This window comes from Coenobita brevimanus, chromosome 71 (assembly GCF_032717465.1).
Source record: "Coenobita brevimanus isolate Jiangsu-jjx chromosome 71, ASM3271746v2, whole genome shotgun sequence".
Classification (NCBI taxonomy): Eukaryota; Metazoa; Arthropoda; class Malacostraca; order Decapoda; family Coenobitidae; genus Coenobita; species Coenobita brevimanus.
Genome location: NC_137024.1, coordinates 51,885,969 through 51,958,057, shown reverse-complemented (window position 1 = coordinate 51,958,057; position 72,089 = coordinate 51,885,969). Strand labels below are relative to the sequence as shown.

The window sequence follows — 72,089 nt, the reverse complement described above, 5'->3', positions numbered from 1 at the left end:
AGGGGGGGAGGGGGGACCTACTTGTCAAGTGTTTGGAGATGAGATACATAAGAGAAAAACAATATGAAATATACTAAGGAGGGGAGATATACAGTGACCCCCTAAGTTTCGCATCCAATTGGTACCATGAGGTTGGCACAAAACCTTAATTTTGCAAACCGAAAAGTATTAATTCAATGGTAAAAAATCAAACTGGTTCTACAGTCTCTCCCAAAGTCATTCTTTTTCTCGCTCTGGAGATATAATTCTCATAAAATTGGATACCACAATAACTGACAACCAGATGAATATGATAAAAATATTATGAAACATTAAATAAATGGATCACCAGCCTGAAAAATCTTCGTCTCATCCTCTACCAAATATTTGTTCTTTTTCACACCGACTTAATACTTATGACGTTCTTTTTTCTTCTTGCCTCCATTCTTTGAACTTTCCGGTATTTTCCCATCACCGCTATTACCTGGTCCTCCAATGAATGAAGAGGAACCCATAATACAGTACAGGTAAACCACACGAGAACAATAGCTGGAAGAAGGGAAAGGCAAAAAAAAGTGACTGCGGCTGCAATCAATACCAGAGCACTACACACGCATTCTGACAGCTGGCGGGAACTGTGAAAACAACATGGCGGACAACAGCTGATGATCACGTTGCACACCAGTGCCCCATATACTGACGTGAAAACTGAATTCTTGATTGTGAGATATAAGTTCTTGGAAGTTTTGGGCTTTTCTGCCAAACTTAAATTGGCAAACCCAAATCACACAAAACATATGGGCTCACTGTACATATTTAACACTGAACACGAGAAGAAAACAAAAGATAGGGACATACAGGTAACAAATTAGAAAGAAATACAGTAAAGCCTTCCACAGTAAGATAAAGTCCAGGATGAGAGACTGCCAAATTTGGCAACATCAAAAGCAATGTTTTGGTGGCATGACTGACTACTGAATTTGATCCTCCAGCTTCCAGTACTGTACTGTTCACTGAAAACTGAACATGATGTGATAACAAAAAAAATGGGCCATAAAGGCATGAAATCAGAATAACATGAAGCTATCTGCTGAGAGCCAGAATTCCAAGTTATGCGTAAAACTGCCTGGAAATTATGTTTGGGTGAGAAGAGGAACTGCAAGGATTTTGATTTTAGAGCTTCCCTGAGAATTTTATGAAGTTCAGCCATGTGTTGCAATGGATAATATATGCTGGATGATGTACCGATGGCTAATTGTCCGTTCACTGTAATGTACTTTGCATGTAATCCTAGTAACATCTGCAGATATACAGTAGCTAAAGTATAAGTTGTACCAAGTTAATTGAGCTTGCCATGCATCACAGTCAGATGCCCTATTATTTACATACACGTATACAGTAAACTCTCACTTACATGGCGTAAGTCAGCCAAGCCCTACACCGCATAACGTGAAAAGCCGGATATTGCATAGTACCCCCCATCAGCTCAATACTCAGCGTCGAGCCGGATACTGCGTTACTATCCATCTTGACCCTCTATCCCAAAAACTTTCCCATGAGTAAAAGACGAAAATTAAGCATAAAATACAATAAAGAAATACAGAACCGATTGGCTACTGTTTTTGAGCTGGTTGATATACCTCAGCACCAGATATTGCATAGAACCACCCGATTCAGCACCGGATATTGCATTATTTTACAAAATTCTGCTTTAATAGCGCTAAGCTAGAAGCGCCGGACATTGCATTGGCCCAGACATTGCGACAATGGATAACTGAGAGTTTACTGTATATACTATATACTGTAAACAAAAAAGTTTTCAGTATGCTTCAGTTTTGAAATGCATGATTATTGTACAGTTTTACTGGGAAGCATTAACACTGCATATGGGATAACCAGTACTCACACCTCCAGGCACTAACAGTTACCATATGCTATAGTATATTCTGTTGCAGTTGAGGTATACCGTAGTACCAAAAAGGAACTCATCTTTCCTGTAATGTACTGAATCAAAGCAAAAAATTTTTGTGTAAAGAATCATAATTACAGTAAAGTATTAAAAGTACAGCATACAGGTATATCCAGGTTTAAAAATGCAATTGGTTAATTAAAAACTCATCGCTAGGTGAGGTATATCGGGGTAGATTTAACATGTAAAGTATAAGGATCAGTTTTTAAGCCTTGGGTTTCCCCCCCAACCAAGTTCTAAACCCACCCAAATGAGTCCAAAAACAAGTTTCTAGCTAACCTAAACCACCAAATTGTTTTAAAACAAGCTAAACTAAGACTAAAAGCAGTTTATAACTCACCTAAACGCAAAAATAAAATCTGAAAATCATCAAATATGTCTGGAAAAAAGTCAAACTTACTAAACTGTACCTCAAAATGACAATGTTCACTCCACCTATAACTAAAACACATTAATAGAAGCCTAAAAAGTTTATAAATCAACCTAAAAACAAAATTTAAGTCTAAAATATTAGAATCGGTAAAAAAAAAAAAATCTAAACCAAACGTTAAACTGGGGTTTCGCCATCGTAAGGTGGGGTAGGGTGGTATTACTACCCCTATCACTAAGCCGGATATCGTATCTAGGGGTACTGTATATCTGGGTATTCCTGTACAGTACTGTACTAGTCAGGGTATAAAATAAGGAAAAAATATCATTGAACGGGTATAAATAAGGAAAAAATATCATTGAACATATAAGGCAAAGTTTCGTGATATATGTATATAGGTATATACATATATATATATATATATATATATATATACATTCAATCCTCATACATTGCGGCAATAGGGTCTGGACCACTGCCGTGATTTACGAATTCCATGATTTACGTATAATAACTCTTATGTGAAAAATTAATTTGGGTCTGGACTTTGGCCAACCTGCCCCCACAGCTCCCTACCTACACCTATCTTGGCACCATCAAACACAAACATACAAATTTAGGAATATTCAGTGCATGTATTAAATAGAAATAAGCCATGTTAAGGGATCCCACCTTAATCCTATGATGAAATTGCTTAAGTAAATAAAGTGGGGTGGTGTTGGGAAGAACTTAGAACCTCTCAGTACTTGTTCTTGCCAAACTCTTAAGCCAGCTTTGAAAACTTCTCTCCCTTCTCAGCACGACGAATGAGCTCCAAACGCTGACTGTACAACAACTGCGGCAGCTTCTTGACGCCATACTGCTTAGAGAACTTCATTGGGGGGTCAGGAGGGGGCATGGCAGGTAGGAGGCAGAGGGAAGTTGCACAAAAAAGGCAGGTAACTCTCGTACTCCACGGCGACGGACTGTTGTGTGCGGACTGGCGGGACAAGAACAACAACAACATGGGGGCATTAGTATGCACATATGCCACCAGGGACGGGCATTGATTGCACTTTTAGACAATATTTAACTTGTTTCTACCTTGCTGTAGTTGACTTTGAATTATGTTCTAGCATCACCCACAGCTGTTTTCATTAATTTCCATTGGTACTACAACATCCTGGGAATATTTTAAAATGACTTTGAAGAGGTACAAGTACAGTACTAAAAAGCTAGTGTACTTCCTAAATAAACTGATATGAAAATAAACGATGGGGAATCATCCTGACGACGAAAAGTCCCAATGGCGAATTGTCTTGTTATTGTTGTGATGGCGAATTGACTTTATGGCGAAATATCCCGAAACATTTATATAGACATAACATGAAGATTATTTGTATAATTCCAAAGTATGTCGATCGTTCACTTAAGGTAATTAGGCATTTATATAAATGCCAATGTCTCGTATGTAGCCTTATGCTAAGATGAAGGATCGATCATAAATCAGCTGATTCACATTTCAATATACAGTATTATTATTTTTCATTTAAAGCCCATGATTTGATGCCATATTTTACATTTACTATATAAACAATAAACCACCATCACTTTTATAACTTACATAATTAAAAAACTAGTGTACTTGCTAAATAAACTGATACGTAAATAAATGATGGGGAATCATCCTGACAGCGAATTGTCCCGACTCGGCCTCACAGTCACAGGGACTCATAGCCCTCACTCATCAATGTCAGAACTGCCTGGCTGGGCAGGGCTAGCTAATGAGGCTGGACCGGTGGACAAGTGTGTGTGGTCTAATGCTGACAGTGTGAGGACGTTTTTGTTGCGTTTGCACATTCGCTGTTCACTGAGACGCGGATGATCCATCGTTGTTGCAAATCGTTCCCATTGTATAGTGGGCATAGGGTACTAAAATTTTGACATTGTATAAGCGAAATATCGTACAAAGAGGCATCGTATAATGAGGGTTTACTGTATATATAATATACAGTATATATATCTCATCTCATCAGCTGTTTGAATGTCCACTGCAGGACCGGTCAATCCCTAGCGAAGTGGGGACGATACAGCCAATGTATCTCTACCAAGTGGCTTAGGCTGTCTGATAGAGATTGTATGTAGGGTAAGAAGTGCTTGTAAGTGTAATTGTAGTGTTGTTGTGGCTTTGGATGTGTGTGTAGTCTGTGAACCAAGTGTAATCGGCCTGTGCAAGCCGACTGGGTGCAAGCATACTTTACGGTATGTGACAATGGTTCAACCATAGCACCCCTGATGTACACCAAGCAGCACGTGGCCAGCAGAGCTCCCAAAGTTTATTACCCTGGCGGGGCGTGAACCCTCGTTCTTCAGCGTACAAAAATGCACAATTTACCACTGTACCACAGAGGCTCCATATATATATATATATATATATATATATACACACAGAGATAGCCCGATTATCCGGGCTATATGGTGTTAAGGGGAGCCCGATTGGTCCGAAAGCACGATTAATCCGGCGGAAACACAAGTACTGTACTGTTAGACTGATTTATTTACCGGTAAATGTACACTTTAAGTACCAGAAAGACCTTTCCAGTTCAATGTATATTCCTCCAGCTTGTTTCAGTATTTTGCAGACTATATTCAGTTCGGTAAATCACGTTTTCTTACTGAAAGATTTCCTCCCTGTTAGTATCGTCTCGTTCTAAAACTGTACCTACGATTGTTTCCAGCACAATGGACGAAACTCATCGTACTCAAATGTGGACTTCGTTTCCCAACTTCCCAACTGAAGATTAGGTTAGGTTACATTATTAGGTGCAGTTAAGCTAGGTTAGGCCAGGTTTAAACACTTATATTAGAATAGTGTCTTCTGCCATTGCGTTAACGAATCAAAGAGTCGTCACACCAGAACAGCTAAAAACAGCGGGGAAAGATTTAACAAGAAATGTTTATTTACCAACCCAGAAATAATCAGAAAAATATAACAAACTATCAGGATGAACTGATTTGGTAAGGTGCTTTTACTGCTTACAGCAAAGCCTATGTTTACCCCCCTCAAATCCTCAATGTTCGTGAGTTCAGAAATTTGTGTGCTCCTGTGGCAGACCTTGACACCATTTTTTCAAAGTTATAAAGTCAGTTTCTTTTTCTTATAGATTTGAAAAGACTCATCTGGTACACCTGGCTTTTTCCCCTCCTCCCTAAACCCATCTTGTGATTTGCTATGATTCGTGAAAGAAAATTAGGGGGCATGTTACATTAGAATTTAAACATAAAGTTAGGGTGCATGTTACTTTAGCATTTAAACATATCGGTGAAAACATCTGGGATGAAAGGACCGCCGAGTTGTTTGGGATGGTAGAGTAGGGTCGTGTAAACATACCAGTGACCGTTCCCTTCCCATAATTGTTCACAGTTTTTATGGCTCTCTCTAACTTAACGTTACTGACACCGGTACAGTAAAGCATTGTTCAAGGCTAGCAGCCATAAGGGGTTAATGGAATACATTATTGTTTGTATCAATACTCTCTCTTTCACACATACACGAACAAACAAAAGAATGTGCAATAAATGTACACTTAACTGTAAGGAGCAGAAATAACTGTATGCTCTGTTGGTCTGAAATGTGTTGGGAAGCGACATTGAACAAAGAATGTGGAACTGAATGCCACCTTACGAGAACACTTGAGATGAAAGTATTTTTTTTTATTAGTAAACATAATTGTTCCATTTCGTCCCCTATAATTGTGAAACTCGTAAATTTTCGTCCAAGCATACACCATAATAACCTTACCAATTCAATTCATATTCTCTAGTTTGTTTTCTGTATTTTTCTAGTTTGTTTTCTTATTATCATAATGTTCCTTAAGCCTTACCTACGATTGTTTCCGGCATAACGGAAGAAACTTACTCATAATTAGGGTGTATGTTACATTAGCATTTAAACATATCGGCGAAAACATCTGAGATGAAGTGGCAGGCCACCTGACTGTTTGAGATGGTAGAGGAGGGTCGTGAAAACATACCAGTGACCTTCGTTCCCTTCCCATAATTCTTCGCAGTTTTGTATAGCTCTCCCTAACCCAACATCCCTGACACCAGTACGGTAAACCATTGTTCGAGGCTGACAGCTATGATGGGGTTAATGGAGTGCATTATTGTTTGTATTAATACTCTCTTTCATACATACAGTACACTTAAGAACGAACAAAAGAGTGAACAGTAAATGTAAGAGGAAGAAATAACAATGCTCTGTCGGTCCGAAATGTGTTGGGAGGCGCGATACCTAACGAAGAATGCAGAACTGAATGCTAACTTACAAGAACACATGAGATGAGTAATTTTTTTTTTTTTTTCTGATTAGCAGACATTCTTGTTTCATTTCGTTCCCTAAAACTAGGAAACCCATTACTTTTCGCCTAAGCATACAGCCTAAAGACTTCACCAATTCACTTCATATTCCTGCAGTTTGTTTTCTGTGTTTTTCTATTTTAAGGATAGTAAATTACCTTCTCTTGCCGAAAGATTTATCTCTTTTATCACGTTCTTTAAGTCACACCTATGATTGCTTCGGGCATAATGGATGAAACTCATCGTACACAAAAGTGGATTTAGTTTCCCAATTTCCCAACTGGAGCCCAGGTTAGGTCAGGTTAGGTTAAATTATTAAGTAGTTAAGCAAGGTTAGGCTACGTCATGAGTATCAGTTGCCTCACCAAACTCCACCAACCACCCTTGTGATTGAGTTGTGAGCAGGAGGTGTGGGTGGGGGCAGGGTGAGCAAGACCCTCTCTGGTTTATCCATGCCTCCCTAGCAACTGGATGCTTCCTGTTTAAACCGGAGCATTCGTACGGATAATTCTATGAATTACTGTACCACTGAACCATTGGGTCACGGCCCGGATATACCGAAAGCTGGATAATCCGAGCCTGGATAATCGAGCTTCCACTGTATGTATGTATATATATATATATATATATATATATATATATATATATATATATATATATATATATATATATATATATATATATATATATATATATATATATATATATATATATATATATATATATATATATATATATATATATATATATATATATATACACACATATACATTAATACCTCAATATACGATACCCCAAGATGCGATACCCCGGCTTAATGATGGGGGTAGAAATTGCACCATACCCCATCTAATGATGGCCAAACCCCAGTTAACAATGAGTTTTGATTTTTCTTACCGATTTTGATGATATTTTAGACTAAAATTGTGTGTTTAGGTTGATTTACAAACTGTTTTAAGACTTTGATTAATGTGTTTTAGCCATAGGTGGGGTGAACATTGTCATTTTGAGGTACAGTTTAAAAAGCTTGATTTTTTCCAGACTTATATATAATGATATTCAGATTTGATTTCTTGGTTTTAGTGAGTTATTTACAGGTTTTAGGCTTAGGTTAGCTTCCTTGACAGCTGTTAGGCCATTTAGATTCTCTTTTAAACCTGTTTTTGAGCTCATCTGGGTCGGTTTTGTGCTTGGTTTTTGGGGAAACCCAAGGCTGGTAAACGGTCCGCCTAACGATGGGGTTTTACCTAACCAATTACATCGTTAAACCAGGGTATGCCTGTATATATATATATATATATATATATATATAGTATACATATTTATATACAGTCAACCCTTGGCTATCACGAGTAACTGGTACCCTAGGCGACCCGCCATAGCCAAAATCGCGATAGCCATACTTAAGAACTAATGGGAAAAATTCTAATTGGTTCCCCGACCTCCAACTTTACCCCAACCTTACCCTATTTTCACATCTCCTTCACTAAAATACCTGGGATTACAAACCAATGCTGCAAATTAACAACAGTACAGTACATAAAGGTTATAAATAAAACAGAATTAACTGTAATATGCCATTTTACTTAACATTTTTGGAGAGGATGAGGGGCTTGGGTGGGTTGAAGGGGTTCCGAGGCTGGGGTGGAGTATTACTGGCCACCCCTCTGACGTTCTATCTCGTCTAGGAATTGATCAGCTTCATCAGGAGTCTGGAAGGGACCCTGAGCATAAGGCAGGTTCTTCCTCTTCCTCACTTGCCGTCCTGGGTTAGCCGCGTTACGTGCACCAATGGTAGGAGGGTTGGATGGGGTATTGGTGACCATTGTGGATGAACAATAGGTCTTCACGGCTATAGCTGCTGTCGATTGGTAACGCTGACTCTCTCTGAACCTTGGCGGGAAGGATGGGTAGCTGTAACCATGTCTTGGGCCAATCAGCGCTCGGGTAGCCTGTGATGTCGCGCCAATCACGGCGCGAGTATACGCATGGGCGGAGCCCGCGCGATTTGAATGTTTCTGGCCGACCATCGTCCGCGATAGCAGTATTTGAGGTCGTGATAAAGGTAATCGTGTTGCATTTCACTTGTCCATGATAGCCATGAAACGCGATAGCAAAACCCGTGATAGCCAAGGGTTGACTGTATTCAATATATATTGACAGACGCCTTAATCCCGTATGGGGTGGCCACAAACAAATCGCCTCCATGTTGCCCTGTCCCCCGCCATTTCACTGTCTTGCTCCCAACTCACATCCCCCTCTCTCATATACCTCTCCACTCCTTCCCTCCATCTCATCCTCGGCCTTCCCCTCCCCCTCCCCCCCTCCACCTCACTCACATACACTCTCTTCATCTATGTGTCACCCTCCATCCTCTCCACATGGCCAAACCACCTCAGTGTGTTCCTCCTAATGCTTCCTATCACATCCACACACACACACACACACATATATATATATATATATATATATATATATATATATATATATATATATATATATATATATACAGTAAGACCTCACTATAACAGACTAATTAAAGGCTTCACCAAACCCTGTTTCAGAGGTCTGCCACCAGGTGGTCTAGCGTCACCCAGCCTCGATTAAATATTTTTGCGGGGTTTTAAAGACCTGTGAAATTATACCTAATACTGAGTTTATAATAATACTGCTATTTATATGAATATTTTTTCCTAATGAATCAAGTGCATATATATATATATATATATATATATATATATATATATATATATACCTGTAAAGAAAGAATAACCAGGCTTTCAGAGAATCTTAGCGCAGGGACTAAAATAGTGTGCTGTCTGTTTACATATATTTGAATAAATTGTGTGCAGTTAGTAAAAGGAGATTACCTTCAGGACTTCTGATGTGTGTGTTTTAGCATGCTTTAAAAAAGTAAGCAGTTCCACTGAAAATAATGTACTGAACGATTGCTTAGCTGGTGAATCAGCCACATTAATCCAAACAAACGACAGTGCGGTAAGACACTATAACCATAACAGAGTACGAGGAGTTGAAGTGTAAACTTACTAAACTGTGCAGTGGAACCAGGGAAACATTTAAAAGAATTATTTGTGTTAGACTTTGGTTACTAAGATGACCAAGACATCCAACAGGTCCGTATCGTTAAGAAAAGTCATACTTCAGGAAGGGAAGCATATCGAAAGGTGCTGCTAAATATGCAGCTACACATCTATTTTCTTTTGTGGATACTAACGAATGACAAATATTTTAATCACTGTATCTTGCTTTACGGTTGGTTCTAGTAAAATTGCCTAGGTTTTGTCTCTATGTTATGCTTACAGAGAATAGTAATCTGACGAAAGCTGAGTTTACAAAATGATACTTATAATACATTATATATAATCAAAGGGCTCCCACATGGTACTGTAATTTCTTAGTAGCATATCATGCCATCTGGGTAATTAAATGGGTAAAATATGTTTTGAGGTGTTTTACTATGTGTCAAAATTAAAAAGAAGTTAAGCACTGGCTTCTTTTTCATTGCCTACCCAGCATCAGAGCTGGGCGACAGAAGTGAACCTAGTGGCAGATTTCTGAAACAGATCTGGTGAAGTCTCTAACTGGGGTCCAAACCATTCCGACAAATACAAAACTCTGATAAAAGTGACTGCCGGACTTCCCCCTGCTAACCTGGACTTTTTCCAACATATCAGACATTAGCCCGGATCACATGAACGGTTTTTAAACTATTTTGATTACCATTGCGGTACTGTACTGTGTTATAACTTCACTGTATTTATCAAATGGTATAATATTTATAATAATACTGTACTCTACACTGATAATCATGTCTTTTATTTACCTTATTGTGGTGAACATATCTGAAGTGGTCAGAGTCCATAATGCTTCTGGCTTTATCGGACTTTTTCCAATACACAGGAATTTAGTCCGGTAGCTCTTCGAGTCAGATAAAAGCAAATTACGGACTACTGAAGTACGTTATATCGAGGTTTTACTGTATATATTATATAAATACATATACAGAGTACTGTATATATATATATATATATATATATATATATTGCAGTACTTTACAACCATGAGTCCAGCATTCAGGTGTAATGTTCTATTAAGTACAGTACTGTACTGCTTTTTTATTCAGTCCCAGCACTATGATGGCAAACTGTACTGTCTAGTTTATTCTTGTTACTGCCTTACAATTTTAATCAGCAGCGTGAAACTCTAATGGTTATGGAGTCAGAGGCTGTTAATAACCGTTTCATCATGACAGGCCACCCTTAAACTGAATAAAACTGTCTGACACCAGGGATTAAAAAAAAAAAAAAAAAAAAAAAAAAAAAAAAGTTTCACAGTTTCTATGGGAAAAGTAAAAAACTTATCTGAGGAACATGCAGTAGTGGATGACAGGTTGTACTGCTTCAAATACAGTAAATAAGATATGACAGGCAATTCGGTTAGAGGTAAACTAATAAGTGTGAAAAGATTAGACAATGAGCAACAGTAAATTTTCCTACAACTGCTCACTAAAATGATGGTTCAGTTTTGTTATACAATATATGCACTGTACAAATCCCCATTCTGATATGTAGTGAAGAAATATAACTACCAACAATGATAATCCAGGATACAAAGTCTTTCAAAAAGTTTTCCTGCTCTAAACACCACTAAAGCTTCATTCTAGGTATAACCATAACAAGTGGATCTGGCAACTATCTGCATATCCCTGTCTAACTACATTTGATAAACAACAATGTCATCCTTGCTGACACACAAGGATCCAAGGCACTAAACAAGGTTGTGGATGGACATGGTCTCATACGGATTCTTGATGAGGTGAGCAAGACGTTCTCTCTGTAGCCAAATGTATGAGGATAAGGAGTCTTGGCTAGGGAGCATTGCAACACCAATCTTCTCAAGATTCTCATCTTGGCCAAATTTGACAAGTCTCTGGATAAAAGGCAACATACTGGAAGGGGACTCTGAGAACCACTTTGGACGCAGGGCCATGGGGATGTTTTGAAATTTGCGGAAAATATTCTGAACAGACAGGCATAGGTGGCATCTCCAGCCAGCCTCACTGATAGTCCAATCTAAGTATGGCTCCTCAGCAGTGCTAAGAAATGAAAGGCTGTCTTCGGATATTCTTCCTTCACGTAACTGTGAAACCTTATAGTCAAAGGCATTGGCAAAGAAATGAATGGATACAGCACAAATTTCAGGAAGGGCAGAACTCTGATTGTGGATGCTATCTGTAGGCAGTAATGTCTCACTTTTATAACTCTTCTGAGCCTCTTTGCTGTTTCCTCTCTCCTTTGCTACCTGCCAGTAAAATCCGTAGAGGTGCTCTTTATAGTGGCATCGAATAGGCATGGGGTAGCCATGAAAGAGCTTGAGAAAGACAGTTATATCACGCCTCAGGATCTCTTCCCCTGTGGTTAGGAGGAGGAGGTCATCTGGACGGAGATCGCTCACCAGGCGGAGGCCAAAGTAGACTAGGGTTTCGAGAAATGAGCCCCCATCCTTGAGGTCCTGATGTACCACAGGAACATATATTATCTTTTGCTGATACTCCTTCAGCCATCCACTCTTTAGCCGGCTCAAGAGAGGAGGAGTGCCTCTTGTTTGGTTATGGAAACTAAGTCTTGGGGAGCCAAAGGATTCAATCTGATTAGAAAGTGCATCAGCCACAGAACTATTAAAAGTACTGGTATGATTAATCTCTCCAACCACAAAAACATCCACTAATTCACCGAGACCAATAACATTTGCTTCGAAAATGTCAAATTCAAACATAAACGGTGCAACAAGTATGATACGCTTGGCCCTTTTCCGCAGCTGCAAGTTCTTAGTCAGGTCAGGTTTATTCATCCATTTCAACTGCTGCAGCACTGCTGGAACTCCACACCTTTTTCCCTTCCACCCAGGAAGACATTTGCACTTACCACCAGGTATGGCATCTGCATCAGTTCCCTCTCGTACACACAGCTCTCCTTCAGACATGGAAAAATACTCAGAGGTTGGCTGGTCTCGAAGGTGGAGAATGTTTTGCCCAGTCCTACCATCTTCCCCACGTCTTAGTATGTACTGGCGGGGTGAATCCAGTGGCTGGGAGAAAAACCAGATCCCCATGATTATCTGAAATAATGGACATTGTACAATTATACAACAGAAATATGAATTACAGTAATAGTAATATCTGAGATGGAATGTTTTTGTTGCTGTGGCACAAATTAACAGTACAGCTGTGGAATGAGGCACTCATACTTTTGCTGAATTCTGTAATTTTGAAACATGACAAAATATTATACATGCTCTGAATTTCACATGGTCATTTCTAACATGGAGTGGCATGACTTACTAAAAATTTCTCCACTATAATTGATAATAAACTTATGCAAGGAAAGCTAATGGAATTCTCAAACAACAATTTAAAAACTTTATTAATGAAAATGACCCCTTTACAACTAGTTACTAACCTGTACAGTGTAATAATCAAGAAGCTTCTCCGAGATTGAACACTGGATCGAACAGCAGGATATTATACAACTGCTATGGTACCTAAAGTGAACCAGAAGGATCAAGTCAAGTGCTATAGCACACAGATATATTTTCACAGTACAGTAGAGTTCAGCAGTGTCTGTACAGTAAAGTACTGTACTTGTATTACTGTAATTCACGAGAATACAAAAGATTCTCATGGCTGATTCAGAAATCTGCTCCCATATTATTAAAAATCTAAATACAGTACAATCCCAGTTAACCAGGAAGCTTGGGGAATTTACCTTCTTGGTTACCAATTTTTCCCAGGTATCTGATGTATACTCTTATACATAGACTATACCACTGCAGTACAGCAATCCATCCAAGAACTGATGTAATAGAGCCAAAGCACTGTCCGGGACTTGGTTTCGTCCAGGACTTGGGAAAATGCCCCTGGACAAGTACAGTCCCCCCAAAAAATATCAAGACCCCAGGATCCAACTAGAGTGGAAATGAGCGAATAACCTAGACAAAGATAGAACTCTAGGGTGTTGGTAGCACTGAGTACAGGCACGCCCACTGTGTTAAAAGGTTGATTAGTATCGATCTTCGAAAGCAGCTAGGGATGAAGAACCTAAACCAGCACTTGTACTAATGCAACAGTGATGTGTAAGGTGCGTGATTGTGTAATTAGTGAAAGCTGGGAAAAGTATTATACTCGTGCCATTCTAGGTAACATGATAGGTGCATACCTGAAGCATGATTAAACGCTTAACCCAAGAGGTAGGTGGTTTCAAATATGACTGATTAGAAACAGAAGCAGATGTTATGTGGCAAACTAATGCTACACTGATGTTAATCTGCTGCAAACACCCAGCAGCGATGGAAGGACGAAACACGCAGGAAACATCGAAGGAAAGAGAGGTGCCATCATAGCACTGCACAACAACAGCCTCAGCAATGGAGAAGTAGCAAGGCGGACCGGCGTGCATAAGTCTATGGTGCCATAATAGAGTCATCATTACGAAGCAACTGGCAGCACCCTAAATCTCCCATGGACAGGTCGCCCACGGTGCACGACATCACAGCAGGATGCTGCCATTGTAGCCACGGTGGAAGCAAATCCATTTACCACTTCAACCAGCATGCGACATCAGCTCCGTTTATCATGCACATCGCAGACCATCAGAAACCGTTACCATTCTAGCCATCTACACAGCCGCAAAACTGCAAAGAAGCCTGAGTTAACTGAAGAAAATATGGAGGAAAATGGAATATGCACAAGAGTATTCCAGTAAACAACCCAGTTTCTGGGAATCTGTCGTCTTCTGTGATGAGAAGAGTTTCTGTACTAGCGACCAGATGACAAAAAGAGTGTGGCACAGGGACAGCACCAAGTAGTCCCCCGCTCCCCACCACCCGCTCTCTCTTTCTCTCTCTCTCTTACATACAGTGTTAACTTCAGATATAGCAGACTAACCCCTCGTCACACTGTCCTAACATGGATATAAATTCCCAGCCATTTATACTGATGTGGCTGATCTCTCCCAACCTTTGAGGGTTTAATACAGCACCAAATAATTATATTTCAGATACGAACACCAACATGTTGTGGGGACCCAAAGGAGTGGGAGGGTATCAGCTGGAATGATCGGTTGGATACATGCTGGAGCGGTTGGAGAGCTTGTGGACATTGGACCAAGAAGACTTACTAGTGAAAAATACGTGGAAATATTAGCCGATGTTATGCTGGAGTCTGTGAGGAGGTTACTGTATCCTGAGCAAGAGCAGACTCCATTCTACTTAGTGCACAACGACAGTCCAGTGCATACTTTGCGCGTGGTGAGAAGCTGGTTTGATGATCACCCGGACATCACAGTGATACCTCATCCACCCAGGTCACCTGATCAAAACCCAATAGAAAATATATGTGGTTTGATGACACAGCAACTTGATGACGATAACCCCATACCTCGCACCCGCAATGCACTGGTGGAGAGAGCTCACCATGCCTGGGAGCAGATACAGAAGCTGGGTGTGAAATAACATGGGCAACTGTCATGTCAATGCCAGAGAGACTCAGTAATGTAATTGGTGCCAGAGGTTCTTACACTAAATATTGATGATACAGTACTTAAAGATCCTATGCCATACAGTTTCTTTGACCCTATGCACTTCCTTCAATGATTAAGTATGAAAATCCTGTCAACATATTATACAACCCATGATCATTAGCACATATCTATATAACACACTAGTGATGAAACTGACAGGGATTTGATGGTTAAGTCTATATTAAAGTAGCGAATTACTGTTGCAAAGTTTTATTATTGTCACTGATGAAACTGCTACATTTTCTTTGGTGTTCATGACTTTGATGAATACCTCTAACACTGGAGTGCAGGGTTTACCTGATATTTGTGCACCTTTCCCTATCATAGTTTATCATAGGAATATTGTGAATAGTCTCTTTTACCATGTGAGTAAATTCAATAAGTGGGTGGTTGAACGGTTCTAGTAAACAATCATAGGTATGTAGGTTTCAAACACTGAGGCAGTATTACCAACATAATGGTATGGACGTGTCAGATACTTCGTCCAATGTTCCAAAGAGTATCGTGTTAGAAAGGTCTTGATACTTTTGGGGGGGAGTGTACTTACAGACCCCAACCGAACCTAACTTTGAAAGCCACCTAAATAACTCCCTACTGGACATGAACAGGACCTATTTAAGACCCTAGTCATACAAATATGGGACAGAAATCATGAAATAAATGAAACTGAACCACAGAAAGAGAAATCAGAAGTAAGGAAAATATTTAGCAGTGCACAGGGTACTTATGACACGTCCATGGCCGTCACGAAGATTAACCTGCCTCCTCTATGGCTCTGACAGTGGTGAAGGTGAACTTGAAGCACGTACAGTAATCCAGTGTTGCGCTACACTTAATCCTTTGCACTGTGAATTATACTTGTTTAACACTGCACATTCTGTTCTTAATTGTGCCACACCAGTTGCAACATGCCAGTGTTTCACTCTGCACTTAATCCTTTGCACTCTGAATTCTAATTTCTTAACACTGCACATTCTTTTCTTACTTGTGCCAAGCCGGTTGCAACATGCCAGTGTTTCACTCTGCAGTTAATCCTTTGCACTCTAAATTCTAATTTCTTTACACCGCACATTCTTTTCTTACTTGCACCACGCCAGTTTCAACACGCCAGTGTTTCGCTCTGCACTTAATCTTTTGCACTCTGAATTCTAATTTCTCAACACTGCACATTCCATTGTTAACAATGCACAACACTATAAATTCCCATGTGGTCTAGTGGCGAGTTATTGCTGTTTATTCACTGCCAGAGCCAGAGAGTAGGTGTTGCAGGTGACCCAGGGGCACATCACTGGGACGTGGTGATGGGTTACCCACTGCAGACGACTCTGAAGATAGCCGAAAACTCACGTCCAGTGGAGACTCCACTGTGGCCAATGTGCTGAGCTATGGCTCGGAAGTGGAAGGTATGTCTTGGTGAGGCACTGGTGGGGATGGGAGGGGTCATGGGCCTGAAAAGGGAGTCAATGGCTGATTGACATAAGGAACGGTGATTCTGGTGATTGATGACACGCTGCCTAAAAGCGCGCACTTCCTCCTCAAGTCCCAGGGGCTCCATCTCCCTGTTGCAGTCCGGATGTTCCAGGTAATCAAGAACAAACTCGACGTGTTCCCTGAGTGCACTCAGCTTGGGGATGGCTGGAGTAGTGGCGCACTGAGAGAAGTCCGCATCATCGTCGCTTTCCTCATTGGAATCTTTCAGCTGAGTACTTGTACCTGCAACAGAAGATGTGATCTCGATATCAGACATGATCTGATACCCAGGATTGCCCTCATCGTCATCCAACCATTCACACACTTCATCCACATCCACCTCATTGCCAGCTGCACGAAGTCACGCATGGAAGTTATCCATGCCCAAACCTAGAAAGTTGTGCACCACATCGGCTCCAAGAAGCAGGAGACCAACCACTTTCCAGAGTCTTGACAGAGACTTCCTTCCATGCACTGGCCCAGTTGTAGATGGCTGACTTGAAGTTGCAGCAACGAAGGTTTTCCAAAGTCCGCTGGCCTTGCATGTCTCGTGCCTCCCTGCGCTCGTCCTCGTCCTCGAGAACAACCATCACCTAGTGTAGGAACTTCCAACGGTACAATGTCTTTGTTGCCATGATCGCTCCTTAGTCCATTGGCTGGATGAGAACAGTTGAATCAGGTGGCAAGAACAAGCACCTAATGCGGCCATTCTCATGCACCAACTCCTTGTTGGACGGATAAACAAGTGCACTGTCCAGAAGAAAAAGACCCTTTACCTGGCTGTGTGGGATTCCCAGTGTGTTCATCTGATAATGGATGACCTCCTTGATGAAGTGCTGGTAAAACCAGTCTTTGAAGATCTTGGCTGTGAACCAAGCCTTCACAGAATGGTACCAAAAGACAGGAAGGACATCCATCAACCTATGAAGGCACCGAGACTGCTTTGCATGACCAACAATAATGGGCTTAAGCCGGTGCATGCCGTTAGCACTGGCACAACATAAAGCAGATATCCGCTACTTGGACAGCTTTAGTCCGTGTACACACTTCTCTGTCCCCTCTGCTGGGGTGTTCATGGGCAGCAGACTAGTTTCTTCAGCGCTGCAGACTTGACTGAAAGCGAGGTCCATCATCGCTGGCATCCAAAGCTTCGCCATGGGCCTTAAGGTTAATAAGGCAATGCCATAGTTTGAAGGCGAAGAGACACCCTTCGGATTCCTTGAAGTCTGGGGAGTCGTGTAACCTTATGAACTTCTCTGCTGCAGCCATCAGCTCCATGCCACGTGCCAGCACACCAGCAGCACGTTGTTAACGATACTAAATCAGTGTGGAGTGATCGACTTCTGTAACCTTGGGAGGGTACATAATCTTCCTCTGCACGTTGTGTCTGGTCTTCGATACGAAGTCTGCCATGTACTGGGTGAGTTTGTCCCATGATTTCTTGATATCGAACAAGGTAAAGCTGGCCAGGTTGAATTCACAGAGGATGCAGGAGGTCGACCAACCTGCGTCCACCTTCTCCAATATCTCCCTCTTGTTCTCCAGAGTCAGAACCATTCGTTTCCTCTTCTCAGGTGGTGGAATCATCGTCACACACATAACTAAGAGGCAGCAGAGGAATAGCTGGGCCAGCAGCAGGTAGGGCACCACCACAAAAGCAAGCACGTGGGCAGCCATAGCAATGAGCGTTCAGTCACAATGGTAGGTAAGTGGGAAATGGGGAGGATGCAGGGACACTCTAGTATACATCGGAGGAACTACGTGCCAAAACACAGCTGTTCGTCACCAAGCGGCAAATTTAAAGTAGGGATGAACATGTTGCCTTTTTTTTTTTTTTTGTCTGAGGACCCGAGCCCAAAATGTCCGGGACTTGGGGTGTCCGGGACTTAGGCATCCGGGTGTTAAAGGGATTACTGTATATACAATACCACTCATATCCATGGCCACAAAAACAAATCCATTTGAAATCTAACCCCCTCTAAAACACACTCCATAGACATAACACACGTGATTGCACTGTCTTACTTACAAAACATGGAAAAGTAAAATAAATAAATAAATCTTGGGCATTTATTGGTGAACTGATTTTGGAAAGAAATGTTGTACAGTAGAATTATCATGACTCCCATACTCACACTTGTGTATATGGCCACAGCCCACAAGTTTATTCCTCACCTGACTGCTGTCATTTCACCTCTCGTTTGTCACAGTTGTTTTCCAGATGATGCAATAAATATGTACTAATTGCAGGCACAGCAGTTTTACCCAACAAAACGACTAACTAAATATATGAACAAGAAGTCTCGGACCAGGACTGACCAAAAGGTGACAACTAAGGACCGAACAAAGGACATGGTATGGATAGCTACATGGAATGTAAGGGGTGCAAATGTTGAGGTTAAAGAGAGAGAGATTATCCAGGTGCTTGAGGGTGAGAGAGTGGATGTATGTGGATTAACTGAAACTAAATGAGGGAGGTGAGAGTGTGAGAGAATGATAGTATGGATGGGGTATATGCATGGGACTAGGTAAGAATAAGAGGGCAAAAGAAGAAGTGTATATTGTCGTGGGTAACAGATGGAAGGAAAATATAAGAGAGCATGGATCAGTCTGTTGGCTCAAGGATTGTGTGGGTATGACTGAAAGTTGGACTACAAATGTGGGTGACTGTATGCGTGTATGCGTCAATGCAAGATTGTGCAAGCAGAGTGAGAGAAGAGTTCTGGACAAATGTGGAAGTATGCATGGAAAAGGTTGAAAAGAATAAGACAGTGATATGATTGGAGATATGAATGGAAAAGTAGGGAATATGAAGGTGGATGGAGTAGTTGGTAAGGAGTGTGCCTGCAGAGATGGGTATGAATGGCAGTACTTTAGTGGACATTTGTGCCGGGAGGGGGTCGGTGATAGCTAATACCCTCTTCAGGCACAAAATGATCCACAGGTATATGTGGCGAGTGATGAGAAGGGTGGATGGTGAATTGAATAAACAGAAGGCAATGACTGATTATGTGTGTGTGGATGAAAGGATGAGAAGGTGTGTAATGGATGCAAGAGTATATAGAGGTTGGGGGAGTGGACTTTCATCAAAGTCCACATGAAGTGGAGAAAGAGAAGAAATGAAGGACAGGAGGAAGTAGTTCATACAAGGAGGGTGGAAAAGTTACAAGAGGATGGAAAAAAGGCAGAATATAAGAGGGAAGTGGAGGGGTGACTGGGTAAATTCGGATTGGAGCAGATGGGGGACGTGGAAGATATGTGCAAGATATTCACAGGAGGAATCTGTGCAGAATGTAAGGTGGTGTGTGGGGTGAAGAGAAGACGAAAAGGGGTGCAGGGAACAGCATGGTGGAATGAAGAGGTGAGAGAGGCTGTGGCACAAAAGAAGAAAGCACATAGTGAGTGGATGAGAAACAGGGGCGTGGAAGTAGTTGACAGACGGAAGAGAGAGTTATATGTAGAGAGGAAGAGAGAGGTGAAAATTTTAGTAACAGACAGTAAGAAGAGAGTGGATGAGGAATTTGGAAGGAACTTGAGTGTAAAGTGGAGGGAATGTAAGAAAATGTTTTGGAAAGGGGTAAAGAGAGTTAGACAGGGTTCCAAAGAAGTTAGTTGGGGAGTGAAAGATAAAAATGGTTGATTACTAGTCGAGAAGGGAGAAAAAGTGAGCAGATGGAGAGAACACTTAGGGAATTGCTGAACATAGAGAATGAAAGTAATGCAAGTATAAGTGGCTGGGGAATGGCTGGGAGAGGGTGGGATGTGAGAAGAGAGGAAGAAAAGTTGTGAAAGCAAAGAAGAAAGTTAAAATGGGGAAAACCTCAGAAACTGACGGAGTGTGTGGTGAATTGCCGAAGCATGGGGAGAGGTAGTAGTAGAATGGATATGGATGATGTACAGATTGGCCTGGGAGGAAGGTAAGTCCCGGAGGATAGGAAGTCAGATATAATTATTCCCCTGTACAACGGAAAAGGGGAAAAAGTTATCATACAGGCATCTGTCTTCTTAGTGTAATAGGAAAAGTATATGGTAGGATACTGACTGACAGACTTAGCGAAATAACAGAGGAATTAGTTGGAGAAGAACAGGAGGCTTTAGAAGGGAAGAGGTTGTGTAGATCAGATATTCATTCTCAAATCATTAGTGGAAAAGTTTCTAGAAAACGGAAAGAAGTGGTATGTGCCCTTCGTGGATTTGGAGAATGCATATGAAAGGGTGGATAGACAAAGATTGTGGAAAGTATTAAGAATATATGGAGTAGATGAGAAGTTGCTGAAGGCCGTGAAGAGTATGTATGAGGGTGCTAAGGCTGCAGTGCGTGTGGATAGTGAACTAAGTGAATTTTTCTATTTGAAGGTTGGATTGAATCAAAGATGTGTCATGTCTCCAAGGTTGTTCAATCTGTGTATGGATGGGGTTATAAGAGAGATACAAGGTAGGGCAGTGGATGCTGGAGCGGCCCTAGTGAGAGAGGACAGTATTTGGAAACTCTCTGTACTGTTGTTTGCAGATGATATTGTGTTGCTAGGTGAAGATGAATGGAAGCTGCAAGGCTTGGTGAATGAGTCTGGGTGAGTGTGTAAGAAACGGAATCTAAAGGTGAATATAAGGAAGAGTAAAATTATGGTCTTCGAAAGAAGTGAAGTGAATGTACAGTGAGGTTGGATGAGGAGGAAATGGAAAATGTGAGTGCATTTAAGTACTTGGGTAGTGTGATGAGTAATGGTGGATGTCTAGAGGGTGAAGTGCTTGAAAGGGTGCAACAGGAAAGAAAGGTTACTGGTTCCTTGAAAGCAGTGATAAGAAACAGGGAAGTGAGCATGGAAGTGAAAAAGCTAGTACATGAGAGTCTTGTGCTTCCAACTCTAACATATAGAAGTGAAGCTTGGACCTTGTTGGATGGACACAAGTCAAGAGTGAGAGCAGTGGAAATGAGTTATCTGACAGGAACATGTGGAGTCACATGGACAGAGAGACTGACAAATGAGGAAGTGAAGGAGAGTTGTGATGTGGATGTGATAGGAAGTGTTAGGAGAAACATACTGAGGTGGTTTGGCCATGTGGAGAGGATGGAGTGTGAGAGAAAATGTGGAGAGTGTGAGTGAGGTGAAGGGCGAGACAGGGAGGTGGGGGCCAAGGATGAGACAGAGGGGTGGAGTGGAGAGGTATATGAGAGAGGGTGGGTGTGAGCTGAGACCAAGGCAATGAAATGGTGGGGAACTGAGCGACATGGATGTGATTTGTCTGTAGCCATCTCTTATGGGATTAAGGCATCTGGCAATAGATAGATAAATAGAAAACAGACCTCCATTTTTATCAGCTTAGATTCTATCCTCTCTGCCGAAGCAAATGTGTTCTAAGATGATGTATAAAATAATCTTAGAATGCATTTGCTTTGGCAGAGAATACAAAATCTTGCTGATAGAAATGAAGGTTTGTTTTGTTGGATAAAATTACTGTGCTTGCAATTTGTACGTATTTATTGGATCCTCTGCAAAACAGCTGTAGCGAGTGAGGGGTGAAGTGACAGTGGACAAGTGAAGAACAAACTGGCTGGTCGTGGCCATATACACAAGTGTGCATATGGAAGTCATGATAATTCTACTGTATGACACTTCTTTCCTAAATCAGTTCACCAATAAATGCTCAAGATTTATTTCTTTAGCTTATTTTCCCATGTTTTTATGATGAAAATAATGAATAATATTTAACAGAAAGGACTTGCCAAGATAATACAAGATAGTGCAAGCTCATTGGTAGTGTTGGTTTGTTAGGTAAAAAACCGTAGCGGTACCACACATTTTCGGCTGATGAAGAGTATGCCTTTCTTCAAAGGATTGATTCACCTTGCTTTTCACGAAAAATTCCTTGAGCTTGGGTCCCTGAGAAGTGATATCATAAATCATGGAAACTGTTACCAGTGCTTGTAATGTTCATCTATTTCAAGTCTATTGCATATGTCCAGCTTCCGTTTCAAGGTGAGCACAATGCACTTACGATTAGTTTGCAATTTAGGAATCACGGAGTATAGAAATCGCTATCATGACACGACAACACAATGGACTGGTTGACAGTTGATTTTTTTTTAATAAGCAATTTATTTGGGTGATAAATGTGCTGAATTATCCTATGATATAGTTAATTTGATAAACCAAGGTAAAAATTTGGAGATATAAGCCTTCAAAATTGCACAAAATGAGGATGATGGCAGCGTGAGTCTTGAGTGGCCCTGACATCATCAACCTGCCAAGCCCGGAGACAAAACAAGACAGTGATCCCCTGCTAAGTTGTGTGATTGTGGTTTTGGTGATTAGCCAACCTTTACTTCTTCATGGCCAAGTCAGCAAATAACCACCATTGGTGCTTTGTTCCACTGTGCAAGAACACAAGTAGAATCACACCAGAAAAAAGATTCCTCTCTATTCCAAGAGACATGAAAACCAGGGAGCTGTGGTAGCAAGCAGTGCCTCAGGAGTACCCCATCATAAAGGGCAACTCCTAGTGTTGTGAAGTTGTGGGGGGAAATACTGAACTGGTGGTCATTTTACCGAACTGGCACTTTAAATGGAAAATATTTTAATCTTTATCACGATGTAGGTTCATGCACACTGAAATCCAGTCAAAAATTTGTGCCTGATGTGACTATTAATTAAAAATCAGGTTTCAGAGCTAAAAAGTGCAGTTAGCAGATATTTACCTTTCAGATCGTCAACATGCATTGACAGACTTCCATTTTGCATAAATAATAATTTTAAGCACAAATAAATGTATTTCCATTGTAAATCAATATTTACACAAAACAGAAGTTTCTCAAGGCGAGTTGTCAAGCTAGAGGTGAAACACTTTTGCTAAGTTCAGCAAATTTTTGCTCTGAATCCTGAGTTTTTACTGAGTCAAATTAAACACATATTTTTTAACTGGATTTCAGATAATTAGGTGCGTATGAACCTATGTGGTGATAAAAATTATAACAGACTAACATATACAGCTTAACCTGACCTAACAGTCACCTGTCAAGCAAAACCAACCCTAACTTTGGCTTAAGCCATTGGTAGGGATGTGATTATCTTATTCTCCAGATCAAACTGGCTGTTACTAAAAAGATGTTCAAACATAACCAGAAAATAAGACCAAGAAATCAGATAATCAAATACTCCACAGAGGTATAGCAGTCCATGGTCAGGCCTACCTAGGAGGAAAAAAAAAAAAAAAAAAATCTGTCTTTGTGACATCGTCCCTATGTATTACTGCCCAATTTCAGGGGTGTGTCCCTGGAATCAGGACCTAACAATACTTATACTGATTCAGTTCATAAACCACTTTATTACAACGACTTTTATCGTATCTAATCTTTGTGCTACTGAGCTCTCCTACAGGTATGGTACCTGTTGTCACAAGGCTCGCCGTCATTTAAGTTCTCTCTAAAACCAACAAAACTCTTCGCTAAAGCAAAAATATAGCATACTTCATCTTTAATCCCTAACCACCAGCTGACGTGTACAGGTGTCACAATTCAGGGCACAGAGCGCCGCCGGCTGACGTGATATATAATACTCACCTTCCTGCCACCCTTTGAACTTAAAACCATTTTCTATGATACCCACCGGGTACGTAGGACCCCCAGGTACCCCGCAGTTGCAAGGTTCAGTCTATACACAGCAGTGGTTGGGTGAGGAGCCATGCCTTCTTCCTCATCATCGTCCCATTCCCTCGCACCACGTGAAGGGCTGATCGTCTCATCAACCACCGCAGAAGTTCTGCCCTTAATGCCGGGGAAAGGGCTAAGTGATACTGCTATTGGACGAGCCTTGGACGACACCGTGTCATCTCGGACACTCAGCGAGAGCATGTCCTCGGAGGAGAGGAAGAGCTACCACATGGAGAGCAAGCTCTCTTGTCCTCCGACCCCTACCTGCTCTCCGACACAAGAGAAGGCTCTGAGATTTCTTCAGGAAGAGGGAAGAGCCTATGAGAGCAATGAATTCAGCAAGGAAGAGGCAATTGATGACCTAGAACATCAGGAATGTGACCGTGGACCTGGCAGTCACCTGCAGAAACAAGCCAAAGAGCCATTTCTCCAACACCCTCACCACCTGCTCGCCAACGTCTCGTCTTTCAACGATCCCTAACACCTAAGACTAGCATCTCAAAGGCTGATTCTCCACGACCAGGCCCTTCAGGAGTGGTATTTCCCAAATGGGCCCCACATGGAGATACGCAGCACAGAACGTCTCCCCAGGCAAGTTCTGCATCAGGTGAGTCATCAGCTGCATACTCCCCCACCTCCCACACCTCTTCCTCTCCTTCCCCCCCCACCCCCCTGCCCGTTAGCATGCACAAGTGACAAAGAAACGTCCAGGAACTGCCAGACGGCCAGCTCTACCACATGCGGGTAGAGTCGATACATTTGTATGGAAGGATGGTGCCAGCTTTTAGCTGCCTGTGCCAGCATTTGATGAAGAGGGTGCAGGTGTGCAGGAAGATGAGCTTCACCCCAGGGCCTGGACTATTAGTAGTTTGTTCAGGGTCATTTTCACAAATGCAATAATGCAGTATCTGGTGGAGGAGATCAATTTCCACCAGGACATGTGTGTGCGTTGGCTGGACGTGGCTGCCAGCGAGAGCACCCACATGCATGACTGGATGCCTGTGGAGGTGGGGAAGATGTTTGTGTGGCTCGCCCTTACCATGTTGATGGCGCATGTAAGAAAACATGTGCTTCATGACTACTGGTCGGTTGATGAACTCTTGGGCACACCTGTCTCTGGAAAGTATATGGCCCGTGATTGGTACCTGGCCATCCTAAGGTTCCTTCACTTCAACAGAAATTATGGGCCTGCACCGGATGACAGGTTATGGAAAATGACTATCTATCTATCTATCAATTGCCTGATGCCATAATCCTATAAGGGGTGGCCAAAAATAAATTGCCTCCATATCGCCCTGTCCCCCACCATTTCACTCCCCTGCTCCCAGCTCATGGTCTCCTCTCTCATATACCTCTCCACCCCATCCCACCATCTCATCCTCAGCCTCCCCCTCCCTCTCTCCCTCTCCACCTCACTCACATACACTCTCCTCCTGTCTCACTCTCCATCCTCTCCACATGGCCAAACCACCCCAATGTGTTTCTCATAATGCTTCGTAACACATCCACATCCACATCACAACTCTCCTTCACTTCCTCATTGGTCAGTCTGTCTCTCCATGTGACTCCACATGCTACTATCAAATAACTCATTTCTACTGCTCTCACTCTTGACTTGTGTCACTCCAACAAGGTCCAAGCTTCACTTCCATACATCAGTGTTGGTATCACAATACTGTCATGTAGTAACTTTTTCACTTCCATGCTCACTTCCCTGTTTCTTATCACTGCTTTCAAGGAACCAGCAAACTTTTTTCCTTGATGTATCCTATCAAGCACTTCACCCTCTAAACTTCATCCTTGTCCATCACACTACCCAAGTACTTAAACACACTCACGTTTTCCATTTCCTCATCCAACCTCACTGTACATTCACTGACTTCACTTCTCTCAGAGACCATAACTTTTCTCTTCCCTACATTCGCCTTTAGATTCCGTTTCTTATACACTCTCCCAAACTCATCCACCAAGCCTTGCAGCTCCCCTTCGTCTTCATGTAACAACACAGTATCATCTGTAAACAACAGCACAGGGAGTTTCCAAACATTGCCCTCTCTCACTAGGGCCACTCCAACATCCACTGCCCTACCTTGTAGCTCTTTTATAACCCCATCCATATACAGATTGAACAACCATGGAGATAACACATCCCTGTTTCAATCCAAAGTTCAAATAGAAAAATTAACTCAGGTCACCATCCACATGAACTGCAGCCTTAGCACCATCATACATACTCTTCAGGGGCTTCAACATCCTCCCATCTACTCCATACACTCTTAATACTTTCCACAATCCTTGTCTATCCACCCTGTCATATGCTTTCTCCCAATCCATGAAGGCCGCATACAACTTCTTTCCTTTCTCTAGAAACTTTTCCACTAAGAATCTAGGAACACATATCTGATCTACACAACCTCTTCTCTTCCTAAAATCTCCCTGTTCTTCTCCAACTAATTCGTCTGTTATTTCCCTAAGTCTGTCAATCAGTATCCTACCATATACACTTTTCCTATTACACTAAGAAGACAAATGACCCTATGATTACCACATACTTCTTTTTCCCCTTTTCCTTTGTACAGGGGAATAATTATACCTGACTTTGAATCCTCTGGGACTCCTCCCAGGCCAATCTACACATTTTCCACATCCATTCTACTACTATCTCTAACCCACACTTCAGCATTTCACCACACATTCCATCCATTCCTGGGACTTTCCCCATTTAACTTTCTTCATTGCTTCCATAACTTCCATCTTACTGATTTCTTCCTCTCTTCTCACATTCCTCCATCTTGCAGCCATTCCCCAGCCACTTAAACTTGCATTATTTCATTCTCTATGTTCAACAGTTCCTTAACCCCTTAACCGCGGGGCATCACTTTGGTGACGCTTGGGAGCAAGGGATCATACCGCGGGGCGTCACTTTTGCGATTCTGTGTTATTTTGAATTCCCCCGGACTTTCAAGTGGTAGCTTGTATCATCTATCAGTACTGCCAATGTCCAACACTAGTCAGCACTCCTAATCTCATCTGTACTTCCATCCATTGTTGACAATTTAGCCATTTCTCCCCGTTCTTGACTCCCCTCCCTACCTTCCCTCCATTACCCTCTCCTCTCGCCTGCCCAGCCGTGCTACGCTAAGTAAATCTTCCCTGGAATTTTCCACTGATTTCATCCATTGAAATAAGCTCTATGCCCTATTCTTATACCAAATAATATACACTTAAAAGAAATAAGGTAAGTGAGAGTGCCATACACCTGGAATTGGCTAATTATCACCTGACAACACCTCACGTGCACTTGTTCGCTAATTTTCGCTGTTTATTTCCCCTTGAAATATGCCGTATAATCTATTCTCGTACTAAAAATATATATAAGGAGGGAAAGGAGAAGCCTAAGTGATATTTACATTCACCTGGAACTACCTAATTTATAATGTATTGTCTAGATTTCCTGCCAATCATCTCATTGCTATATATTAGCAGCTGTCAAGAGGCTGACACTGGCAGTAATGCATTTCCCAGGGTAGGCCACCCCAGCCCACCCCTATCAGTTCACTGTCATCTTCCAAGGTGAAGGTACGTCTGTTTGCTCCTGATAACTTCAGCCACTTTTTTAGCCCCATGCAAAGGGCCCTGTGACCTTTACCCCCTACTAAACCTCGTGTGGAAAGAGGTAAAGGGCTGACAATTGAAAGAGAGTGACTACAATCTTTCTCTTGAGTAAAACAGTGCAAGTGGCATTGTAAATAATGTGTAAATAATGTGTAATCAGCAAGTAAAGCAATGAATGTAAATATAAGTGAACAGTGGAAAATAGTTTTATAAGTTACTTCAAGTGACAGTGCATAACACAGTGTAATTAAATAGAAATATAAATAATGTAAATAAAATAGAGAATGTAAATAGAAATGTAAATGAGTAGTATTATAAGAATATGAGTATATATACTAGGAGTAATGAAAGTGAAAGTTTCACTCTAGCATGTATGAATACTATGAGTTATGAGAGTGAAGGTGAAAGTGATATTCACTCTCAATGCCAGTGTACAGGACAAGAAAGTGAATGCTACGTATTTTACTGAAAGAAATTGAATGATTACATTGACAATAAACTACTATTACTGAAGGAAACTTATGGATAAAGACTGTAGATATATATAAGTGTTATATAGTAATAGAAATATAAACTGTGAGTGTTTTTATGAATAATAAATGACAACACCAGCGGCGAACGATCGCAAGTGGGAAGGTCATACGCCCTCGTAATTTTCATTGCTTTCATATTTTTTTTTTTTTTTTGGAATATGGATTCCAAACCATTTGAGAATCATAGAATAGTGTTTCTAGTGATAATATCAGGCTGTGGTAATCATATTACGGGTTGTCGGGAAGTGTAAAGTGGAGACTTCGTTACCCAACTTCAGAGGTCTCCACAAGTCGTACGGTACTCGACGAAGGCTCAACAAACACCCCAGGAGAAAGCTGAAGGTATGTGTCATAATCATATGTGATTTTAATATTCTAGGACTAATAACTGATTTTTGGCAAATACTTTTAGAGAGTCTGTCGGAGTGTGAATATGCCCGCAGGTGCCGCAAGAAAAAGCAAATCAAGCCCGCGGTTAAAGGGTTAAAGTGTTCTCTCCATCTGCCCACTTTTTCTCCTTTTCGACTTGTAATCAACCATTTTTATCTTTCACTCCCCAACTAACTTCTTTGGCACCCTGTCTAACTACCTTTACCTCTTGCCAGAACATTTTCTTACATTCCCTCCACTTTACACTCAAATTCCTTCCAAATTCCTCATCCACTCTCTTCTTTCTCTTACCAATCTTTTCACCTCTCTCTTCCACTCTACATAAGACCAGTCCTTACAATGCCCAAGGAGTCATTTTCCAGGGATTTTTCGTCCGTTCCAGAAGTGGTTATTGACGAGTCGCTGGTGTTATTCAGGGGCAGGCTGGCATTTATTCAGCACAGTCACTACTCGTTATACGTTGATTCGGTATACGATAATTCGCTACAACAATAACATAAAAGTTCCACCTCAAAATCCGATTTGCGATGAGTTTCCCACTTTAACGATACTGCCATCTGAAAATTTTGTACAAAGCGCCATGCACACGCAAGGCGACTGTCGCTTGTCTCAGGCAAGATGGCGGCCCCAGCATGCAGAGCATTGTCTTGGTTCAGTTGCGGTCCCACCACCCCTTCAAAGCCCTGTCTTTTCCACTCATTCATGTGTCCTCCCCAGCTAACGTCACTTCTCAACCAAGCATTGTGCTGCAGTAGGCCTATACATCGTGTAGCACCAGGCCAACATTACACAAGTGTGACTGTTGTGTTGTTGCAACGATTTACTGTACTGTACATGAGTAACGCTGCCTGTATTGGTGTGACAGTGTTTGTTTTGGTCTTGGACGACTAGGACTGACATAGGAAGCAATTAAGGTGGGTTGTCATTTTTGTTTCAGTCTTGGGTAGGTGACTTTTGGGAAGCTGAACTGACGTAACCCCCCTTTTATAATGTATTTCAATCTCCCGATTAACGATAAACTCGTTACCTGATGTAACCCCATCGTATAACGAGTAGCGACAATATGTGCTGTCAAAGTGTCACCGATTTGGCCTCAAATTCTTTGTCCTTTGTGACTGCAAAATTGGATATATGCTTGATGTGAAAGTTTACTCAACATCTGATGTTGATATACCTAGTGACAATCCTCATGGGTTCTCTGCATCGGTGGTGAAAGTGCTCATGGAAAGGTATTTCAACAGGCACACATTCTGTATATCAATAATTATTACACTGCCCCGGCATTGACCAAGTATTTGCTTGACCATGGTACTGGACTCTGTGGAACTGTTAGGGCCAACAGAAAGAATTTCCCAGCATTTACAGCAAATACTGAGAAAGGAGCCCTTCTGACCAAGAAATGTGGCAACTTGTTAGCCCTTCTCTGGCATGACAAGAGACGGGTTGACATGTTGTCTACAGTACATAAGGGTGTGTTGGAGGAAACTGGAAAAACAGACTACAGGACCAGGGAACTTGTGACAAAGCCAGATGCTGTCAACGATTATAATATCAACATGCAACTGGCTGATTAAGCGGACATGCACACTGGTGAGGTCGATTACCTATGTATGTCCTGCAACTGGTACATGAAGGCCTTATTACACCTTCTTGATATCGCCATGCTGAACAGTTACATGCTGTTCAAGGAGCTCGTCAGAAAACCTCTCTCTCTACGAGAGTTTGAGAGGGCTGGCATCCAAACTCCTTGAGGAATATTCAACTGCTCAGGTGACAGGCGCTAGGTGGGGCACAGCAGCTACAGCAGACAGGCTCAGCTGTGCTGAGTATTTCAGGCGGCACAAGCTGATGGAGACTGGCCATACCACAGCAGGTCATCTGGCCTACAGGCGGTACCACGTCTGTCACACGACCAAACGCTGTCCCCCAGCACAAAAAGAGACCTCATGCCAATGTGCAGAGTGCAAGGTCCCACATGCCCTAAATGTTTCTCAGAGTATCACTCCGAGCATGAATACTGAGCAGGTGTGTGGGAAAGTGTAAATAGTGTACAGGAAAGCACAAGTTTGTGCATTTTTATAAATGAGTGATATGATCAATATTATATGTGTTTTATAGTAAGTGCTATGATATAAGTGTTTTAAAATAAGTTCTAGAAGTGCAGTGCAAAAAGTGTTACTGTTTATCGGATATTGGTGAAAAATCATTGAAAATACCTTGAGTTAGTCTACCTGAAAGAAAATCACTTGTGAGCAGGCCAGAAAGAAAGTTACCTGGTTAGCTGTAACAATTATTTCACTCAATACTCAGGGAAATTGTGCTGAATAGAAGCATCAGTGTATCATACCTGTTACCTGAAAAAAAAAACCACTTGTGAACGGGCCAGAAAAAACAAAAAGGTTGCCTAAAAGAAAATTATTTCACTCGATACTCAGGAAAATTGTGCTGAATATGAGCATCAGTGTATCCTACCTGTTACCTGAAAGAAAACCACTTGTGAGTGGGCCAGAACGAAAATTACCTGGTTGGCTATAACTAGATTATTTCACTCAGTACTCAAGGGGACTGTGCCGGATAAAGAATCAGTGTATTTGTGATGTATTTGTGATGTAAAGTTATGGTGTTTGAGAGGAATGAAGTCACAGAGTGTGCAGTGAGGTTGGATGATGAGGATATGGAGAATGTGAGTGCATTCAAGTACTTGGGTAGTGTGATGAGTAAGGATGGAACTTTGGGGGATGAAATACGTGAAAGGGTACAGCAGGGAAGAAAGGTTGTTGGTACACTGAAAGCAGTGATGAGAAATAGGGAGGTGAGTATGGAAGTTAAGAAGTCACTGCATGATGGTATTGTGATCCCTACCCTGACATATGGAAGCGAGGCGTGGACCTTGCAAGAGGGGAACAAGTCAAGAGTGAGAGCAGTGGAAATGAGTTACTTGAGAGGAGCATGTGGAGTGACGTGGAGGGACAGGTTGACAAATGAAGAAGTGAAGGAACGTTGTGGGGTAGATGTGGATGTGGTTGAAAAGATTAGGAGAAATACACTGAGGTGGTTTGGACATGTGGAGAGAATGGAGAATGAAAGACTGACTAAGAGGGTGTATGTAGGTGAGGTGGAGGGAGGGAGAGGGAGGGGTAGACCGAGGATGAGGTGGAGGGATGGAGTTGAGAGGTATATGAGGGAGAGGGGGGTGAGTTGGGGGGAGGGGAGTCAAATGGTGGGTGACAGAGTGACTTGGAGGCGTTTTGTCTGCAGCCACCCTTTGCGGGATTAGGGCGTCGGGATATAGATAGATAGATAGATAGATAGTACAGTATTTGTGATGTGAAGTACAAATAGTGTAAGTTGTGTATAATATAAGATTTTCATGATAACCCTGATTAGTACAAATCAGTCTGAATTACAGTACAAATAATTACCTCATACTCAACGATAATGTGAGAAACAGCCATAGCATTTACTTGTCAAAGTGCAATTACCCGTAACTGTGATGTCAAGTGCAATTCTAAGTGTCGTAGTAAAGGGAAAATATTTTAACTGACGGAAAAAGTTAGTACAGAAAAAAGAAGACATATTTCCTTTCCCACACACCTACGGGGCAGAATGGCACTATGAAACGGGCAGTAAACCTTTTGGGGAGCCATATGGGCAGGGTGATGACTCATCCTTATGACAGTGGGTAAGATGAGTCTGGAAACGAGTGTAAAATTCCACATTCCTTCCAAGGCCACATGGGCAATGTTACAATCACCATTCTGGTCAGTGCTGCCAACACTAGCCACCGTGGCCAGGGCCACGGCTAGTGGTGCGCGGTTGGATCTGCCCCACCAAACGTGAAAAATCACTCATCTTCAACTCATCCTTACTCATCGACGGGACCATCTAGAGTCCTCAGGATACCTTCACTGGAAAGAGAAGTTGGTGAGTCTTATGAGCTCTAATTTGCTTCTCTAGCTATTACAATTTGGCAGATATTAGGGTTTGATGTAAGGGCATTTTTCCCAAAATCTCGGAAATCCCCCGTAGGGAGGAGTGAGCGATGGCCAGAAACCCCCGGTGGATGAGGGCTAAGAGAGCTATTGCACTAAGTCTTACATACCTATCATGAAAATAACTGCTGAATAACAATGAAATCTTATCTGTACCAGAGTATAACTCCCAGACATTGTTATGAGTGGCGGTCAGCTGTGGCGTTGGTATGGTTTGTGATGTCACATTAAGGGTGCATGTTTTGCGCGAGGTACGATAATCTCCAACTTTGATTGGCTGTTTTTTTTATGAATATTAAATTGGAGAAAAAACAATGATATTCCGATGATTACTAGTGACAACTTTACAGTAAGCCCAAGTTTAGCAACAACTTTGTTCGCGGTGGCCTGCAAATATTCCCAACTTCTGGGTTTAGCGTGAAAATCCCTCCGTTTGTAGTGAAAACACATAAACAAACTGTGAGCACAAAAAGTGACTGTCATTTGTCCGCCGCCACTGCTGCAGAAGATATGCAGCACAGGATGGAAGCGTTGCCTGGAGAGGTGTAGGCAGCAAAGGCAGAGGAAGGCGGAGGTCCCAGAGGTGGTGGGGCGCAGTAGCTTCACCACCTGCCTTGGAAATTACATCACCATCCCTTCAATTAACCCTTTCACTTTGGGTGTATTTTTTTGGCTGGATGCCCCCCACACAGAGGTTTTGAGATATATAAAGATAATTGTTTTGATAAAATTCCACATATAATTTCCTGAGTAAAATGATGTCTAACTTTATGTAGATAAAATAATAATTACCTGTGTAGTGAGCTGTCAAATCCTGTGGTGCTGGAGCTCCTCCACTGCCACACGTATGCCATTCAGCATAATTTTAACTCAAAATTGTTTTTTTTTTTCTCTCTTTTATAGCAGCACTTTCATTTTCACTCTCACTTTCATCTGACAACATAATCTGAGTCATCAAACACTGCTTCCATTATGTAAAGGAAAGAAAAGCATGGGAAAAACAGGAAGAGAGGAGGGCAGGTACAGAAAAAGAATGATAAAGGCTAAGGAAGAAGTAGGAAGCACTACAGCAAGTGAGTGGATGATGGTCACCACCACCTACCACTAATACTAGACAATAAAATAGCCTTTGTTCAACCTGTATATGGATGGGGTAATAAAAGAGGTACAAGGTAGGGCAGTGGATGTTGGAGTGGCCCTAGTGAGAGAGGGTAGTGTTTGGAAGCTCCCTGTACTGTTGTTTGCAGATGATGCTGTGTTGTTAAGTGAAGACGAAGGGGAGCTGAAAGGCATGGTGGATGAGTTTAGGAAAGTGTGTAAGAAACGGAATCTAAAGATGAATGTATGGAAGAGTAAAATAATGGTCTTTGAGAGAGGTGAAGTCAGTGAATGTACAGTGAGGTTGGATGGTGAGGAAATGGAAAATGTGAGTACGTTTAAGTACTTAGGGAGTGCGATGAGTAAGGATGGATGCTTGGAGGGTGAAGTGCTTGAAAGGGTACAACAAGGAAGAAAGATTGCTGGTTCCTTGAAAGCAGTGATAAGAAACAGGTAAGTGAGCATGGAAGTGAAAAGTTACTACATGACAGTATTGTGATACCAACTCTAACGTATGGATGTGAAGCTTGGACGTTGTTGGAAGGACACAAGTCAAGAGTGAGAGCAGTGGAAATGAGTTATTTGAGAGGAGCCTGTGGAGTCGCATGGAGAGACAGGCTGATAAATGAGGATATAAAGGAGCATTGTGGTGTGGATGTGGATGTGATAGGAAGCGTTATGAGGAACACACTGAGGTGGTTTGGCCATGTGGAGAGGGTGGAGGGCGGGAGACTGGCGAGGAGGGTGTGTGTGAGTGAAGTGGAGGGGGGGAGAGGGAGGGGGAGGCAGAGGATGAGATAGAGGGATGGAGTGAAGAGGTGTATGAGAGAGGGGGGGGTGAGTTGGGAGCAGGGCAGTGAAATGGGAGGGGACAGGGCAATGTGGAGGTGATTTGTTTGTGGCCATCCCGTACGGGATTAAGGCGTCTGGCAATAGATAGATAAATAGATAGAAAATAGCCCTCCTGTGATGGCAACTCTTTAGTCTTGCCACCTCTGATACAGAATCACTATTGGGACCCCAGTACTGGCGCGCAAATATGAGAAGTCCAGAAAACGTAAATGTGCCACCCGATAGCTACAGACATTTCCTTGGTGGCACATTCATGTGCCACTCGATGCGAAAGGGTAATGCATCTCATTCCAGCCTTCTAAGTGAGTTTCCTTGCCTATTATGTACAGTACTTTGTATTAATACTAGTTTCTTTTCAGGTGTGACCAATAAATTTTACATTGCATAAATGGGTTTCAAGGGGGAACTGGCATGGGACCGAGAACCAATTAGCCTATTTCCCATAAGATCAATGCCCCAACTTTAGCGGTTTCATGATTCGCAGTACTTTTCACAGAACCAATCAGCACAAAACCTGGGGCTTTATTACTTTATGTAACTTATACATGACCGTTAACCAGTCCATTGTGAGAGTGCTTGTTTACTGACTAGTGACAGCAAGCAGAGCAGTGATTTGTGAAGATATAGAGAATGATTGAATTAGAGGAAAGGAAAGAGGGAGGAGGAGGGCTGGGAAGGGGATTAACTAGGAAATGACCAGAAATAACTACAGTAAAATCTCAAATTTGGACAGTTTAGAATTCGATGAATCAAATTTCAATACATTTTGGAGAGGTCTGCCTACCTTAATTTTCTATGCAAATTTCGATGCTCTCAGGGCCAGACTCCAACCAAAACAAGCAAAGATAATATTTTTGATCCGAACCAAAATGCTAGAAGTGAAGGAAAATTATAAGAAAAAGTATGATCCTAACCATATGTGGACATGCATTTCACTGCAATTTAGTTGTATGTATTTTCTTTGTATTTTCGTCGCAACTTACCTGTTTCAAAACGGCAAGCAAGAGTGGTTCTTTGGGTAGCAGTGGTAATGTACGAGAGCAGCCTGGCACCTCTAAATCTTCGCAGCCAAAGGAGAAATGGCAATACAGGAAAGGGCAGAAATACACCAAGTATACAGTTGCTGACAGTATGGCAATACAATGCAGAACTACAGTTACTTAACCATAATTATAGTTCATAAAGTTTACATGGGGTGTGGGCAAAAAATCATGATTTTAGGTAGTTAGGTTTGGAGGCCCCAGACCCAAACTGATTTTTCCCATAAGAAGTTCAGTTTAAATTTCAATTATTTGAATTTCGCGGTGATTTTTAGGTACATATGTCCATCAAAATTTGAAATTTCACTATACACTTCACACTGCCCAACTATACCCAGTCTAATGTGACATGACTATCCCGTGCAGGGGCGGATATTATGTGGCACACACAACATATTTGCCAGTTCGTGACTTTTCCTGGTTGTCTGATAATCCCGGTTAACTGGATACTGGATATCTGGGATTGTACTGTAGTTAAAGAACCTGTAGATTATATGATAAAAACAATGTTGCACAATGTCCAATATATTATGTAAGATGGGGCTATTGACTCACTTTTGTCTATTTTTTGTTGTGGAGTAAAAGTCATCTGATACGGCCAAATATAATAAGAAAATCCCAATATTCCGATTTTTTTTTGGCGAAAATTTTATATTTTTCTGGTCGTTTTATGAATTTTTCTCGCCTTTATCTAAGGATTTATCTCACTTAACTTGCTCTTGGACTTGAATGCACCTGCCTGCAACTATTCATTTATACTACTATGGATTACCAGTGAGTAAAACAATAACCCATATAATTTTAAGTGTTTAATTAATGATCATGTACACTCACAATCACTAACTTCTGCTCAGGGATGTCCCCTTTGCACCTCTATTTTCCCAGGGAAGAGGGGAAGGGGAGATGAAACGAACTCCACCTGCTTCTACCCCAGCCCCCAACCCTCCCCTATATCCCTACCCAACCCAACCCCCTGGGGGTAGGGGGGGTTTTCAAGAATACTCCCCCAGTATCCCTGCTTGTCGTAAAAGGCGACTAATAGGGTTGGCAGAGGGTTAGTGCCCCCTCCCCCCCAGGAAAACAACTAACTAAAAAGACAAACAATAAGCCTCGGACAAGGACTGACCAAAAGATGACACCCAAGGACCGGACAAAGGACACGGTAATTGGAACATGGAATGTAAGGGGAGCGGATGATGAGGTGAAAGAGAGAGAGATTGTCCAGGTGCTTGAGGGCGTGAAAGTTGATGTATGCGGAATAACTGAAACTAAATGGAGAGGTGAGAGTGTGAGATGGACTATAGATGGGGAATATGTGCAGGAGTAGGTGAGAATGAGAGGACAAAAAAAGAAGTATGTATAGGTGTGAGTAAAAGATGGAAGAAGAGCATAAGAGAGTATGGATCAGTTGGGTCATGGATTGTGTGGGTAAGATTGAAAGTCGGAATACAAATGTGGGCGATTGTATAGGTGTATGAGCCAACGCAAGATCGTGCAAGCAGAGTGAGAGAAGAGTTCTGGACACATGTGGAAGTGTGCATGGAAAAGTTTGGAAGGAATGACAGAGTGTTTTTGATCGATGATATGAATGGTAAAGTAGGGAATGTGAAGATGGATGGAACAGTTGGTGAGTGGGGTGTGCCTGCTGAGATAGATAAGAATGGCAGTGCATTAGTGGACATTTGTGCTGGGAGGGGTTGGTGATAGCCAATACCCTCTTCAGGCACAAAATGATCCACAGGTATACATGGCGAGTGATGAGAAGGGTGGGTGGTGAACTGAATGAAAGGAAGGCAATGATTGATTATGTGTGTGTGGATGAAAGGATGCAAAAATGTGTAATGGATGCAGGAGCTTATAGAGGTTGGAGGAGTGGACTTTCTGACCACTACTTGGTGGTCGCCAAAATCAAGATCCAATTAAGATGGAGAAATAGAAGAGGGGAAGGACGGGAAGAAGGAGTATTTGTAAGGAGAGTGGAAAGGTTACAAGAGGATGAGCAAAAGCCAGAGTATAAGAGAGAAGTGGAGGAACGATTGGGCAAATATGAATTGGAGCAGATGGGGGACGTGGAAGGTGTGTGCAGGATATTCATTCATTCATTGCCAGACGCCATGTATCCCAAACGGGGTGGCCAAGGGCTTGAGTTAATTGTTTTACAGGGAGGGACACTAATCCTCCACCAAGCCCACTTGACACGTAGGGAGAACGTTATGCCAACAGCATCTGGTGTTCCCAGGTGATCACCCATCCAAGTACTAACCAGACCCAACGTTGCTTAACTTCGCTGATCGGACGGGAAGCGGTGTACTCAAAGTGGTATGGCCGTTTCACAGAAGAAATATGTGCAACATGTGATGTGGTGTGTGGGATGAAGTGAAGACGGAGGGGTGTGCAAGGAACAGCGTGGTGGAATGAAGAGGTGAGACAGGCTGTGGCAAAAAAGAAGAAAGCATAGTGAATGGGAATAGGTGCGTGAAAGAAGTTGAGAGGCGGAAGAGAGAGTCATATGTAGAAAGAGTGAGGTGAAAAGATTAGTAAGAGAGAGTAAGAAGAGAGCAGATGAGGAATTTGGAAGGAACTTGAGTGTAAAGTGGAGGGACTGTAAGAAAATGTTCTGGAAAGAGGTGAAAAGAGTAAGACAGGGTGGAAGTGAAGTTAGCAGGGGAGTGAAAGATAAAAATGGTAGATTACTAGTGGAGAAGGGAGAAAAAGTGAGCAGATGTAGAGAACACTTTAAGGAATTGCTGAACATAGACGATGGAAGTAATGCGAGTATAAGTGGCTGGGGAATGGCTGGGAGAAGGAGGGAGGTGAGAAGACAGGAAGAAATCAGTAGGATAGAAGTTGTGGAAGCAATGAAGAAAGTTAAATTGGGGAAAGGCCCAGGAATTGATGGAGTGTGTGGTGAAATGCTGAAGCATGGGGGAGAGATAGTAGTAGAATGGATGTGAAAAATGTGCAGATTGGCCAGGGAGGAAGGTAGAGTCCCAGAGGATTGGATGTCAGGTATAATTATTCCCTTGTACAAAGGAAAAGGGGAAAAAGAAGTGTGTGGTAATCATAGGGGAATTTGTCTTCTTAATATAACAGGAAAAATGTATGGTAGGATACTTATTGACAGACTTAGAGAAAGAACAAAGGAATTAATTGGAGAAGAACAGGGAGGCTTTAGGAAGGGAAGAGGTTGTGTAGATCAGATATTCATTATTAGATCTTTAGTGGAAAAGTTTCTAGAGAAGGGAAAGAAGTTGTATGAAGCTTTCATGGATTCGGAGAAAGCATATGACAGCGTGGACAGACAAGGATTGTGGAAAGTATTAAGAATTATTGGAGTAGATGGGAAGTTGTTGAATGCTGTGAAGAGTATGTATGATGGTGATAAGGCTGCAGGGCGTGTGGATGGTGAACTGAGTGAATTTTTCTTTTTGAAGGTTGGGTTGAAACAGGGATGTGTCATGTCTCTATGGTTGTTCAATCTGTACATGGATGGGGTAATAAAAGAGGTACAAGGTAGGGTAGTGGATGTTGGAGTGGCCCTGGTGAGAGAGGGTAGTGTTTGGAAACTCCCTGTACTGTTGTTTGCAGATGATACTGTGTTGTTGAATGAAGACGAAGGAGAGCTGCAAGGCTTGGTGGATGAGTTTGGGAGAGTGTGTAAGAAACGGAATCTACAGGTGAATGTAGGGAAGAGTAACGTGATGATCTTTGAGAGAGGTGAAGTCAGTGAATGTAGAGCGAGGTTGGATGGTGAGGAATTGGAAAATGTGAGTACGTTTAAGTACTTGGGTAGTGTGATGAGTAAGGATGGAGGTTCGGAGGGTGAAGTGCTTGAAAGGGTACAGCAGGGAAGAAAGGTTGCTGGTTTCTTGAAAGCAGTGATAAGAAACAGGGAAGTGAGCATGGAAGTGAAAATGTTACTACATGACAGTATTGTGATACCAACTCTAACATATGGAACTGAAGCTTGGACGTTGCTGGAAGGACACAAGTCAAGGGTGAGAGCAATGGAAATGAGTTATTTAAGAGGAGCCTGTGGAGTCACATGGAGAGACATGCTGACAAATGAGGATATAAAGGAGTGTTGTGGTGTGGATGTGGATGTGATAGGAAGCGTTAGGAGGAATACACTGAGGTGGTTTGGCCATGTGGAGAGGATGGAGGGTGAAAGACTGGCGAAGAGAGTGTATGTGAGTGAGGTGGAGGGGGGAAGAGGGAGGGGGAGGCCGAGGATGAGATGGAGGGATGGGGTGGAGAGGTATATGAGAGATGGGGTGTGAGTTGGGAGCGGGGCAGTGAAATGGCGGGGGACAGGGCGACGTGGAGGCGAATTGTTTGTGGCCACCCCGAACGGGATTGAGGCGTCTGGCAATATATAGATAGATAGATACATCTGAAGCTAACCTCATACTTTACACTCATAGTCACATTACTAATTCACAAACATAAAACACTAGGATATGTAAAAAGTATATACAGTAATATAACTATGAACATGCTACAGCAAGAAATTAGTGCATTATAACGTTGACAGTAAAACAAAAACGTTGACAATGGCCAATCTAGGCCTCATGCATTGGGTATGTGTGTGTGTGTGTGTGTGTGTGTGTGTGTGTGTGTGTGTGTGTGTGTGTGTGTGTGTGTGTGTGTGTGTGTGTGTGTTTCTACCTAATTGTTCTTACCTAATTGTATCTTTACAGGAATGAGTCAAGCTCGTACTGTCCCGTGTCTTAAACCATATTTATCGTACGTATCCTTAAATTTGTGAATTGTTTTGGCACACACTATTTCATTCGGTAGTGCATTCCACTGATCAATTGCTCTATTTGGGAAACTAAATTTCCTTACGTCTTTATCACCTCTCTTTTTATGCAGTTTCTTGCAGCGTCCTCTTGCTGATGCTTCCCCATACGTTAAGTAATCATTTATGTCTATTTTCTCCTTCCCTGATATGCATTTATATAGCATAATCATATCACCTCTTTTCCTTCTCTCCTGTAGTGTTGGTAGATTCAGTTTATTTAGTCTTTCTTCGTAACTTAGATACCTTAAGCTTGGTACCCATCTTGTAGCGGCCCTTTGAACTTTTTCAATCTTGCCTATGTGTTTTTTGAGATGAGGACTCCAGACTATTGATGCATACTCCAGGGTTGGTCTGATGAATGATGTTATTACCTTTCTTAGCATGTCTTCATTTATGTATGTAAATGCTAATCTCATATTGGCAAGCAGTGTATATGTGTTCCTCACCTCACTGATGTGGTCAGCCGGAGCTAGTCTGTTATTGACAATCACACCTAGGTTCTTCTCTCTTTCTGATGTGTGTAGGGTTTTAATTCCTAAAGTATAATCCCAATCAGGTCTTTTTCCACTTTTACCAAACTTGATTCTATGACACTTGTCCACATTGAATTCCATTTGCCATGTATTACTCCATTCATAAAGTTTATTTAATTCTTCTTGTAGCTCATTACAAGAGTCTGTGTTAGTAATTCTCCTTTGTATTTTTGCATCATCTGCAAACATATTTAGATAGCTTTCATTTCCAGTGTTAGTCTATATCATTTATAGACACTAAAAACATGATTGGTGCCAGCACTGAGCCCTGTGGTACTCCACTAGTCACTTCTTTCCATGATGAGTAATTTCCCCTTAGTACTGTTCTCATTTTTCTTTTCATGAGAAAATCTTGCATTCAACAATACAGTTTGCCTCGAATTCCTCCTTGATGGTACAGTTTCCATAAAAGTCTTTGGTGTGGTACTGTGCCAAATGCTTTCTTGAAATCTAAATAGATACTGTCCACCCATCCTTCTCTTTCCTGTAATGTGTCTGTTACTCTGTCATAGTAGCTCAACAGATTAGTAACACATGATTTTCCTTTTCTGAAACCAAACTGTCTTTCTGTTATCAAACTGTGTTCTTCTAATGAAGAGAGAACCTGTATTTTTTACACAGGAAAAATCATCAGAGAAATTACCAATATGCCGGGAATCGAACCCGGGACTCTCAGGTGAGAGCCAGGCAGCATACCACTACACCACGACCAGGTAAAAGTTAACTCACGTTGTCACAATCTTGTAACCAACGTCCCTCCGCCCCCACTGTGGGCATGAAGAGGATGAGTTAACCCCCTGGCACTCGGGCAAGTAGATGCTTTTAATCTATCCCAAACACTTACGGCAAGTCAGAATGAAGAGAGAACCTGTATTTTTTATACAGGAAAAATCATCAGAGAAATTACCAATATGCTGGGAATCGAACCCAGGACTCTCAGGTGAGAGCCAGGCAGCATACCACTACACCACGACCAGGTAAAAGTTAACTCACGTTGTCACAATCTTGTAACCAACGTCCCTCCGCCCCCACTGTGGGCATCAAGAGGATGAGTTAACCCCCTGGCACTCGGGCAAGTAGATGGTTCTCTCTTCATTCTGACTTGCCGTAAGTGTTTGGGATAGATTAAAAGCATCTACTTGCCCGAGTGCCAAGGGGTTAACTCATCCTCTTCATGCCCACAGTGGGGGCGGAGGGACGTTGGTTACAAGATTGTGACAACGTGAGTTAACTTTTACCTGGTCGTGGTGTAGTGGTATGCTGCCTGGCTCTCACCTGAGAGTCCCGGGTTCGATTCCCGGCATATTGGTAATTTCTCTGATGTGTTCTTCTAGGTGATTTACCCATGCTTTTCTTATAAGCTTTTCTAATACCTTGCTTACAACACTGGTTAGTGATACTGGTCGGTAATTAAGTGGATTTTGTCTATTCCCTTTCTTGAATAAGAGAACAATGTTTGCTTTCTTCCAAATATCAGGTAATTTACCCTGACTCAAGGATTTCTTGAAAATTAAAAATAATAGTTTACTTAACTCTTTTGCACATTCACATAGCACCCAACATGAAATTTCATCAGGATCATTTGCTTTTTCTTTGTCTAATTTACTTAACTCCTCCTGTATTTCTTTTTCTGATGTTTGTATATCTGGTAGTATGTGTGGGCATGCATGTTCCACAGTCCCTCTCAAAATTTTTTTTCCTCTGTAAAAACTGATTGGAAATTCTTGGTTAGTGCTTCACAAATATCCTTCTCTTGTGTATAGGTGATTCCATCGTCCGTAATGGATTGTATTTTATCTTTTACTTTGGTTTTGCTTCTGATGTAGCTGTAAAATAGCTTTGGTTGATCACTACTTTTATTTATGATATCCTCCTCAAACTATTTTTGGGCTTCCCTCCTTATTCTTGTATAGTCGTTTCTTGCCTGTTTGTAATTATTATATGCTCTTTCACTATTGTGTCTTCTGTATCTATTCCACAACAAATCTCTTTTTTCTTTTGATTTTTTACATTCTATATTGAACCATTTCTTTATTTTATTTTCTGCTTCTTTGTGCTGTGGGATGTACTTCTGAACTCCTATTTCATAAAGTTCACAGAATTTTTCATATACAGTAAAAGTCCAATTCTTCGGCACCCAATTCCCCGGCAAATCTGACATTTCGGCAGTTTTGAGAAATAGTCCCATTTACGAAAATCTCTGATCATTCGGCAGATTTTCCGATTTTTTCGTCCCCTCTACTGCTGGGGACTTCTTCCAGCAGTAGCAGACTCCAATCAACCTCTTCTATTGTACATATGTAAATAAGGAACCTACTATAAGTTTAGGTAAGTGCATGTGAACTTGTAGGCCTACTATACCATTACATTTATATACAGTATGTTCACTGGTTAGTACTTGGATGGGTAACCGCCTAGGAACACCAGATGCTGTTGGCATCCCTACGTGTCAAGTGGGGTTGGTGGAGGATTAGTGCCCCTCCCTGTAAAACAATTAACTCTAAGCCGTTGGCCACCCCGTTTGGGATACATGGCGTCTGGCAATGAATGAATGTTCACTAATTTCTTTTTTTTTCATATTCATGTATAGTACTGTATTCATTACAGTATTGTACAGTATCAAACAGTATACAGTACTCTCTCCAAACACATTTGTAATTATATGAGTAGTGATGATAGTGTTCACCGAAACATATAAGGTACTGAGTGGGTAGGGTTTTTGATAATTCGGCAATTTTGATTTTTTGGCACTTGCCTGGTCCCATAGATGCCGAAAAATCGGACTTCTACTGTACGGCATTTAAATCTTGTCCTCTAAGTTCCTTTTCCCAAGCAATTTCTAAGAAGTACTTCTTTAGGTCATGATACTTTCCTTTTTACAGTTTAGGCTCATTTTGTAACTTTCATTGCTGTTATCTATGTCATATGCAATCCTGAAATTGCAATTTAGTACTGCATGGTCACTCTTGCCGAATGGAGGGTGATATATTAAATTGTCAATATCGTTTTCTTGCCTAGTAAATATGACATCTAGGATTGAGGGCACATTGAGTCCTCTTTTTCTGGTGCTTTCCCTTACATGTTGCATTAGGAAAAACTCTTGCACAAGATCCAGGAGCTTTTGGTCCCAACAGCTTTCTTGGCTTACTATATCTAGAGTATTCCAATTTATATTTGTATTAAAATCTCCAGTTAGTATAATTCTTTTCGATTTCTCTTCCATTTTATGTAGTAATGCTCTTAAACTCTGAATTGTATTCTCCGCCAGGTCCTCATATTCGTCTCTTTCCCATGTGTTTGATCTGGGTGGCATGTACAAATTGGCTACAATTACTTTCCCTTCAGATGTATTTATCTCTACTGCAATCAGTTCTACTTGTGAGGGTATATCTAAATCTATTTCTTTGACTTTTAGATTTTTCTTAGTTAATATTACAATTCCTCCTCCTTTTTTTTAAGTTCCTATCTCTTCTCCATATATTATATTCCTCTAAGTTTAGGATGTCGTTCGATATCCTTGGTGTTAATTTTGTTTCAGTTAGGGATATTATATGTGGTTCATTTTCTCTGACATAATCATTCATCTCTAATAATTTAGATACCATTCCATCCACATTTGAGTACATCAACTTAATCATCTTGTTTATATACTTGTCATAATTTGGTTCTACTACTTTTCTCCTTTTTATTCCCTCCTGTTTATGTATCACTTTCGTACCTGCAATCCAATTACTTTGTAAAAAAATGTATTCTTCTCCTCCTCTGATCTTCCCTCATTTTTTGTTTTTGCTTCCTCCCTCTTCTCTTTCAGTAATTCTAGTTCCTCTTGTGTTAGGCATCTTTTTATCCATACATTTTTGAACTCCTCTTTTTCCATAAGATTCTTTGCATTTTTTAGTACAGTACCCTCGTGTCTAACACGGTAATATTGTCATGCATGGGTCACGTGTTGGACCAAAAACGTGTTGGACTAACAACAGAGCTTATGGGGAAAAATGAATTATGTCAGCAACCCTAGGAAAAGTCACCCTAAATACCTACCATATACCTACACATATATTGGTACTATTGTAATTATAATAAATGGTACTGTGCTATGAATGATAACTAACCTTTTAGGATAGTGTTGGTGGGCTTGCTGGGAATGGAAGGTGGTATCCAAGGCTGTACGTAGTCCTACTGGGTCCCCGGAGGATGGCTGCTGGCATCACTAGCGGGTAATGGCTGTTGCTCCTCCTCAACCTTCCTCATAAATCCTTCGAAATCACACTCAGAATCACTATCTTCGTCCACAGCCATGGAGGGTCCTGCTTCTGCCTGTCCTAGCACTCTGTAATCCTCGGCAAACGGCATGCTTCTCACACTGTTGCCAAAGCCCCGTCTCGTGACTGTGGAAAGTGATCGCTGTCGCTGACTCGGTAGAGAATAAGGAGAAGCAACTTTGTTTATAAACTGGTACACACGCCGAGCCAACGGCCATACCACGTTGAGTACACCGCTTCCCGTCCGATCAGCGAAGTTAAGCAACGTTGGGTCTGGTTAGTACTTGGATGGGTGACCACCTGGGAACACCAGACGCTGTTGGCATCCCTACGTGTCAAGTGGGGTTGGTGGAGGGTTAGTGCCCCTCCCTGTAAAATAATTAACTCTAAGCCGTTGGCCACCCCGTTTGGGATACATGGCGTCTGGCAATGAAACTTTGTTTATAAACTGGTACACACGCCGATGAGAAGGGTTTCAAAACGATTGATATTTATTCTAAAATATTAATATATATTCAGTGTCAGGCTAAATATTCAATGCTGTAGTACGATACATTCTCTGTCGGTCGCCTGGGTTTTGGTCACACTGTTTTGCCCGTCGTATCCTCGGCAGGAATCCATCCACATGAATTCCAAATGACCGTGGTATCGTCGGCAATTTTACCACATTACCATTCCGATTTACCATCGTATCCTCGGCAAACCTGGTATGAAGTGCCGTGTGATAGCCTTCGGCTGCCAGGATCTTGTCTTGGTTTTTTATTATGGTACTCACGTTGGCTTCATTCATGTCGTAGGCCTTGATAATGTCAACTTTCCTCTCCCCTTTCTTCTTCCTCTCGATGCTTTCTAGCTTGGTGGCCTGAGGGAGGTGCCAACGCTTCTTGGGGTTCTCAGAAGGCTTCCTAGGCATCACGAGCAGGGTAAAATGCAGTAACAAGGGCAGAAAATGCAGCAAGAAAAAAGCACCTTCCAATGCAATTATGTGACTGTGTGGCGCTGTGGCGGGAGAAATTTAAACAAAACATCACGTGACAGCAGAAGCGTTTTTAATTGGGCGGCATCACGATCACGTCACGATAGCAGGCGGGGAAGGCTACTTGATCAGAAGTTTTCATTGGCTATCATCATCATGGGAATGTTCAGTATGACCGTGTTGGACTGGAGGTGATCGTGCTAGAGTTGAACTCTGCGGATTTCGCACACTTCTCGGAGCTCTGTGTATGTTATGCTAACACACTCGTGTTGCAGTAATTAAATCATATTAAATAATACTAATTATTTGCTCTCCGTGCTGGACCTGAATCGTGCTGGACTAACGCGTGTTGGACGCGAGGGTACTGTATCTCCTCCATGGTGTTTACACTCTGGAAGGTTACCTTTAGGGGTCTTGACTTGCTTTTCTTGTATTTCCCTAACCTTTTGTGTTCCTCAATGTCTTTACTACAGATTTCCTCTGATACTTCTTTCAATATGCCCATTACCTTTGCCATCTCTTTTTTGTCTCCTGAGATCTTGTTTTTTACTTCTTTCTCTTCTATATCAGTGATTACTATAGATTTGTTAATATTACTGAATCTCTGATTAACTTAGGATTGTTTTGGATTATTCTTTTTACTTCCTTTTCAATACTTTTTTCTTCCACCCTTGTTTCCAAGTCTTTCTTTACTTTCACCATTTCAGCATAAGTGGTTTCCACATCATTTTTGTAGCTTTGCACAGCTTCATTCACCTGTGTTATATTCTCCTCAATATCACTACTCTGATCTATCAGACTGCTTACTTGCCTAATTGTCTCTGTATCATTTTTGAACTCTTCCATAATACTCTCGTGGTTGACTAATGTACTTGCCATTTCACTAATTTTCCTCCTAACTGTACCCACTTCAATTGTTAGCTCATGTATGGTTGTGTCTTTCTTGTTGACTTCCTTTCCTAATTTTTCTATTTCTTCCTTTTGCAAGTGCATCTGTTTCTTAATTTCATCAATCTCATTTTGAAAAGCCATCTCTAACCTGTGTACTCGTTCAACCAGTTTGTTGTGAGTCTCCATTTCAACCAGTTCTTGGTAGAAATCATCATCCTGCTTTCTACCTTTATCCCTTTTCTTTTCCAGATTTGCTTTACTAAAGTATGTGGTCATTTTGCAGTACTAAAAGAGCATATAGTACTTACATTCCCTGGGACAGATTGTAGACTAAACAATGATCAGCTGATTGTGAACATTCTTGCGCTGCTTGTTTACTTTTCTGTTTGACCAAATCTTACTTAAAACTTCTTCCTTTTTTATATTAGAACACCATTTAGTCAACCTTGTACACAGCTTGACTCATATAAAGATACTTATTTAGGTAATGAAGCTGGCAAAGTTGGCCAGGTATAGAACGGTGTCGACATGCGTCTGCTCTCTATCGGTGCCTAGGTGTGTAGGTGTGTGTCTGTATTTACCTAGTTGTATTTACCTGGTTGTGATATACAGGAAGTGAGCTATGCTCGTGGGGTCCCATCACTGTTTCTCGATAAAAGTCAAATTCTGCTTTGAACTCGTTTAAGTATTTAGACTGGATGATCTCTTTGTCCAGGCTATTCCACAGGTCTATGCATCTACTGCATATGGAAAACTATATTTCTTGATATCCTTCAAGCAACTTGGCTTTCTCAGTTTCATTGTGTCCTTTTGTTACTCTCCAATCCCATAAAAACAGATCTTTTCTGTAAATTTTATCTACTCCCATCATGGTCCTGAACACTGCAATCATGTCCCCCTCTCTCTCTTCTCTTCCAGGGAAGGCAGATCCAGCTTTTCCAGCCGCTCTCAGTACAATAGATCTGCCGAGCTAGGAACCATCTTGGTTGCTGTTCTTTGTATTCTCTCGATCTTGTTTATATCTTTCTTTTTGTGTGGGGACCACACTACTATTGCGTATTCCAACCTGGGGGGGATCATGGCCACTATCAATTTTTTCATCATTTCCTCATCCATGTAATGAAATGCTGCTCTTATGATAGTTAAGAGCTTATATGTCTCTCTATCTTGTTAAAGTGTTTTTCAGGTGACAAACTATCCTGGACCATCACTCCCAAATCTTTCTCTTCTCTCATTTTGTGATTGGTTCATTACCCATCAAATAATTCAGTGATGGCCTCTTTGTATTTTTACCCACTTCCAATATACTGTATTACATTTTTTTAATGCTGAATTTCATTTCTCACATCTGACTACAATCATTAACCCTATCCAGGTCCTCCTGCAGCATTTTACAGTCTTCCTCAACTTCCACTCTCCTCAAGATCTTTGCATCATCAGCAAACAGACTAGCAAAACTGTTCATTCCATCTAACATGCTGTTTACGTAAATCAGGAACATTACTGGCGCTAACACCGAGCCCTGTGGGACTCCACTTGTTACTTCCCTCCATCCAGACATCCTGTCCTTTCTTACTCTCCTCATTTACCTGTCACTCAAGAAGTCTCTCATCCACTCCAGGAGGTTTACCTTCAGTCCTCCTATGTGCTTCAATTTCTATATTAGTCGCTGTGGTATCCTGTCAGAGGCTTTCTCCAAATCTAAATACTGTACACACAATCCACCCAACTGACTCTCTCTTGTAGCACGTCAACTGCTCTTGAGTAAAAGCTCAACAAGTTGGAAGCACACAACCTTTCACTTCTGAATCCAAACTGATTTTCAGCCAAATGTTCATCTCCTCCACATATTTTATCCATCTGTCTTTCAGGATTCTCTCGCACAATTTTGCGACCATGCTCGTCAGGGACACTGGTCTATAATTCAGGGGTTCTTCCTTGTTTCCTCCATTATAAACTGGTACCACATTAGTCCTCTTCCATTCCCAAGGCACTTTCCCTTCTTCCAGAGAACACATAATTAAACCGTGAATCTTATCCGCCAGTTGTTCTCTGCATTCCTTCTGTACCAATTAGATTCCGTCTGGTCCTGGGGCCATCTTTACATCTTGAGTTTCCAGTAATTTATACACTTCCTGCACTTCCACTTTTATATCTTTCATCACTACATTTCTAATCACTCCCTCCCCCTCCACAAAATCCCTTTCTTTAGTGAAAACCTATTGGAAACATTTGTTCATTATTTCGGCTTGCATTGCCGCATCTTTACTGACCTCTCCTACTTTCAGTTTGGTGATTCCTTCCTTTTGTTTCAATTTGCCATTAACAAATGTATAAAACAATTTGAGTTCTTCCTTATATTTGTCAATTATATCTTTTTCAAAGTTCCTTTCTTCCTCTCTACATATTCTTGTATATTCATTTCTAGTTCTTCTATCTTCTTCCTTTGTTCTATTACAGTATTACCTCTCTTCTCCAGTTGTTCCATGCCATGTCCCTCTCTTTTTTTGCTGTCATACAACTTCTGTTAAACCAATCCTTTTTCCTGTTCCAACTTCCCCTATATCTTTCTTGTTTCTCTGACTTTTCTCCAATCTGCATTTTCAAAAAATTTCCTCAATCCTGTAAAGTTTGCTTTATCAAAGTTGTATCTTCCCTGCCTATAAACCTCATCTCTTGGCATCATGTTCCCTTTTATCAACTGGAACTCAATGATGACATGATCACTTTTTCATATAGACCACAGATATTTCAAAGATTCAATTACGTCAGGTTCTTTGGTTAGCAGTAAATCTAGTCTTGCTGGTGTGTCATCACCTCTGAATCTTGTCTCTTCTTTGACCCACTGGGTCATTACATTACATTATTCACTGCTATATTTAACAATACAGTGCCCCACAAATCTTCACTGCCTCTTGAGTCCCATTCCTCCTAGTCCCTTTTTTTTTTTTTTTTTTTTTTTTTTTTTTTTTAATGTGTCCGACTCTGGGCATAGGCATCACAGCCTGCTCTCAAGGCCCAGTAGTCCTCCTTCATACCATACACCTCTGCATGTCACCACTTCAGTGATAACACCCACCGTCCATATTGAATACATGCTAAGGCTGTCTCATACAGGACTGGTGTATTGGTATTAGCGGGGGTATTTTTACGACATGTTGGTGGGTCTTCTGTAGATCAGTAAAGTCTGACTTTTATGAAATTCAAATCCTTAAACTGTTCCCTGTCCCATCGGGATTTGAACCCGGGTCCGTTAGGACTGCAGGCCACCTCTCTACCGATTGAGCCACCGCCTCCTCCACCTTACAATTAAAATCACCCATCAGAATTATGTTGTTGCTTTTATCAATCACTTTCTGTAGATATCTAACCATGTCTGACAACATCTCCTGGTATTCATCGTCATTTCACACCCTTGTCATAGGGGGAAAATATACTACTGCGATTCATTGTCATTCCATGCCCTTGTCTTAGGGGGAAAATATACTACTGCAATATCTCTCTTGCCATTCTCTCCAGTTTCAATTTCATATTTATCACTTTAGCCCTACCTTCTCCCAGTTCCACAGTATCCACATTTATGTTATTCTTCACTGCTATCATCAATCCTCCTCCCATTTTTTCTTTTCTGTCTCTTCTCCACAGTTTGTATTTACCATCTCCCATATGGATATCAACATCCTCTCTTAATTTGGCCTCTACAAAGCACATAATACAGTCCTTCCTCCAATTTTGCGAGAATATGGTGACAAAAACCGTTGCAAAATCAAAATTTGCACAATTGAAACAATTAAATATATGAATTATAGGCAAACTGGTCGACATCAAGGTAAGCACTTTTTCCCATTCTTTCTCTTGACTCTACCTCTTAATTTTAGGATGATGTATTTAAACCCCTTCCTTTTGAGGAACTGGCATAGCCACCCACTCGATGCCTTGAAAGGTTCTGTTAGAGGATTTATGGCTTTCTTAAGGCACGTGTGATAGAATATCTTTCCCTACTCCCTTATATGGCGCCCATCTAATGCAACCCCTTCCTTTTCCTTTCTTTGTATGTAGTGAGCAAGATACCTTTCCATTTTTATTAGCACTTTTTTGTTGGCCACCTGCATTTTACCATCAAATTGAGCACCTCCATAGTTCTTTGCTGCTTGCTTGATTTGTTAACTGTTCTTTAAAATAATTTTCACTGTCGATTCACCAACACCAAACTCCTGACCTGCTTTTTTGCTTTCAATCATTTTCAATTTGGTCTCCAAACTTATTTTCTTGTCCTTCTTCCCCGTTGGCGCTGTGATAACACTCTGCAAGGTTAGACTGTTGGGATATTGCAAGGAGCACGACGAAATTGTGAGGATCAGTGACCTTGGTTGGAAACAGGTGCAATCAAACGTGGCAGGGTGACAGACCACTAAACTAGGAGGCACAGTACGCCCACTGAATCATGATGTCACTACTTCGCGTGGCAAAGTAGTGCGGGAAGACGACTCTCCCACCACTCGACCTCGCCAAGTATGTGATTGCTCGCAAAGTTCATAAATGTTAAAAAATACATGACTTTTGAAACTACCTCACAAAATTGGTGAATCGCAAAGTTAAAATTTGCAAAGTTGAAGGACGTACTGTGTCTGGTTCATGTACCCTCAAGAAAGTGATAATTTCTAACCAAGCCAATATTAAACCACCAACATCAGTACATGACATTTTCAATTTTTTTTCGTTGTTTTTTATTCCCTCTTCTCTCCCTCTCTTCATCGGTACCACTTCCTCAATTTCTGATCCATAACTCTCCAATAGAACACTGTCTTCTCTTCCTCCGTTCTCTGTTAGTTTTTTTCCTTTGCTTCCTTTACTAACTCCTTTATTTAAGCTCTTTCTTCCTCATTAGCATCTCTCCTTATCCAAACATTCTTGAACCCCTCTTTGTCCGATTACTTCCATGTTCTGTTGATGATTTCATTTACCATTACCTGAGACTTAAACTTTACATTAAGTGGCCTCTCCCCTCCTTCCTGGTACTTTCCTAGCCTAAATACTTTTTCAATCTCTTCCTGAGCTTCATTGTTACTGTCCATAACTACTGATGCTATCTCTTTAGCCTTATTGAGTTCTCTTTACCATTCTGATCTTACCATGATACGTTTTCCCTTTACTCCTAAAATGTGTGTGTGTGTTTGGGGGGGGTGCGTGCATGTGTGTGTGTGTGTGTGTGTGTGTGTGTGTGTGTGTGTGTGTGTGTGTGTGTGTGTGTGTGTTTAATGCAAGGAAGAAGGAATCAAAGGCCAGGGGCCTGCAAATTGCCCTCCAAGAAAAAGCAAAAACAAAAAATAAGCTATTTTCAAGATGCATTCATTTAGATTCCTGGACACACTGCATTTGAAATACTGGAGATTGCAGTCAGTAGGAAAACAGACAGAGGGAGACAGTTCCAGAGCTGACCTGTTGCATACATGAAGAACTGGAAGTAGCAGTTAACTCTTGCATTAGAGACTTGAACAGAAAAGAGACGGGAGTTTGTTGCTAGACGAGTGCTATATGCCCACCGTAGTGGTAGAGGTATGCAAGCAGACAGATCAGAGAAGCAGTGACCAGTGAAGTGGCAAGAGAAAAGAGATAATGATGCAACAATGCGGCAAAGAGACACAAGTTGAAGGAAGTCAGTAACACGAGGAGAGTTAATGAGATGAAAAACCTTTGACTCCACCCTACAGAGAAGAGCTGTGTGTAGGGAGCCTCCCCACACATGAGAGTTGTACTCTACACACGGGCAAATAAAACCCGCGTATAAAGTCAACAAACGTGCAGGGGCAAAGAAGGAATGGAGTTGGCTTGGCATACCCAACCGCTTGGAAGCAGATATTTACAAAGGAGGTAATATGTTCTTTCTAAGATAAATCTCGAGAGAATGAAACTCCATGTAGGTTTAAACACAACACAGGATTAAGCTGGACATTATTAAAAATCAGTGGGTACTCCTGTGGAAGATTTGGTCAGGCTGCTAGATGAAACAACTTAGTTTTCAATGCACAAAAAACAACAAGGATATTTTTATCCCAATCAGAGATCTGAGCTAGGTCAGACATTAGGTGTGCCATAGCCTCATCCTTTGCTTGTTGAAGCAACTGCTGAAAGGGACGCTGCAGGAAGCTAATGGAAAGGTGAAGGGTGGAGTCATCAGTGCACGAGTGGATAGGGATAGATGTAGTGCTCTCAAGGTCATTGTTGAATAAAAGGAAGAAAGTTGGTTGTAGGACAGAGCCCTGAGGAACACCACTATTGACAGCTCTGGGAGAAGAACAGTGGCCATCTACAACAACAACTATAGAATAACCAGCAAGGAAGCTAGAGATGAAGGCATAGATAGAAGGAGAGAAACTGTAAGAAGGTAGTTTGGAAATTAAAGATTTATGCCAGACTTGATCAAAAGCCTTTGTGATGTCAAGTAAAATGGCAAAGCTTTCCCCAAAGTCCAAAAAGGAGGATGACCACGAGTCTGAGAGGTAGGGGTAGGTAAGAAGCTCACCAGTGGTGTGTCCCTGGTGGAACCCATAACGGCAATCAGAAAGAAGGTTGTGATAGGAAGGAGGCTTTAATTTATTTTTTGTTGAGGAAAGACTCAAAAACTTTTGAAATACAGGATGTTAACCCCTAAAGTACTAAGCTCGACGATCGATGTTTTTTCACAATTTTTTAAATGGGGGAGGAACGTCAATCGTGCAACTTCCACAAAAAACTGGTGGCAACTGGCTCTACCCCGGCTGTGACGTAGATGGCTTCTGACCAATCAGAGCTAAGTGCTGGACACACGGGAAGTAGGATCCAGGCCTGTACCGAGGCGGTGGGGGATGTACCCCCCCACCTCCCTCTCACCATGTCCCTCTACCCCACTACGTTGTTACTATCCTACCTCCCTCCGTTCTTACCACCATCACCCCCCCCATCCCCCCCACATCCTCCTCATGCAACCTCCACCCCTCCGATGTGGATCCCTCCCATGTTCTTCCCTCCCAGTCATCCAGGGGAAGGGCATTTCTTCCCTATCCTCCCTCCATGTCCCTGTATTCCACTGGGGCCCTTCCTTTGTGTCTGGTGGTGGTCTCCTCCCATTCCTCCATCCCCATACACCCACTCCTGGCCTTACCACTCCCCACCCCCACCCCCACCCCAACCCCCTAGCACGGAGTATCTTTACCCCCCCCCCGGCCTCAAATAATTTGCATACTTTTTACGCTTTACGGCGAGTGTTTTGAATCATTACCTGTACTTCATTCATGCCCATTTTTCTAAGCACTTTACAATGGTTTATAATGTCTATACACACCAAAAAATATTGATTTTGGTGATTTTTGTATGTATTTTTGGGAAGAAAGCAGGTGCGAGCAGCGTATTTTCTTTCTCACCCAGGCCACGACGGGTTACCATTATCAACTTTGATGGGCCATAGCTCAGTAACTATTGGGTCTAGGAAGGTGGGGTTTGCACTTTCTGGTGAGTAAATTCAAACTCTATAAATCAGGCGTAAAGTAGATGCTTTTAATCTATCCCAAGCACTTACGGCAAGTCAGAATGAAGATTAAAAGCATCTACTTGCCCGAGTGCCAGGGGGTTAACTCATCCTCTTGATGCCCACAGTGGGGGCGGGGGGACGTTGGTTACAAGATTGTGACAATGTGAGTTAACTTTTACCTGGTCGTGGTGTAGTGGTATGCTGCCTGGCTCTCACCTGAGAGCCCCCTGGTTCGATTCCCAGCATATTGGTAATTTATCAGATGATTTTTCCTGTGTACAGTACAGGTTTCTCTCTTCATCTTCCTGTCACTTGCTATCCTTCTGCTTCTCTTCCATATTTTCTCTTCTCTCATTTCCTCCTGTTACTTCTCTCCCTTTCTCTCATTCTTGTCTTCATTTTTTCTGTCATATCCAAAGGGTAGTAATGAAAGCAATAAGAGGGAAATAAGGAGAAATTTGTGCCCCTTTGTCTTAACTGGTTGGTAGCGCTTTATAAAAAATCTTTTTTTCCTTTTTTCTGAGTTTAGGGTGGATAGGGCAGGACTGCAAAAGTCATTATGTGTGACAATGGAGGAGGATTGGACCAATTTTTTTTTTTTTTTTTTTTCTTGCCACACTACAGGCAAATGCACTTATACTTCTAGTCAAAGCCCCTATGGCAATAGAGTGCTGGGGAGACTATATCTTGAGGTTCCTACACAGATCAAAGACTTTTTACATCTAGATCTCCTAACTCTTAACATGAAAAAATGGGTTAGAATGATGACAGCAAGGTAAGAGAGTGATGCAACTCACATGGAGAAGGACAATGGCCACAGTGATGCAGCGGCATCTTACACGCAGCCGCACCATCCTGCATCACCATACCTGAGGATGCCACACTTATATAAGTTTAAAACTGACCCCTTTCACCACATTATGGGCAGCATTATGGAAGAGTTGAAGTTCAGCATTTGCTGTGATACAGCAACTAATCTGGGACACACCTGATGAAAATGATGAGGAAGATATTTTGAAGCTGCATTATAGATATCATAATTAACTTAAATTCATGGATACTTTTAAGGAGGGGAGGAAAAGTACCTAATTTCTGGTACTGTACCACAGGAACATGGAAATTTGCTACAAAATCACCATGCTACTTCTAGCTTCAAATTAACTTTTTATAATAATTCCCTGATATACACTAATACGTCTTATGTGTGGACTGGGACATACCTCATATGGAGGTGTCTCACAAAGCTGTGACATACCTCTTATGAGTGAGAGTTTCAACAACACACTACAAAGGTTCTAAAGGGATCAGCACACCACAAAATATATGAGTTATTAGGGTAACTGACAGCTCTCATTCCCACCCACTATCTTGAGCCAATCTGCTAAGTTGCAACAGCAAAGAATTGACCAAAAAGTACACAATTCACAATGCATTCCTTGTGATATGATCACCCCAGGAAAGGCAGTTGTGGGTCAAAATTGTTTAGAATAACATAAAATCTAATGTATGATCAATAGGAGATAACAGAACACAAGTAGGGTGGTAAATAATGGATGAAAAAGTAGTGCCGTAAGCGGGTATTGCAGCCTGCGGAGCGAGCTGGCAACCCACCTGGCGAGCAATAGGCCTGGCGACAACCTGTCTACAGTCTGTCTCTTCTGCCCCAATATGCATTACTCTCTCTCTTTCTCAAAGCATAGTTTTCATGTTCCTGCCAGAAATCAGGGTTGGAAAAAAATGTCATAAATGATTTATGACAAGACAGTGATTTAAATCATGTAATAAATGTCATAAATGTCACAAATTCATAGAGCCACAAATTTACAGAAATAAAAATAAAATCCTGTACATTTGAAAAACCACAAAAAATTATCAGTACGGTATATAAAGTTCTATTTCATGCTGTCCCACATTACTGCAGCTACAGTATGAATGTCAGATAAGGCCAAATAAAACTAAAATGTATTGAGTTTTCTCTTATAAAATCAAGAATTCCCTACAATCTGACAGGTCAAACAAAATGAAAGAATTACTACAATCATCGGTTTTACAGGCTGCTCCTTAGAAGATAAAATGAAATGAGATATTCTTCCCGATTTGATAAAGCAATAATCAAGTAAATTAATAGGTAGTGCTGCCAGATTTGTCCTAATATAATTTCCCATTCATTTTTTAAACTAAAATTATACTTATAAAATTATCTGCTGATATTCCTGAAGATTTTAAAAGGAAAGAAATACAGGTTAAATCTATGATACTGTAATTTTTTCTTAATTCCCGACACATTTTGGAATTATTTTATCAGTGAGTCTTTTTTCTTCCAATAACTGTAGTCACAACTGCTATGGTATATTTATGTATTGCAATTAACTCTCTTTTGTTTCTTATATACTTCACTCTACTAATTTCATTGGTTTAGATGTTTGAAAATATAGTAGTGACCAACTTTCCTGTCTTTTCATTTCCAAGAACATTTCACACATCTGTATGGACAAGACCAAATGCTGAAAAGATTCACTCAACCCCCGCAGAAGAGGCAACAGCAGTATGCAGCTGTTGTGCTGTGTTTAGTGCATCTTATTCAATTTACCCTGCAAAACTCTGCCACCATGCAAAATAATTGAGTAAATAAATTAAAACTGCTTGTGAAATTATGTATTTTTGACATTTATGACATGTTTAATGTGTCAAAAATTGCTGATTTAAAGTATGTTTTAAATCACTTGATTTAAATCAAGCCAACTCCACCAGAAATGCAATTTCTGACAATTATTTCTCCAAAATTGCACCGATTTAAGAAAAAAAAAAATCTGTGGGTAGCTACACAAAGCCATTTCCTAGCCACTATTATACATTTCACGGAATTCTGTAAGCGTGACCAAAATTGCCATTCTGCCACACCACAGAGGATGTCGGCATGACTGCCAGCCGCAGCCCGTGGGTTAAATATACAACATTAGTTAAACTGGAGCACACAAACAACAAGGCTGAATTCAACCCTGACAGCACACCTTTTGGTTCTATTCTTTTTCCTTCAGTCTTACCCCTGGTATCCTTCAGCCCTACTCAGAATCATCAATCTGTAATGCTAACTTCACCTGAAAGTAGAGCTGGCCACCACAAAGACCCACTATGTTCAAACAATGGCTGCTTTTCAGTCAGCACATGCCAAAAAATGAATTGCAATTGATTTTTAGAATGTGAGAGCCATTTGTGATGTCTGAAGAATGTGCGAGTACAAGACAATACCAGTACAACACCATAAATCAGATGTGACAGACATAACCTAAGATGATAAATAAATAAATAAATAAAAACAGTGGATAGCTACAATACATGACATACATATTTGTCCTCTATTTTCCCCCCCAATTTTCTTCATTGCCACTATGTATGACTGACAAGAATGCCTTCCTTGTCAGCCAGTGCCACTTCTGAAGTTGTTAAAAGTATATTTATGCAAGTGTGTGAGGAAGAGAGATATGGAAGTTGGTGAAGCTAAAGGACTGACAAGAGATCGAGCTGGCTGGATGAATGTTGTTAGAAGAAGTGCATGATCAGGGATCTGGCACCCCTTTTTAACGTGACAGCGTCCAGGTTGACTCTATTGAATACGTTTATGTGAAGCTACAGAATGTGGTGAATGTTTTTGGCGTATCAGATACAGCCAGGATTCCGGGGGCTTGATTGATGAGTGAATGGAAGCATGGCCCATTGGACTGGGCAAACTTAGGCTGTTTGGATGTTGCTATACCAGACAGCCTAAGCCACTGGGTAGAGATACATGAGCTGTATCGTCCCTGCTACAGTAGGGATAGGCAGGTCCTGCAGTGGACCTCAACGGCTGATGATATTGATGATGATGATGATGATGACATATATATATATATATATATATATATATATATATATATATGTACACACATATGCAGTGACGTACCCAGAAAGTTGAAAAGGGGGGGGGGGCTTTTTTTTTTATCTTTTTAACTGTGCAGCTCTTGAGCCCATGGCGAGCGCAGTGAGCCCATACAGCTGGGGGGTTCGGGGGGGTGCTGTATGCCCCCCGAGAAAATTTTGCATTTTGGCCAATTTTATGATCATTTTGAGGCTATATGGAATGGGTGTACAACATATTCCAAAGTCATTTTTATGTACTCTGTGCCACTGAGTTATGATTCAGTTTCTCCAATAACCTTATAGAGTTATATATATATACAGGAAACTCGCACCGAACACGTGGGTTTCGTTCCTACCGTGACGCGTTAGGTGCGAAATCTCATATACTGTATTTAAACTACTCCGTATTTTGCTCCCTAGACCCCCCAAATGTGTTGTTTTGCTGTTAACTGTCACTGGTAATCACTAGAAAGCACTTTAAGTGGTTAGAAGGTTTATTTAATGTTATAACTCACAAATACAGTACTCCACAGCAAAACTTCAACACACACACACAACACGTAAACACAAGGAAACATTCCAACGCCGATCATAGGTAATCATATAAATCAGGTTAACTGGTACCAGGGCTTTATTTAATGCTTTATCTTTTTTGAGCGCTTTAACTTACAAGTACATACCAGAACAGTACATATTTAACTTAGAAATGCAGTACTGTGGAAAAGCTGTACAGCAAGTCTTTAACGAACAAACTAAAAAGGCAATATTCCGACGCCGATCATGGGTAAATCAGGTTAACTGGTTACAAGGCTTTATTTAATGCTTTAATTGTTTACAAGTACATACCAGAACAGTAAATATTTAACTTACAAATACAGTACTGTAGAAAAGCAGTACAGTAAGAGTTTAACGAACAAACAAAAAAGGCAATACAGGTATTCCGACGCCGATCATAGGTAATCATATAATTCGGCTTAACTGGTTACAAGGCTTTATTTAATGATTTAACTTTATTTAAGTGCTTACAAGTACAGTACATTAGAGAACAGTAAATATTTAACTTACAAATACTGTACAGTACTGTGGAAAAAACGAACAAATAAAAAAGGCAATATTCTGATGCCTATAAGGTAAACTGGTTATAAGACTTTATTTCTTGCTTTAACGTTATTTAATAGTACTTTAAGTTGCACATAAACTTACCAGAACAGTACAGTACTGTAAATATTTAACTTACAAATACTGTGCTACTGTACACGGGAATGTCTCACTCACTGAATAATTTCCCGCCTAGATCGTCACGTAATCAAAACAAACCGCGTGCTGCGGTGACGTTCGAGGATTTGATCTTTCAAAGGCCTCTCCTGCGTTAATTTGTAGTTTTCATAATGGTTCTTTAATCTTACGTTGTCTTATATGTATCCCAGCCCTTACCGTGTATAATTGCGAGCGCGTTCCGTGAGATCGTGTTCCATGCGAGTTTCCTGTATATGTCCCCCCGCCCAGTCATCTGGGGGGAGGGTATTTCCCCCCTACCCTCCCTCCATGTCCCTGTATTCCACTAGGGCCCTTCCTTTGTGTCTTGTGGTGGTCTCCTCCCATCCCTCCCATCCCCATACACCCCCTCCTGGCCTTACCACCTCCCACCCCCACCCCCACCCCCACCCCCATCCTCTAGGATGCAGTATCTTTACCTCCCCGGCCTTGAATATTTTGAGTAGTTTTTACGCTTTATGGCGCATGTTTTTGAATCATTACCTGTAATTTCTTTGTGTCTTTGCATACAGATATGCACACCACAATTATTTTAGCTGTCTTTATTCGAAACCCACTCGAAAAAGAAATCTTATTTTCCCTAGCTAGATCTGACAGCTCGGAGGGGAAAGAGGGAAGGGGAGGTTAGGTGAGAGGAGGGGAGGGATGGGTAGGAGAGAGAGGAGTGAAGGGAGGGAAGGGAAGGGGAGGGAGGAGACTGGAGGTATGGGGAGGGGAGAGGAGGGGAGGATAATTTTTATTATTCATCATATTTATATTAGTGAGTTCATGACCATTTTCCCTAGCTAGATTTGACAGCTCAGCAGGGAGGGGAGGGGGAAGGGGAGGTTAGGCAAGGGGAGAGGAGGGGAGGGAAGGGAAGGGAAGGGGAGGGAGAGGATTGGAGGTATGGGGAGAGGACAGGAGGGGAGGATAATTTTTATTATTATATCCATTGAGGGGGTTTGTCACCATAATGTTTTTTTTCCAAGCACATTACAATGGTTTATAACATCTATACACACCAAAAAAATTGATTTTGGTGATATTTGCACGTATTTTTTGTGAAGAAAACAGGTGCGAGCAGCATATTTTCTTTCTTGTCGGGGCAGAGACAGGTAACTATTATCAACTTTGTCGGGCCATAGCTCAGTAACTATTGGGTCTAGGAGGGTGGGGTTTGCGTTTCCAGGTGTGTATGTACAAGTTCTATAAATCGAGCATAAAACTTTTAACCTTTGAGAAAGTCGAAAAACAGGCCTGTTTTTGTGTCCTGGGGCTAGTCGAGGCTGGAGAATTGCGTACCCTAGGGGTTAACACTTTTCACCTTCTGCACCCAGTTATCATCCCCTATCCTCTCCACATGCCCAAACCATCTCAATCTACCTCTCCTCATCACAACACCAATACACTCCAGTCTCATCCTACCTCTCAACTCTTTCATTGTAAACCTAGCCCCCCCCCCCCAGGCCTTGCACACAGGGACACACTGCACATCCACCTAATCACTGTCATTTCTGTACATTTGAGCCTGCGAATATCCTCTTCCTTTACTGCCCAGGTCTCACTGCCATACAGCATCACATTCCTAACATATGCTGCATACAAAGTCCCCTTAGCACATAAGCAAAGTCCTCTCAATGTCAGGAGAGGCAACAGCTCCCTGAACTTCTTCCAACCACCTCTCACCCTAGCCACAGAGCTAGCTCCAGCTCCACCTCCAGCACACAACATGTCTCCCAAATAACAAAACTCTTCCACACATTCAAGAGACTCACCAGCAAGTTCAATCCTTTCACGCCTGACAATCTCCACCTGCTCTCCCCGAGATGCCGCACACATGAAATCAGCATTACCTCGCAGTCTGCCTCTAATACCACTACATCTCTTGTGCATCCATTTATCACAAACACTACAAAAGATAGAATTACTTCCCACACCCTTGTGGCAAACTGCACATGGCCATTCTCCCTCTTCTTTGACTGTACCGCCACCGACCCTAGATATCATCACTTTTGTTTTATCTGCATTTACTCTTAAGCCCTTATGCCCTATACCATCTCTCCACTTCCTAAATCTTTCATCCGCCTCCCTTTCATTCTCTGCAATCAACACCAAATCATCAGCATACAACATCTCCCACGGGAGTCTGTTTCTAAAGTCACGTGAGAGGGCTTCAAGTACCATGATAAACAACATGGAACTCAAAACTGACCCATGATGCACACCAACATTCACAGAAAACTCATCACTCAAATCTCCATTCACTCTTACCAGTGTGTGAGCACCCACATACTGTACAAGGCCATAACCACCCTAACCAGCCACAAATCCAACCCAAGTTTTCTCATTGCCCACTTCACCACCTCTCTACGGACTCTGTCAAAGGCCTTTTCCAAACCAACAAAAACAAAATACAGATCCCTATTCTTCCCAGTATATTTTTCCTGATGCTGCTGAACAATGAATATGGCATCAGCGGTCCCCCTACCTGGCATAAACCCAAACTGCATCTCATCAATATTCACTCTTTCCCTAATCATACCTTTTAAAACTCTCTCCATTACCTTCATTATCTGATCTAAAAACTTTATACCTCTATAATTTCCTCTTTCCATGGCATCACCCTTCTCGTTGTACACATTTACAATTACATTCTTCGACCAATCATCTGGGACAACACACTCATATATAATCGTATTCATCAGATCAGTGACTAACCTCACCCCTATATCTCCTGAGGCCTTCAACATTTCAGCAGTCAACCCACACACACCTGCTGCCTTCCCCACCTGCATCATGCCTATTGCTTCACTCACAGCAGCAGCATCAATCAAAGGCCAAGGGCCAAACTCTGGATCTGCTGGCTCCAATCCTTCCCTGTCCCACTTAAACTCCTCATTCAACAACCAGCTTTAATGCTCTCTCCATGCATCTTTAATATCCCCACTGTTCACCACTACCCTTCCTTCATCATTCTTCGCACACTGCTCACCAATAACATCCCGATTATCCCTTTTCATATGATTTGCCACCTTAAATATCATATTTTTCCTTTCCCCATGATTTAGGTTATCAAGTAAATGTCTCTGTGACTCTGACTTTGCCCTGTATACCTCTTTTCTAGCCCTATGCTCAGCAGCCAAGTATTCCTCCTTGCTACCACCCTTCTTCCATTCCCGGAAAAGCCTTCTTTTCTCCTTAACTGCAGCTTCTACACCCTCATCCCACCATCAAGTTACTTTATGTCTTGGAGGGCCTCGTGTCCAACGGCATATGACATCACTAACTCTCAAGAGCTCATTCTTGAGGGCACTGTTTTGTTCATTAACGCCTCTGTCTATGGCTCCCTGTTCAGCCACCACTCTCCTCATCTCACTATAGAAGGCATCCCTAACTGCTTGGTTTTTCAGCTTCCGTATTTTCCTCCTAGGTACGGAAGTCCTCTTTTTCATCACTCGTTCTTTAAGCACCATATCACAAATCAGTAGTTTGTGCTGCTCCACACACTCCTCACTCCCTATAACTTTAACATCCCTTACTAACCTCCTATCAGCCCCCCTGACCAGAAAATAATCTATCTGACTGCTATTTCCCCCAGACTCGTACATAATTAACCTACTCACTCTTTTCCTAAAATGTGTGTTGCACACAATCATGTCCGTTGCCCAGACTTGAGTATCCTTTCCCCTTCCGCATTTTTTATCCTATACGCACTTCCCCCATGTACTCTTTCATTATTTTTTTTTTTATTCATTTGTTTTTCTTCCTGTGTTCTGTTACTTAAAAAAATAAATAGATAAAAGTGCAGAGTTGGTACATGGCTGCCGATTCAGTATTTCATAACAATCTGCTGGGACTACCAACAAAAATAAGAAAATCTATGAGACGAAGACATAAGATAAGCACTCTATACATTAAAAATTGGAAGGGCATGTGGCCCAAATGCAATTAGTAATGAAGTTTTAAAGAATGGAGGTGAAAGCTTGATTAAATCAGCGATAAGGATGAAAATTGTGCATCAGATCGAAAACATCCCAGAAGATTGGAAAAAGGCATATATTGGTATTAAGATTCTGCTGCTCATATACAAAGGAGATGGAGATAAAAGAGATCAGAATAATTACAGAGGAGTTCACCTAAATACACACAATTTACTGTGTAAACTTAAAAACTACTATTGAACAAGGAAATGGAAAAATTGGAAAACATGTCGGAATACCAGTGCCTAGCAAGGAGAGACACATCAACAAGAGAACACTTCATAGTATGAACAGTTATGGATAAAATAGAAGAAAAACATGATGATATCAAAGGAGAATTTTTTTGACATCAGCAAGTGTTTTGATAAACTTGATCTAAAAGAAGCAATAAGGGAACTGTGGATGAATGGTACAAGAGGTAGGAGTTGGAGACTGATATATATAAAACGAATATGAACTATACTTTAGTGCCACTTACAGACCTGGGAAAATGCAAAGAAACCAAAATAAAAGAAGATGGTGAAACAAAAGCATCAGTGTTGGAAGCAGTTAGGCTATAAGTGCATTAACAATAGTGTTAAGGAGCGAGATTTGCCGGTTTGGTGCTCGAGAAGCATCTCGACGTTTCCCGATGTTTATGGTAGCTAGTTCCAGTACAAGTGAGTCGCCAGTTTGCCTGCTGTTTGTAAGCATAGTTGTTTCGTATGTTATGCATTAATTTTTCTGCTCTTTTTCTTTATAATGTTTTATTTAGGTGATTGCTTGTTCAATTATGTAATTTAAGTTCACATGGTAAATGCTTTAGGGTGTTATGTAATATAAGAAAACTCTGGCATGTTTTGATATCTCCAAGTTGGCAACTGTTGTTCTCATAGAATGTACAAGTTTCTCAAATAATACAAGCTTATACAAGGATGGGGTAAAGACTATTTCAAGTTTAGTTGGTTTTCAGTTCAGTTTGAGTGTAGTGCAGTGTCAGTGCAGTGAAGTTTGTATATTTTTGGTGCTTGTGTGAAAACAGTGAAGTGGAAAGCATTAAGTGTACTTGTGTAATAACAGTGAAGTGTTGTCAGGCATTAAGTGTAATAACAGTGAAGTGTTGTCAAGCATTAAGTGTAATAACAGTGATGTTAAAAAGCATTAAGTGTAATTATTTGGAAAATAAAGACAGTAAACTTAAGAAGCCAGTATTTATCTTTGCCACAGCTGATCTTCTGTGCTGTACACTGAAAGGCTGACCATAGGATGAACAAGTCACTGGGCAACATCCTTCCTGTACTGAACTATAGTACAGCTGTTGGAGCCTGTGGCAGTGTGGGACAGGGACGTAACAATAGATTCCCTCACAAGAATGCTAAAATCCAATAAATCAGAATGGAAAATAATTAGGCTACCCATTTATATTCCAAGATGATATAATAGCAATAAACAAGAGTGATAATATTCAGGATGTTGTCAATACAGCAGATGTTTTTAGAAATATAAAGTGATTAGAATTTAATGAAAGAAAAACTAAAGTAATGAAGATCAAAGGAAAGACAGAAAAAGAAGTCATGATGAATAGGAAACCACTTTAAGCTACAAAATGTCAAGATTACTTAGCGAAAATTATAAAAGGACTGCAATAGATATGAAACTGAAATTACGGAAAGAACAAGAAAAGGAAAAGGTGCAGCAAATACAGTAATAAAACCTACTTAACAAAAAAGAACTAAGATAAGAATACAACTAAGCCTAAAAGTTTATGAAACATGTGTAGTTACTTCTGTACTGTATGGAGCAGAAGTTTGGAAACCCCTGACGAAAAACAGAAAAATGAAATGGAACATTCAGACAGACAGAAAATTATTCAAAGTGTCACCATCACCCAAATGTGCATTACTACATGTAGCTCAATCATTTAAAATACCATACAAAGAAAACCAAAGAAAAATTAAATATTACATGGAACTATAAAACCCCTAACAGAATTACGAGTTTTTTATCCATTATTCAGTATTTTAGAAAACTCTGACACCTTTCTTCTATGACATTTTTGTTGCAAATTATTTTATGATACTCCTGAAGGTCAGGTTAGGTTCAGGAGTAAAATAAAAATAACTTGCTACAAAAATGCTATAGAAGTGTCTTAGAATTGTCTAAAATATAGAAAAAAAAGGTTCAAAATCTCGTAATTCTGTTAGGGGTTGAAACGATAATTTTACCAAAAACTGAATATTACATGGAGCTATGTCATAGAGAAGGAAATAGACTGGAAGTGAAAATAATGAATACTGTTATGAGAAAGAGTGCAGTGTTGAAAAGGAAGCTATTCAAGTTAAAGAACTCATGAGTAAGGTGACCAGTGTCCCGCTTTTAGGTGGGACAGTCCCGCTTTTTGAACGTCTGTCCCAATTTTTTAATTGTGACTAGAATGTCCCGATTTTGGAGCAAATTTTCTTAAATGTCCCGCTTTTACAAAATTACTATTGCATTAGGATTACGATGAATTAGAAAAAGGCATAATCCTAACCAAATGAAATACCTAACTGTTAATATAAAGTCTGTCATACTCACTAGCTGGTAACTTGGTCGGCCAATTAACTGTACCGTACGGTATGTTCGGAGTTATATATACCGGCATATATATATATATATTACATATATATATATATATATCTATATATATATATATATATATACAGTATATATATATATATATATATAATATATATACTGTATATACACACACACACACACACACACACGCACGCGCGCGCGATGGTGTCCCGCTTTTAGCTCCAGTAAATCTGGTCACCCTACTCATGAGTATGTATGACACAGAACTAGATATAAGAAAGGGTTACATAAAGGAAAGGAAAAGAAGGATACAAGTGAATGAGAAAATATTATCAATGAAAAACAAAATGCAATGGCAATAAAGATCAAAACAAGAGTGGATTATAATACTGCATACGATACAAGCTCAGAAACTGAGGATGCAAAATATGCTTTAGAGATTAAGTATGGAATGACAGACGTTAAACATAATTACAAAAAGAAACAAAAATATTTTCAATTGCGAAAAGGAGGAAGAAAATACTGTTCATTATCATGCATAGCACTGGGATTTAACGGTGACAATAAAACCTGAAGAAACTGTAAAGGAACTACTAAAAACCGATCTTGGAACACTAGTTAAAATGTGAAGAAAGTGCTAAAAGGAAGGGACTCGCTCATCCAAGAAAGACACTCACGCCACCCGCAGCAGCAGCGGAGCAGTCCTTCCTCCCTCACAACAACAACAAGAAAATTCGCCATCAGGAGTTTTCGCCGTCAGGACGATTTCCCGTCATTTAGTTACATATCAGTTTATTTAGCACGTACACTAGTTCATTAGTTATATGAGTTATAAAAGTGATAGTGGTTTTGTTATGCTGGATGTTTTTAGACCGACTTCTCGTTTTAAAGACACCAGCGACTGAGAGGGGTCCTCTCTGTAGACCGGAAATGGAACAGTTACAAAGGAACAGGGCATTAAAAACTCGGCAAGACAACTTAACACATATATTGCCTTAGTCCAACTTCCTTACAATATAAATACAATGAAACACTGAATGTGGATGGGGTATAGTGACAGGTCAGTTAATATTGGTACAATATATCAGATGGGCACTGTCCTTACACCTGAGTTACTCGCTGGTGCAGTGGTAACGTTCCCGCATGCCAACCGGTGGACGGGAGTTCGCGCCTCGCTCAGGTTGCGAAAAGTTTCACTGACGAAGTGGGTGGTTACTGTCCCCCTTGAGCAAGGGGACGGGTGTGTGCGTGTGTGAAGGTCACAGCCTTGCCCTTAGATCGGACTATATGAGCTCTCAGCTCCCTTCCGGGAGGGTAAAAGCTGACAATCACGACCATCAAGTGATCCTGACCGACCCGGTGAATTACAAGAGAATATCATAATCACATAGGTATGGTGACACTGTTCATACACTCGGTCTCTTGGCCAAGCACTAGTATATTACTCTGGTTCTAGGGCGCTTTTATAGGCATTAACACAGCGCTCTGGATAAACTGGGGTAGAGACACTTTATGGGTGGTGTTTCTGTCTCACTGTTTCTATACCACATACATTCACTGTCACTATTAAGTCTCTAGCACGACACTGGGGTCTTGAGGCGTCGTCACTGGGCTGCTGAGGTCTGGGCTTAACTGAGGTGGAGCCCGGGGGTTGGAGGGAGTCCTACTGGGGAGCCCTCCTACAGAAGGCACGGGACAGCTCTCGAGGGAGTCGCGGCCCGGGCGCGTGTCTGTTCTGGGGGGCAGGGAGGCCCTTTCCTGCTCGGGCCTCGACCTGGTGAGGGGCCCTCGGGACTGGGGCCAAACAGTGTCAGGAGTCGGGCCTGCCGCTTCTTGCTCCTGGCGGAGGGCTGACAGCGAGTGCAGCCAGAGCGGTCCCACCCTGGGGTCCAAGGTCTGGCCCTGGGAGGCCTGGGACTGCGGTCGCCTCTAGGTGGGGGCACCGTCAGGGGTTGGCTGCGGCACCTCGCCCGCAGGGCGCCCGTCAGGATCCGGCTTCGTCCAGGGGCAGGCTGGAGGGCGTGAACCCTGCCTTCAGCGACGGGACCTCGCCACCACTCCTGGAACGGCAGCACCTCCGGGAAACCACACCTGGAGGGAGAGACAGAAGGGCGTCCCACGCAGCTGAGAGGTGGAGAGTGTGCTGTGCAAGGGACCTTCTCCTCCTGGAGAACCCTCGGGACTGTGGACTAAAATGCAGTATAGTGCACCCAGAGGTGCCCAGACACCCCCACAAGGAGCCAACAGAAGAGCAATGACAGCGCGGCGGAACTGGAAGCAACAACGGCATAAGTCCGCCTGGGCCACGCGCCCCTATGACCCGGAACTCGCCTGTCACCACCATAGCAGTAATACTAGACTACCTTCCGGGCGAGCCTTCCCCATCTAGCTTTGGGGCGGAGGTGTTTCTTCAGCTCCTGCCAGCACCCCAGAGACGGCCTGTAGCTGTTCACCCCTCACTAAGGAGACGGCCTGTAGCCGCTCTGAGGGTAATAAGGAGATGACCTGTAGCTGCTCCTGCCTTCGTCAGGAGACAGCATGTAGCCACTCCCGCCTTCATCAGGAGACGGCCTGTAGTCGCTCCTGCCTTCATCAGGAGACGGCCTGTAGCCGCTCCTGGCTTCATCAGGAGACGGCCTGTAGCTGCTCCAAAGGTGTCTTCCCTGAGATGTCCTGTAGCCGCTCACCCCTCCTGAAGGAGATGGTCTGTAGCCGCTCTGAGGGTAATAAGGGGACGGCCTGTAGCCACTCCCGCCTTCATCAGGAGACAGCCTGTAACTGCTCTGAAGATGTCTTCCTCGAGACTGCCTGTAGCCGTTCTGAGGGCAATCAGGAGATGGCCTGTAGCCGCTCCCTCCTTCGTCAGGATATGGCCTGTAGCCGCTCCAAAGGTGTTCTTCTTGAGACGGCCTGTAGCCGCTCAATCCTCCTGAAGGAGACAGCCTGTAGCCACTCTGAGGGGAATCAGGAGGCGGCCTGTAGCCACTCTGAGGGGAATCAGGAGGCGGCCTGTAGCCACTCTGAGGGGAATCAGGAGACAGCCCGTAGGCACTCCTGCCTTTGTCAGGAGACGGCCTGGAGCCGCTCAACCCTCTTGAAGGAGACGGCCTTTAGCCGCTCTGAGGGGAACCAGGAGACGGCCTGTAGCTGCTCCCGCCTTCATCAGGAGATGGCCTGTAGCTGCTCCCGCCTTCATCAGGAGATGGCCTGTAGCTGCTCCCGCCTTCATCAGGAGATGGCCTGTAGCTGCTCCCGCCTTCATCAGGAGATGGCCTGTAGCTGCTCCCGCCTTCATCAGGAGATGGCCTGTAGCTGCTCCCGCCTTCATCAGGAGATGGCCTGTAGCTGCTCCAAAGGTGCCTTTGGGTATGCTGGTAGCTGCTTACTCTCCCAGGCCATGGCCAGTAGCTGGGCCTTGGCAACGGTTGGTAGCTGCACCCTCAGAAGGCCACGGCCAGTAGCCGGGCCCTACGGCAGGAGATGGCCGGTAGCCGTGCCCCCAAAAGGCCACAGCTAGTAGCCGGGCCCTATGGCAGGAGACGGCTGGTAGCCGTGCCCCCAGAAGGCCATGGCCAGTAGCTGGGCCCTACGGCAGGAGACAGCCTGTAGCTGCTCCTCTGTCTGAAGCCGACGCCTGTTCTCCGACCCACGACCCAGAGGGAGTCTCGGGCCTAGAGGAGTACTGGAGAGGCCCCTTGGTCTCCCCTGGCCTCTGCTCCCTACAACCGGATCTGGAGGAAACCCACCTGATGGACCCCGATGCAGAATGGTGCCACAGCCCCTTCCTGAAGGTGCCACCAAGCCCTGGGGACCACAGCCCTCGGGAACCCCAGACCGCCCCCAGGACTCCTGGGCGGGAACTCCCCACACCTCAACGCTGGAGATCTTTGTCCTCCATCAGGAGCCTGAACGAAAGGTTCACGCAGTTTTTCGGCCCCTGCCCTGAGGGCCGTACTCCCAGCCCCAGCCCCAAGAGTGTGGGACCCTTCACCATCCACAGCCCTGGACGAGAACGGACGCCCCTGCGTGTGATCCCGTGGCCTCTGGATATAGAGGCCCCCGGCGGAACCCAGCCCCGTCAGTAGTGGAGCTGTGACACCTCCACCGCCCTTGTACCTGACCGCCACGACACCCGGATCCGAAAGAAGTGACAGTGATAGTACAGTGTCTGTGACCTAGTAATATAGAGGCAGAACAGTGAACTAACCCTCTAATGGAAGTCAGTGATGATACCAATGTGATGGAGTGAGTAACAGTGACAGTGTAACCACAAATATGGCCACCCAGTGAGAGTCGGGTCTATCTGAGTGAATACGCTACCACCAGAAAATACCTCCTGATACTAAGACCATATCCAGACCCCAGTGCCAAAGAAACACTTACCAGCAAGGAACAATATTAGCTACTCCACAAATATAGAAAACCCGGACTTCCCACAACTAATAATACTCTGCCTCAAGTGCTATTCACTGTGATCCAAGCAGTATGCTGTGCGATACTGATAACCCATATCTAGACGTAAGAGTTATAATTGTCCAGTGTATCTGTATCAGTGACATCTACTTGTTCCCCTGTCCAACTTAGTAATACACGTGTAAGGTTGTTGCTTTGAATTTTTGTGTCAACCCATATCTAGACATAATAAGAGTTATAATTGTCCAGTGTTTCTGTATCAGTGACATCTACTCATTCCCCTGTCCAGCTTAGTAATACACGTGTAAGGTTGTTGCCTTGAGTTTTTGTGTCGTCCCATATCTAGATGTAAGAGTTATAATTGTCCAGTGTATCTGTATCAGTGACATCTACTCGTTCCCCTGTCCAACTTGGTAATACACGTGTAAGGTTGTTGCCTTGAGTTTTTGTGTCCTACCTCTCTCCTATTTGGCTAAGCTCCTGTCTTGAAAGAGAGCCCCACTACACACTAGGCGTTTACAGGACGGGAAGCTGGCCCTCAAAACACCTAGCATTACATGGACAAAGGGCATACAGTGGCCATCCCTTCCCTGACGCTTACAGTGGCCATCGTCGCAGTTCCACAGCCCCGTGGGGTAGCAGCAGAAGGACGTACAGTGGCCGTTCCTTCCCCGGTGTGTACAGTGGCTGTTGCCTCGGGGCTGCTCCCGAAGGAGGAAGAGGCAGATGAGGGACATACAGTGGTCGTTCCCTCCCCGGTGCGTACAGTGGCCATCGCCGTGGGTCTCTGCACAACAGGAAGTAGCTGAGGGACTTACAATGGCCATTCCCTCCCCGGTACGTACAGTGGCCATTACCGCGATGCTACTCCCATAGGTTGAGGAAGAGGTGGATGAGGGACGTACAGTGGCTGTTCCCTCCCCAACACGTACAGCAGCCGTTGTCATGGTTCCACGCCTCCTGCCTTTGCCTGTTGGTGTACATACAGTGGCCGTCACACCGAGGCGGGCTCCAGATGTGGCTGCAGCAGAAGGACGTACAGTGGCCATTCCTTCCCTGATGCGTACAGTGGCCATCGTCACAGGGCTGCAGGGGGAAGCAGCTGAGGGATGTACAGTG

At 42.1% G+C, this 72,089-nt stretch overlaps 1 protein-coding gene and 2 non-coding genes across 3 annotated transcripts; 1 reads left to right on the top strand and 2 right to left on the bottom strand.

Moving 5' to 3' along the window:
- Positions 1 to 11,444: 11,444 nt before the first annotated feature.
- LOC145406775 (beta-1,4-mannosyl-glycoprotein 4-beta-N-acetylglucosaminyltransferase-like) lies at positions 11,445 to 14,286 on the bottom strand. Its single transcript, XM_080277872.1, has 4 exons — positions 14,211 to 14,286; positions 12,365 to 12,877; positions 11,953 to 12,274; positions 11,445 to 11,883 (listed from the first exon to the last, which is right to left on the bottom strand). Exons 1-4 carry the CDS (start codon positions 14,284 to 14,286, stop codon positions 11,445 to 11,447), a joined length of 1,350 nt encoding a protein of 449 aa, XP_080133998.1.
- Positions 14,287 to 38,105: 23,819 nt separating this feature from the next.
- On the bottom strand, positions 38,106 to 38,224 carry LOC145406903 (5S ribosomal RNA). The gene has a single exon (XR_013898610.1). It is a non-coding gene; the product is annotated as a 5S ribosomal RNA (ribosomal RNA).
- A 7,472-nt stretch (positions 38,225 to 45,696) lies between these two features.
- LOC145406937 (5S ribosomal RNA) lies at positions 45,697 to 45,815 on the top strand. The gene has a single exon (XR_013898618.1). It is a non-coding gene; the product is annotated as a 5S ribosomal RNA (ribosomal RNA).
- The last annotated feature ends 26,274 nt before the right edge of the window (positions 45,816 to 72,089 follow it).

Excerpts from the sequence above, each read along its gene's own strand:
- LOC145406775 (XM_080277872.1), bottom strand. The coding sequence starts at position 14,286 with ATGCTGGTTGAAGTGGTAAATGGATTTGCTTCCACCGTGGCTACAATG. Across the intron at positions 12,878-14,210 it reads CTGCTGTGATGTCGTGCACC|CAACAAAAACATTCCATCTC; the intron begins GTGGGCGACCTG and ends TTTGTGCCACAG. Across the intron at positions 11,884-11,952 it reads AAGGAGAGAGGAAACAGCAA|CCTTCCTGAAATTTGTGCTG; the intron begins AGAGGCTCAGAA and ends TCAGAGTTCTGC.